General features: G+C 35.5%; 1 protein-coding gene across 2 annotated transcripts; it reads left to right on the top strand.

The window, feature by feature from the left end:
• The first annotated feature begins 42285 nt into the window (after window positions 1-42285).
• LOC129882403 (uncharacterized) lies at window positions 42286-59873 on the top strand. 2 transcript variants are annotated; one of them, XM_055956675.1, is made up of 28 exons: window positions 42286-42721; window positions 43712-43871; window positions 45100-45192; window positions 45272-45386; window positions 45505-45673; window positions 45802-45976; window positions 46151-46276; window positions 46433-46948; window positions 47113-47727; window positions 47833-47901; window positions 48428-48544; window positions 48630-48875; window positions 52564-52611; window positions 52704-52841; window positions 53789-53938; window positions 54054-54116; window positions 54237-54344; window positions 54433-54516; window positions 54976-55023; window positions 55667-55741; window positions 56617-56712; window positions 56800-56880; window positions 56991-57062; window positions 57551-57595; window positions 57663-57746; window positions 58694-58797; window positions 58873-59030; window positions 59162-59873. In XM_055956675.1, exons 1-27 carry the CDS (start codon window positions 42507-42509, stop codon window positions 59015-59017), a joined length of 3957 nt encoding a protein of 1318 aa, XP_055812650.1. In that variant the 5' UTR covers window positions 42286-42506; the 3' UTR covers window positions 59018-59030; window positions 59162-59873. The 2 variants fall into 2 exon arrangements, with proteins under 2 accessions (XP_055812650.1, XP_055812651.1); XM_055956676.1 differs by having other exon boundaries at window positions 59143-59873.
• Window positions 59874-72089: the final 12216 nt, after the last annotated feature.

Below are 72089 nucleotides of genomic sequence, written 5' to 3'. Positions count from 1 at the left end.
ACTGATGGATAGGCCGAGCACACTATTTAGACACTAAAGATATGTTGTGGACCCACATTATTGACTTTAAAGGTAGCTGGGATAATTATTTTCCACTTATCGAGTTTACTTATAACAATAACCATCATTCTAGCATCCAAATGGCACCATTTGAGGCTTTGTATGACAGAAAGTGTAGGTCACCTATTGGTTAGTTTGATATTTATGAGACACGACTAATAGGCCCAAACATGGTTCAGCAAGTTGTGATAAAGTGGAGCTCGTTTAGGAGAAACGATTAGCATCCCAGAGTCAACAGAAATCATATGTAGATAATCCATGTCGACACTTAGAGTTTGAAGTTGGGGATTGGGTGTTCTTGAAAGCGTCACCGATGAAAGGTGTGATGAGTTTTGGCAGAAAAATAAAGGGAAACTTGGCCCAAGATATATTGGCCCTTATCAAATCGTTTGTAGGGTAGGCAAAGTTGCCTATGAATTGGACTTACCACCTGATTTAGAAGTAATACATCTAAATTTTTTGATGTGTCAATGCTCCGCAAATATATATGCGACCATTCCAGAATATTTCTCGTAGATGAGGTCCACATAACAGAAAAGTTATCATATGAAAAGCAACCTATCGTCATCTTAGATCGGCAAATTAGAAGGTTATGAACTAAGGACGTGGCTTCCATCAAAACATTATGGCGAAATAAGAATAGAGAATAGATGACCTGGGAAGCCGAAGAAGAGATGAAAAATAAATATCTGTACTTGTTCCCTATACCCACAGGTAATCTAAACTCCTAAATTATTTGTATTGATTAATAAGAGGCCTATGGATGACAACGATTACAGAGATTTCTTCAAATCCTAGTAAGACCTTATGAGATTAATTAACATTCGAGGATGAATGTTCTAAAAGGGGGAAGGATGTTATACCCCGCACTTTTATACATCAGAACATTTTTTTTAGTTTCTCTAAAAAGTTGTTATGTGATCCATGTTATCTATGAAGTCCTATATAAGTAGTGATGGTTGGAAATAATATTGGAAGGATTTGAAAGGAGTTGGAGGCCAAATAATGAATCGTGGTAATCAACCTACTTACGTAAGCTACCGGTTTGGATGTCTTACATAATTAAGCTACTTGAGTACATGTCAAGCTTAAGTAGCAAAGATCACGTAGGTTCTCAAGGCGAGACTAGATTACAAACCTCCGAAAAGGAGCAAGTAGGTAATGCACCTACTTGGCGTAAGTAGGTGATGCACCTACTAAGGTGAACCCCACTAAGACACATAGCAATCGTGGGGTGGGTACATAGATGAGGTGGATGAGTAGAGGCTGAACACATGTCACCCTTAGGGGATGACATGTGTCACTCCCAAAGGTGGTGTATATAAAGTCAAATTAATGACTAAGGGTTTCATTTCTTATCATCAAACTTTGAGAATTTTAGAGAGAAAGAGGGAGAGAGCTACGGCTATAGTTGCAGCAAGGTAAGGGCTCGAATTTTGATCCGTAAATTAATTATCTAAGGAATTCTTCGATCAAGTAAAGGTGATTAACAACGTATGTTAATTATTGGGTAAGCAAGAAGGTACAACGTGAAGCCATCAACTTTCAGCCGAGCTAAGCAGCCAAGTTGCTAAGGTAGGGTTTCTTTTTTTCAAATTGGAGTTAATGGTGTTCTAATGGAAAGATTACTTTGTATTAAGTAGGGTTGGAGGTAGGAAATTACATGGTTATTGTTGACGTTGTAAACGAACAGAATTGAAGTCATTTTAGTTGGATTAAAGTTTAATTAGCATTTTCATTATAATGGTATTGTATTTAAAGGTAATTCGTATATGTTAAAGGGCTGAGAATATAGATATGTATGAGTATAGGTGCTTCTCTTTATAGCCACGTTATGCTCTTTTCCGTGTGGTTGTGATTTTATGAAATAAAAATCGAGAACCATATTTTGATGTCGTGGTTTTGGGTGGGCTGTTTGGAACTTATATTGAATAATGTTGAAATAGTTTTATTGTATATGGATGATGGTTGTTGTTGTTGGTATGGCTGTGCTAATCGGAGGTTAATTGGAAATTCGGATAAGGCGAGTTATAGGAGAAATGCTGCCCAATTTCCGTTAACTTCTTAACTAACCAATATACTAGTCGAGAAGTGTGAATGAGGAAGTAATTTCTATAGGTAATTGGTTGTAGATTTAGAAGCTGGAAAGTCGAAGGTTATTCATACTTGTGTTACTTTCATGTTAAATAGGCTGAGGGGTAATGAAGCAAGTTTGGTTGCGGTTAATGTATAACAGGTATGTAAAGCTAACTCTCTTTTCTTCTGGCATGTCTTAGATATAAGTGATATGTGATATGAGCTTTGGGAACTATTCCATTCATAAGCTTCGAGTATGATTCATGACTTTTATTCACTTCTTGATGGTAAAACTCTTAAAGTAGTTGAGCTATTGCCCTCGAGCCTTCTATATGTTGAATAGTAATTGGATGTATAAGCTCCTATTCCTACGGACTCTATATGATTAGATAGTGATTGATACGAAAAAGCTCCTTCTTTTTATAGAGGCTCTGAGATAACTAATGTTCGGACTTCTATAAGATGTTTCATACTATAGTGACATATGAGTATGATTCTTAGGGCTCTTTGACATACTTTATGGTGACAGTCGAGAGATGTCTGATATGTTCTGAGTTTTACATGCACGCATATGTATTATATTATATATGGGTCAGGCCGTACGTTTCTCGATACTATTATATTATATATGGATCGGGCCGTATGTTCCTCGACACTATTATATTATATATGGATTGGGTCGTATGTTCCTCGACACTAACTATCATATTATGTATGGATCGGGTTATACATTCCACAACACTAACAGTTATACTATAATCTATGCATGCCATATGCTGTAAAGTCAAATTCATTTATATGGAGTGATGCAGATATTATCACATGTTGGCCACAAATGCATTCCATTATTAAGACTGTTTTTATGATTCATCTACACTTAATGTTCTTACGCTTTATATACTTTGTACATATATCGTACTGACCCCCTTTCTTTGGGGGATGCATTTCATGCCCGTAGGGATAGACACGCGTTTTAGGGATCCGCCAGCTTAGGATTTCCACTTAGCGATTTTGAAAGTGCTCCATTGTGCTGAAGCCTAGATTTTTGGTACTGATCTTTTGATGTATATATTTGAATATGCGTGAGTCATGGCCTACGGGGTTGGATCATGAAAGACAAAATCCTAAATGTCCTATAGCTTTTTTTTTTAGATGTGGTGCATAACACACCGATAAACAAGACTTTACTAGATACGGTCTGTAGACACTCCAAGGACAAACTGCTCTGATACCACTTTTGTTACGACCCAACCCACATACATACCTATCAAATGTAGTCAAGCTGAACCACAAATAATATGATAACTTACATAAGAACTCCAATGGTTCATGATATTTTCATATAATATTATAATTTGTCTCCTGAGGAGTCACAACTATCATATCATGAAAGGACGTGCAAGCCAATAAGGCTGCCATTACATGTCAATATCCATAGCACATCGTAAATACTCAGTTGAACAAACTTATACATAACCCATACATATGTATACATACCTCTAAGAGTTTTAAAATATCATATGGCGGGACAGGTCCCCCTTCGTACCCCTGAATAAACATATATATACATCAAGAGGATTGGTACCAAAATCTAGGCTCTAGTACAATGTAGCACTCCAAAATAGCTGAGTGGAAATCCTAAGTTGGTGGATTTCCAAAATGATTATCTATACCTGCGGACATGAAATGCAGCCCCCCAAAGAGAGAGGGTCAGTACAAAATACGTACTGAGTATATAAAGCATAAAATACCATAAAGGAGATGACATCTTAAATAAAGATTCAGAAGACAAGTATAATAATCAATAAATCACTGTACCTACGTCTTATGACATGAAGTCATGTATATCATCATTATATACCGTAGCCGGCCTATTATGAGACTCGTTGTCACAATTATATCATTATATCATATATATATATATATATATACCGTACCCGACTCTCTAGCAAGGAACTCGATGAATAGAGTAGTATACACTTTACCGTACCTGGCCCATTATGGGACTCAATGTCATAACCATATCATCATAAAATCATATCATTATCTACCTTACCCGGCCCTCTAGTTAGGGACTCAGTGAATAATATAGTAAAAGTATGCATGACAACATACTCGGCCCGGGACTTGATGAAAGATGTAACAATAGTAGACATGAGTAGAATATTATGAGCAACCATATTCAATTAGATAATCAACTGAGACTCAATAGAATTAGTGGAATAACTAACACTCGAATGCACAAAGTATGAAGTTTATTGGCCAAGACAGTGTAGTCCGCGATAGGTCCACATCGTGGACCTGGCCATGAGAAATAACCCAAACAAAATCAAAAATTTAAGCATGAGGGAGTATGTTCCGCGACAAGTTTGCATCGCGGACTTTTGACATATAGCGACTAAATTGAAACTTGAACTTAATCTACGAGGTAGTGTGGTCCGCGACAAGTCTGCGTTGCGGACCTGGGATAAGTATCGATCAAAACTAAAGCTTGAATATAATTTGCTAGACAGTATGGTCTGCGACAAGTCCGCGTCGCAGACATGGGTGTGGGTAATGCAACAAGATGACGTGAACAGCTATTGTAAGTTAAGCAAGCTAATTATGATAAAGTCTGTAAAAATAGGAACTTTTATACACCAGCAACTATCCAATATATAGAGGATTTGAGGGGCAATAGCTCAATCACACTAGGATCTCTAACATCAAGAATTAAATAAGGATCGTGAATACATTCGGAATTTATGAATAGAATTACCCCAAACTCATATCATTCATTACTTAAATCTAAGGCATGCCAAAAATAAAGAAGGGATAGCTTTACATACCTTGAACTCTATCTAAATGTCCAACGTCTGCTTCTTGAGCTCGTGGATCTAAAACTAAGATGGCATAGGCCACAATTAGATATCCACATCACCTACTAACTAAGTCAAGTACAAATGAAACTTAATAAAATTCGGGCAACATTTCCTCTGCAAATGTAATAATCCTCGAAATTCTAATTTAGCCACACACCAATTAAAATATCAATAACAATAATACCAATAATTCCATATCAATATAGAATTAAATCCATCCTTAAGTTACTTCCAAAATAGCCCAATATACATTCATATTTTAATGCTTGTATTCACTCCTTTATTTCCATATACCCATAGTATAACAACAAAAACTACTAAAGGCAATCCTCTGATATTTCAGCCCACAAAATAGTTCATAATAACAACAAAACAGTCCCCAAAACATCATTGCAAAATAGCCACAAATATTATACCAAACCACTCCAAAATATATACAATATCTTCATACACTTTATTCTTCTAAATTCAACAACAACAACTCATAAACAACATCAATAATTATTATACATCATAACTCAACTAATTTCATCTATTTAAACCACCCAAAATAGCCTCTTAATCCATAAATCTCAACAAAATGACAAATGAATTTATAACGCTATTTTCTCCGTTCTAAACTCTAAATAAACTTGTTAACAATAAAAAAGAGACTTTAATATTACCTTAAATATGCAACAACTACATTAACATTCACCTTTTTAGTTGATTTTTAGCTCAAATTGAAGGCAATGCGACGTACAATATTTTTCTCTTCATGGGCTTCGGGATTCAAGGCTCGGATTTTGGTCAAAATTAATGTTTCTCTCGAGGATTATCCTCTCTCTCTTTTCTGGAAATTTCTGGGTATTCTTGGTCTGAAAATGAGGAAGGGAGGCTGAAAATATCCCTTAAGGGTGTGGGTATTAGGCCTGACCCGAGTTGGAGTCGGGTTGGGCTGAATCCACTTTTTAGCTTAACCCTTCCTCCTTAAAACTTCTATATCTCCTTATCTCGATATATCCTCCAAACCCACGACCTATGTTTGGAAATCTATTTCAATTGTCTACAACTTTCATTTTGAGAATTTTCCCAAATTCCCAAAGCTAAAGGGGTTATGGCCTCCCGAAGTCAGCCTACCCAAAAACGTGTCTTTAAGAAAAAAATATTTGATGGCTTCCACTTTGATTTGGCTCAAGGGTCCTTCTTAAGTTGTCTTTAACTTCACATATATTAACCATATAACTTGTCATTTACAACTGAATCATGTCATTTTAAAATTCAAAATTAAATTCCTGAGATTTATGTCTGTTAGCTCATGAATAGTTCAATGTGCAAAAATACGAAAAATAACAACCCAGGGTTGAGGCTTCTGATGTGGTTATTATAGGTATCATCCCAGCTTATCATCGACCTACATTTGTGTTATTTGATCCTAGATCTATATTCTCCGATGTGTCTACATATTTTGCATCTAGATTTGATTTGGCTTGTGATCGCATGCACGTGTTGTACATGTCTCTACACCTATGGGTGAGCCCTTAGTGGTGGATCGAGTGTATCGATCTTGTCTTGTTTCTTTAGCTGGGTATGAAACTTGGGTAGATATGATTATACTGGAAATGGTAGAATCTGATGTGATATTAGTCATGGATTGCTTTCTCTTTATCATGTTATTCTTGATTGCTATACTAAGACTGTGACCTTAGCGATATCGGGTATTCCGAGGATCGAGTAGAAGGGCACTAGTGATTCATATCCTAGTAAGGTCATCTCCTATATGTGTACTCAGAGATTGATTGATAGAGGGTGTATGTTCTATTTGGCCTTTATTCAGGATACTAGTACTGAGTCACCTCCCATGGAGTCTATTTCTGTGGTTAAGGAGCTCATCGATGTGCTTCCTACTGATCTTTTGAGAGTTCCTCCGGATAAGGATATTGACTTTGCAATTGACTTAGAGCTGGGCACTAAGCCCATCTCTATTCCATTTTATCGCATGGCTCCGGCAGAGTAGAAAGAGTTAAAGGACCAATTACAGGATCTGTTGAGAAAGGGATTCATTCGCCCTAGTATGCTACCTTGTGGTGCACCGGTTCTATTCATGAAGAAGAAGGATGGGTCTATGAGGATATGCATTAATTATAGGTAGTTAAAAAGGTGACAGTTAAGAACAAATATCCACTTCCTCGTATTGACAATTTTTTGATCAGCTTAAGGGAGAGGCCTTGTTCTCCAAGATAGATTTGAGGTCTGGGTATCATCAATTGAGGATTAGACCATCAGATATTCCTAAGACCAATTTTCGGACTCGTTATGTCCATTATGAATTTTTGATTATGTCATTTGGGCTGACCAACGCCCCAGAAGCATTCATGGAGTTAATGAATGGAGTGTCTAGGCCGTATCTGGACTCTTTTGTGATTGTTTTCATTGATAATAACTTGGTGTACTCCAAGACAAATAAGGATTATTTTGGTCATTTGAGGTTGGTATTTCAGAAATTGAGAGAGCAAAAGTTGTATGTCATGTTCTCAAAATGTGAGTTTTGGCTTGATTTTGTGGCATTTTTGGGGCACGTGGTGTCCAAGGAGGGTATTAGGGTGGATCCGGCCTAAATTAAGGCTATTAGAGGCTAGATCGGGACTACTTCCCCTATCGAGATTCGGAGTTTTGTAGGTTTGACTGGGTATTACCGATGCTTCATGTAGGGATTCTCTACTATTATGTCCTTACTAACTAGACTAACTCAGAAGAAGTCAATAGATTTTCATTGGTCCAATGAGAGTGAGGTGAGCTTTCAAAAGATCAAGGCTTTATTAATTTTAGCTCATATTTTGACATTACCCGAGGAAGGTGTAGACTTTACCATGTATTGTGATGCATCGGATATTGGCTTGGGTGTAGTTTTAATACAGAAAGGGAAGATAGTTTCTAATGCATCTAGACAATTGAAGGTTCATAAGAAGAACTACCCTACCCATGATATAAAGTTAGCGGTGGTAGTATTTGTGTTGAATCTATGGTGTCATTACTTGTATGGTGTAAATTTTGAGGTATTCACTGATCACCAAAGTCTTCAGTATATCTTCAGTTAGAGGGATTTAAATTTGAGGCAGTATAGATGGATTGAGCTATTGAAGGACTATGACATGATAATCTTGTACAACCCGGGAAAGGCCAATGTGGTGGCCGACGCTTTAAGTTGGAAGGCTCCTAGTATGGGTAGTCTCGCGGCAATTTGTATTAATAAAAAGCCCTTGGCTAGAGATATTCAAAGGTTAGCTAATAGCCTTATTCGATTGTGGGTTTTTAAGGAGGGTGGAGTATTTATTACTTTATTAAGTCCTGCTCTTCCTTAGTTGAGCACATTCAGGAGAGGCAGTTTGATGATGAAAAGTTATATCTCATTCGGGACAAGGTGTTGAGGGGTGAAGCTAGGAAGCCTAGACTTGATTTAGAGGGTGTCTTGAGGATTGGGAGCCAGATTTGTGTTCCCAAGTTAGGAGACTTGATCAGATTGATACTCGAGAAGGATCATTTCTCTTGATATTCTATTCATCTGAGCTCAAAAAAGATGTATCATAACCTTAGTCAGCATTACTAGTGGTGTAGGATGAAGAGGGATATCGCTGAGTTTGTGTCCAAGTGTTTGACCTGTCAATAGGTCAAGTGTGAGCACCAGCGGCCTGGAGGTGTGAGTCAGAGGATGCCCATTCCTACTTGGAAGTGGGAGCGAATCACCATGGACTTTGTTGTGGGTTTGCCTCCCATCATAGGTGGTTATGATTTTATATAGGTGGTGGTCGACCAACTGACCAAGTTTATCCATTTTATTTTGGTTAAGGTAAAGTACACGACTGACAGACTAGCTCAGTTGTATATCAGTTAGATCATTTGGCTTCATGGAGTTCTAGTATCCATTATTTCGGATCGAGGCTCAGTGTTTACTTAGCACTTTTGGCAAGCTTTACAGGAGGGCATAGGCACTAGGCTTGATATGAGTACAAATTTTCACCCACAGACTCATGGTCAGTCTGAGTGGACAATTCAGGTATTGGAGGATATGCTTCGAGCTTGTGTTATTGATTTTAGTTCTAGGTAGGGTTAGCATTTACCCTTAGCAGAGTTTTCCTATAACAAAAGTTATCACTCCAGTATTCAGATGGCCCCATTTGAGGCATTGTATGGTAAGCGGTGCCAATCTCCTATTAGGTGGTTCGACTCATTTGAGATAGGCTCTTTAGATACTGACTTACTTAGAGATACCATAGAGCAGGTTCGGATTATTATAAGTAGGCTCTTGACAACCTAGAGTAGGCAAAAGAGCTATGCGGATAGAAAGGTTAGGCCATTGGAGTTCATGGAGGGTGACCATGTTTGGCTCACCCATGAAGGGCTTAATGCAATTTATAAAGAAGGGCAAGCTTAGCCCTCGGTTTATTAGCCTATTTGAGATTTTTGGGCTAGTAGGAGAGGTGACTTACAGATTGGCCTTGCCACGTAGCTTATCAGCGGTACATCATATATTTTATGTTTCCATGCTTCGGAATTATGTGCCAGACAAGTCTCATGTGTTATCTCCTTCCACAGTGGAGTTGGGTCCAAAATTGACCTATGAGGAGGAGCCTATAGTCATTCTTGATACATAAGTCTGTAAGCTTAGGACCAAGGAGATAGCTTCAGTGAAGGTACAGTGGAGGCACCGCTCAGTCGAAAAGGCGATTTGGGAGTTGGAGGACGACATCCAGGTCTGATATCCACAGCTTTTCTAGTCTTCAGATACTTTTTTTTACTTTATGTTCGAGGATGAACATGGTTTTTAGTGGTGGATGATGTAATGACCCTGAATGTCATTTGTGAAATTTTTTATAAAAAGACTATTTTACCCCTCCTGGTAGTTTTTTCGAGTCATATTTGATTGATATCTGATGTCGGTTTTGTGGTTTTCATGAAAAGTTGGGATATTTGGTAAACTTGGAGTTTTAGAGGTTTAGAATGACTCAAAAGTGGTATTTGAGGTCATTTGGAGTTTTGAGTTTTGGAATGGAATTTTGTTGATTCCTTCAATTCCAAAACATTGAATTTGGTCTAGCAGAGTTGACGGAACCATATTTAGGGTCATATCGTGGATTTGAGAGGTTGAGTTTGTGGCCATAGGTTTGATTTTGGTCAATATTTGAGGATTGGATGCTCAGAACATAATTTTTGATGACTCAGTTGGATTTGGAAGGTGATTTCAGACTTAGGGAGAGTTCTTGTGTAGTTTTCGGAAGCTCTAAGGGCAATTTGGTCTTTTGAGGCATATGGTGGATTTAGTTGAGACTTCTTTGTTTTTGAGTCAAGGAGGCCTCGAAATCAAATTATGATGATTCTGTGGAGTCCAGAACATCGAGTTTACTAGGGTTGCATTTATGAAATGTCCATACGGGATTTCAAACAAATCCCAAGAGTTGATTCCGAGAATTTTGGAGACTTGAAAAGTGTTGTCATCTGGTGCCTAAGAATCATTCTCCGCATTCGCAGAGAATTGCCCGTGTTCACAAAAGGCACGAAGTTCCTTCTCCACATTAGCGGAGGCTTGTCCGCATTCGCGGAAGGACAATTTTCCCTTCTCCGCATACGCAGAGCCTATGCCGCATCCTCGGAGGGACATCTGGTTAGCCTCTACGTTCGTGGAGTAGTGACCCGCGTTCGCGGAGAGCAAATGATCCCTGAACAGTGACAAAATTGAGGTTTAGCCTATTTTCACCATTTTTGGTGATTTTGGAGCTTTGGGAGACAATTTTCAGAGGAGACTTTATGGGGAAACTTTGGGGTAAGTGGTTCTAACCTCCAATCTTGATCTCCCATTAATTATTTGAGACTTTTAACATGAAATTTAGGGATTTTGAGTAAAGAAATATGGTGTTTCAAGAACTTAAATTAGTTCTAATTATTTGATGATTGTGAGCTCGTTTTGATTCCAAATTCACTTTCGTTTTATCTAGTAAACTCCAAATACCGTTAGGATGTTGTTTATGTAAAAAAATTGGAATTTTTTGCTCATTTTTGGAATAGGGTTTTTCGAGCATTTTGGGTCAATTTTAGCCGGTTTACAAAAATATGATATGGATATTGTTGGTTCTGTATTCTGATTGGAAACTTGAATTTGTATAGATTGTGGTGAAATGGAATGCATTCAGAAGGAGAAACCTCACGTGGAGTGACCGATCGCGTATTGGCTAAGGCAAGTGGACTCTAAAACTACATGAATCTCTTAGAATTCCCAAATGTCCCATTGTATATATGTTGAGGCATAATGGGGATAAGGTTACGAGTTTAGTTGTGATATGAATTAATCTAAAAATAAATCAACGGGGTTAATAAAACATAATGCGTGATATTGTTGAGAATTGAAACTTACATGTTGTAACCTAAATATCTATGTGTATTTGATGAAATACTTGATAGTCTAATTATGATTGCGGTTTATGTGAATTGATTATTCCTCATTACTTGTGTGAGCAACCTATTTACATTGATTCTGAAACACTGTGATGAGAGTTATATGATTGCAAGACCGAGGTCATTTCCGGTGAGTGATTATATTGGCTAGGTCATTTTTGGCGAGATTATATTGCCAAGGTCATTTTTGGCAAGATTATATTATCAAGGTCATTTTTGGTGAGAACATATAGCCGAGGTCATTTTTGGTGAGAACATATAGACGAGGTCATTTTCGGTGAGGTTGTGGGACCGAGGTCATTTCCGGTTAGAGATCATAAGATCGAGGTCATTTCCAGTCAAGGTTTATCATGTCAAGGTATTTGCTGGGAACTTCGCACATGCATAATCATTGAGTGTGCATATGCATATTCTGTATATCTGTGTTGACAGTTTGATGCTTGTTTGCGACTTGTGAGTACTTGTACGATATATCTTGTGATATTTAGTTGTGATCTGTATCTTATTGAATTGTATAGAATGAACTGTTAGGTTGGGCTAATTTCTATGCAAGTTATAGTCTAGAGGTTCGGTTGGGTTGGAAATGGAGTTTGTGTATTCTTTTAGATTTACTTAGTATTTATAGTTAGCTTGATGGGTACCACGTTGTTTGGTACTCGCCCTTGCTTCTACACTTGTGTAGGTTACGAGCCTAGACATTGATCACCAACTATTTTCTTGATCATTCGAGGCTTCTTAGAGTTGAGAGGGGTACCTATTGATATCCAACGAACTCTCATACTTTTTGTATTTTTATGCTTTACTCTGTTTGAGAGTTGAAGACATATTGAGACTTGTACTTTCATTTCATCTTTACTTTCTTTAGCGGCTTATACGTGTGACAACCAATCTTTCGGGATACTTAAGTGAAAGACTTCCGCCTTTTGATTATTATTTACCTATTTTGACTATTTTTGCTTTATTTATCGAAATATTTGGTTTAGGCTGACTTATCTAGTGGAAAAGGACAAGTGTCATCACACCCAGGATCGGATCATGACATATTAAAACATTTGATTGCGATATAAGTGTTTGTTGTGTCCATGCCCTTCTGTAGGTAGCTTATCATCATGGAAAGAGATTTTATTAGCTTCCACCATTCGTCTAATTGTTGTAGGTAAGGTTTCACTTATGGTCTCTTTTGGAATGCAAACTCCATTTAACACTTCCATCAAAACATTCTTATGTGCCTTAAAACTCATTAGTAAAGACATTATAGATATGTGGACTGACGTCTTCTTCAGTCGCTCTTCCACTAAATAGTCTTTCGGCTGTATTTTCTTCCAAAATTTAGGGACTTCAACATCAGTAACATTCCTCCTGTGATTCTGTTCCTTCCCAATAACTCCTTGATTCTGATCCGCTGGAGCATAGCACCTTCCAAATCTAGTCATTCCATGAGCCACGGCAGCATCTATCATCTTGCCCTTGGCTTCTGTTTTATAGTCCCATTGGACTTCTTTGGTGTCAAACTCAGGATTTCTAGTAATGGTAGTGGTTAATACAACTCTTAGGAGATATGTTTGTATAGTAAGAGGTTCCCTCGATTGAACAGTGATAACATGTTGCGCTAGAGATGTAGTGGCAACTTCTTCGGCATTCCAGGCAGGCGCGATGGTTTCTCCCAAGTTTTACTCTTCTTCTAAAGTAATCATGTTGACTTTTCAATTCTCATAATTTGGAAAAGGGTTGTTGTTTACATTTGGAGGTGTTGGAGTGCATTTTATTATTCCTTTTCTGATTAGAGACTCCACCTGTTTCTTCAAGCCATAACAATCTTCTGTGTCTTGCCCTTGGATTCCCGAGAGATAAGCGCATCGCTTATTTCCATCAAAATTTTGAGGGATTGGGTCAGGGAGTTTTCCTTCAACTGGCTGTAGCACTTTTTCTATCCTCACCCTTTCAAACAATTAGGCATAAGTTTTGGTAATGGGTGTATAGGTACGAGTATTTCTGGCTTCGAGATTTGGACATGGTCTTGGTGCATATGCTGGTCTATTTTGGTAGATTGGTGCTTGGACTAGGACATATGGTCTTGGTGGACTTTAGTATACTGGTGCTCGGGGTGTATTATAGTATGGTTAGGTATTATATACAGGGTACGAGGTGTATGGAGTATGTGCAACAATTTGGTGATTGTTGGGATATCGGTGGGATGCTCCTCTATGGTGGTAAGTGACGGCTGAAACATCCTCTTTTTTCTTCTTGATGCCACCAATGGAGCCTAATTGTATGGCCTTACTTGCAACTTGCAATGTGGCCATGGACTGAATTTAACCCGATTTGATGCCTTCCTCTATAAAATCCCCCATCTTGACCAATTCTTCAAACTTTTGGCCTATCATTGACATCATCTTGTCAAAGTAGATATCTTCTTGGGCTCCAGTGGTGGTTGAACCCTAGCAACCTCGGTTCTCCAACATCGTGCATCCTCTTAGAAGTCCTCAGATGGTTTCTTCTATATGTTGGCTAATGAGAACCTATCCACAATGATCTCGATATTAAATCTAAAGCGATTTATGAAATCCTCAACCATTTCCTGCCAGTTATGCCATTAGCGAGGATCTAGCATGTATACCAAGTCAACGCTTCTCCAGACAGACTTCAAATGAATAACTTCATTCTTAGCTTCTCATTTCTCCCTACACCGACTAACTTGTCACAGCATGGCCTCAAATGTGCATGAGGGTCGCCCTTTCCATCAAATATATCAATGTTTTGGTGGTTTGTATCTTACCGGCTTGTCAATGTCTGGGTAAATGCATAAGTCATCGTAATCTAGGCTCTCTATCCCCCTAGTGACTTGCAAGTTTTTCAATGCCTTTCTTAGACTGCAAAGTTGGGCGTCTATCAACTCATCTTTTTTCAATTAGCATCCTTTCATCTTTTTTCAATTAGCATCCTTCTCCATATATGTATATTGATCAACCTCATACGGGACCTTCACCCAAGCTGGTGTCGTGAAAGTAGGAGCTTCAACGGCATATACCGATAGCACATGTGGTTCAAAAAAGTGGCGATGTGTGCCCCAAATATCTGCTATGTTGCTGGGTAGGTAGGTGTAGTGGGGTCTTTAGTAGAAAGGTTAGGAACAGTACTAATTGCAGATGGATGAGCTAGTGGGGCTTGGCCATGAGTAGGAGCATGTTTGGGAACATTTGGTGAATCGACAGAAGGCAAGTCAGCTCTTGGAAAGTAGACGAGTGTCTTGAAAGTTAGGAAAGTAGTAGCCGAAAGTTTGGCCAAGTCTCACACTTAATGCAATTCCTACCTCAAGATCTCAAGCTCCTGCGCCATATGAGCCATATTCTCATCATTCCGAGTGTCGGACACATTTTGAGAACCCTAGGAATTCTCTACTGGTATCATTATGTTTGTAGAAGCATTAAATTCTTCTCCACCTGTCATCTTTCCCCTTGATCGAAGGTTGTACCATGAATCAACCTGTTTGCAAGTCAACACAAATCAATATTCTTTTAGGGATTAAAAAACAAAAGAAAAGAAAGAAAAAGGAAACTATGTTAATTTGAGAGATATTTAAAGGTACAACAAATATATAACATATATATATGCCAAGTTAGCGACATTCAAACGCGTCCTAATATGGAGCTTCTTTTTGCTAGAGGTTGGCCTACATTGCAATCAGTTTAATGATAAATGATCTATTCAAACACATTTTGGATTTGGAACAAACATAATTTTCATTAATCAAAGACGACTTGGATCTTATAATAAAGTAGATGGGCGGAAGCCTAAAAAATAAAAGTACATGGAGGCCATAAGGCGAACAAAGGGATGACAAAGTACAGATAAAAAATGAAAATCTAAGGCAATGTTGGAGCATCATCATCATTGTCGTAATCATAATATGGCCCTGGATGGTAATCTGGGGATTCGTCAATCTGGCTTGAACCTACCCCTTCATCGAACCCTATCGAACCATACTCAGAGTGAACTTCTTCTTCTGAATCCTCTTTCGGATTTTTTTCAATATCTTCGTCTTTCAGCTTCTTTATTTCTTCACTTCGATCTTCTTTGGTGTCCTCTTCTAGATCTTCTTCTATCATTTGTATCAAATGATCTATGGATATTGGAATTATTTGATTGTACAATAGTGTTGTGAATTCTATGTGAGGGAGTACTTACTCCCTGATCCAATCAACCCACTGGTTGTCCGTAACACCTCCAATCCCCTCTGTACTTAGTCGATCCAAATGGCTTACAGTGGTACGCCACACATAATACTCCAACGTGCACCATTCTTCATTTCTTGTGTTCATCATAATCATGTGATCCTATTCCAATTATAAGTTTCTTATTCGTGCTTCTGGGACCGAAATGAGATCATCCTCATGTAATGCCATATTTTTCCATAGCGGTATGTCTTGGACAGCTCAAAATTGTCGAAAAACTCCGAAAGGAGCATATGGTTGAATGCCTCCTAGCCCGACCAACTCAATGAAATAGAGGTTTTTGATCCAGACAAAAACCAATCCTCCCGTCCAATAATACTTCCAGTGGATGGAATCTCCTGTGAGATTGGTCAAAAACAAACGCCACTCTTCCTCTCCCATAGGCGCGCTCCAATTTCTAAGACGATAATTGTGGCTCTGAATCCTATTACGGGCATCTATACTGTAGTCCATTTATGGTTGTCGGTGATAGAAATGCTCTATTGCCCAAATCTGTAATAAAAAATTACAACCTCTAAAGAATTTGTGTCCCCTCATGCATGCTGACAATGATCGAAATACCTCGGCAAGAATCATATGCACCAAGGAATAGTTATGCGGCACTATAAAGAGGCCCATCACTATCGTTAAAATATTGATGTTTATTGAATAAAACCTCATTGGGAAGACCATAGCTCCCAAAAAGTCCATCACAAATATCCTTGGTCGCATATGTATCCATTGCTTATGGGTACAAGCAAATTCATCTCGGTGTTCATCGAAGCTCTCGAGACCACCAAATCTTTTGAAAAGATATTCCAACTTTACCTTTCCACTTTCCACATTAGTGATGGAAGGACATGAAGCCCTAAGAGCCCAATAAAATCTCTTACACTTACGATTGATGGACATATCGGTATTTTTCCCCTTATTGGTAATTCCAAAAAATCACTAAACTCTTCTAGTGTAGGAGTGATCTCAAAATCCAAAAACTTAAAGGTCACTATGCTTGGATCCCAAAACTCCATTAGTAGAATAATGAGGATTTTATTGGCTCAAATTCCCATGAGCGATAACAATGCACCTAAATGCCTTCTAACCTCAACTTCGTGTGCTCCACGAATGTTTCACCACCAATTTTATATGATGTGGAGGGTTGAAATAACCATCTGAATGTTTGGAAGGTTTTTGTTGATATTCATCTGAAAGAAAGGTAATGAGTATGATAAGTATGTTTATTCTAAATCCGTCATATGTTTTAGTTTGGATCATTCATAACAACTTTCACATAAAATATATCGCCAAGTGTGTAACCTTTGACAAAGGGTGGCTCTTCTAATTGTGAAGACGATACTTTGGATCGTCTCTCCTAAGGTATATGCATCATGACCTATTTTATGGTAACAAATATGACTGTCGAGTATTAGAATTCATTACTTTATTTATATACGTGATATATAATAAATTAAATGAGTAAAGAAAATAATGAATAAGTGTAGATATTTGAATATGTAATATTTAACAAATATAATTTGGGTGAAACTTCAAATAAAATTAGTGATGCCTAAAAAATTTTTAGGATTTTTAAAAAAAAAATATTAAACTACCCGAATATATATAAACAAAAATATTTAAAAGTTGACAGGAATAAAAATATTTCCATTCTTATGTTCTTCAGATCAACGCCGGCTTATTAATCGGAAGACAAAATATATAAAGTTTTGTTGTTTTTCTGCTCGGGTCAAGTTCCATCATTTCTGAAGGGCCTAACTACCCCTACCCCTCCTATGTTCGTTTGTTATTATAATCCTAAAGCGATCTAAGAGAAATAAAAACTAATGTCCTAAAAGGTGCCTATCATCCCAACTTAATATTCAAGAGGTATTGAATTTACTAATTGGGTAGGTTCTAGACTAAAAGGAAATGTGATTTTCTAATTAGACATATCATCAAACAAAACAAATAAGACGAGCAGTTAGCATGTAAAGTCTCAAATAAGCCTTTAGATTAATTAATTAGCATGCTTGAAAAAACAAATAGATAGTGAACAGTCTTGACATAACGAGTGTGTGCGCCACAAATCACAAGTCAACATTAAAAAAAGTGTATTATTAAACATACAAGAATAATTTATAACTAATTAAGAATATTCGTTTAGACCATGAGATATGATCTTATACAAATAATATGCAGAAATATTTATTAAATCATATGTGCATGATTTCCATATGATTTTAAACATGCTAAAAATATTAAATAAATCCTATTAACATAATATCTAAATGGAAAATGCTAACGTGACTCAATTCAAGTTATATGAATAATTCCATGATATCTAGATAGGTATGATCATGATATTACAAGTTGTATGAGTGGCCCATGATTTGATTTAATAGACAAAGAATTACTTATGGTCATGATTTCTAAAACATAAACTACTTTACCTTTTTTAAAAAACAAAATGATTTTAAAGTCATTACCAAACACCACAAAAATGAAAATCCTAATCATGATGTCTACCACTAGAAATTGCATGCTTTTTTTAAAAAGCCATAATTGTTGATAAAATTTAAACACACATCATTAAGTATTTTAATAATATTCATGTAGGCATACTTCCAGACATACACAAATAAGATACGATAAAAAAATATATCAAATAGCACGTAGTTCCCTTCCCCCTTTAGACAGTCCCCAATTATTTATTATTATGCAGAGTAGAGTTTACAATATTATTACAAACTAAAATAAAAAGTAAGTGAATAAAATAATATAAAAGATGTAAAATGAAATAATGACATCTTGAACATTCGCTCGCAATTTTTCGTGTCTTGAATTTTGAAGTTCAAACCCTGCTAAACCATAAAAAAAAATACAAGTAGTACACTAATAATATAGAGGTACATCATAATTATAAAATTTTACCTTAACAAAGTAATCAAATAAAGATAAGAATACATTTCAAAAATTATAGATTCATACATGTAAAGAAAAGTTGGGACTAACCTGGATATTTCGGTTAGGAGGAATAAGCAAATAAAAATCTGAACAGTGATGCCAAGAACTAGAAACAAAATATTAAAGTACGCAAGAAACCTTTTCTTTTTATTTTTGCTTTCATTTTAGGTGTAAAAAATGTAAAGTAAAAATATTTTCTTTTCTTTTCATTCACTACTCTCTGTGTTTGTGATCTTGTGTTGTTCTTTGTGTGTGTGTTTTTCTCTTCTCTGTCTATGAGTTTCTTCTTCTCTGTGTGTCTTTCTGTCTCCTTTAATGAAGATGGGAGGTCTTCTTTTATAGTGATAAAAATACAATCAAGAAAATACAGAAAAAATGGTTCATCCCTATTTTTGTCCGACTTTTTTCAAATAAGTCATAGGAAGGACACATATTTCAAAGGGAGATGACAAAATTTTCAACAATATAATCAACCAAGATTTTTAACAACACAATTGATCAAACTTTTCAGCAACCAAATAAATTCAGATCAATTCAAAATGATGAAAAAGTCAAGTTAAAAGATAATCAACTATGCCAAAAAGTCCCAAAACTCATGCTAAAAGGGTCTACTATCAATAATTGATAAGAAGCTATTAGAGAAAATAATAAATTAAGACTACAATTATCAAATCCAAGTTCATCAAGTTAAGTCAAGAATTAGCAATTTAATTATCAATCATGACATACAAAGTCAAGAATCAATAACTTTAATGTTGTTAAAATTTCAAAAACGTATAAAATCATAAAAGGACATATTATATTCAAACAGATAGAGATACATTAAAGGCATAGACAATCTGCAAATAAGTTAATCTTATAAAAAAATAGTGGTTAAACTTGAATAAGAAAATATATGTTTTAGAACTAATTCATAAAAAAAGTAAGTAATAAAGAGATAAATAAATTAGATTATGTAATGACCGGAGCCGTCGTTAATCATGATTAAAAAGAAATTTGCAAGAATTTGGCTTGACTGGGTCCCACAACCCCGCTAAAGCGGAATGGTCCCGCCGAGGTGGCGCCGCCAAAGCGAAAAGTCGTGGGACAGAACTTAAGTCATGAATTTTCTTTTTTTCCCCACTTCTCCCAAGTGGAGGTTAGAGACGAGGGTTTTTGCAAAATCCTCCAAAAAGGTTGCTCTTGAATAAAGAAGAGAAGGGGAGGGAATCTCAGACTTTTGGAAGGCTTCAACCCGTGGAATTCAATCTAGTCTTGCCCGTGGAACATCTGGAACCAATAATTTCAGCAGTGTTATCTCTCCGCAAATGTTTGGCGCCCAGGTAGTCTAGACTTCTCTTTTCTGAGTAGTAAACCTATATCTACTTGTAATATAGAAGGAAAATTAATAAGAATTCATATACTAAGTTGTGGGTCATAGGTTACAGGCAGAGATCCGATTGTGATAGGGTTAAATTCGAATGTGACCTGGGTAGAAAGGTGTTGTAGTGAATTGAGAAGTTATTGATTGTGATGTTTTTGTGTACAACTGGTTAATCTATATTGGGCATAGAATCTTATATACAAAAGTAAAACTAATAGATTTTGAGGTCAAACCTATAAGGTTTGGTAGTGTGGACGTTGACTATTACCGGAATTATCTCAAATATATAATTGAGTTACTTATGATATGCCTAAAAGTATACAGATAAGGGTAACAGGTTAGTCCTTATATAAATGAGCACTTTCTAGCATATTTTTGTAATGAACTTGTTCTTGGTGATATAAATATTGTGAATACTGAATGTAATTATGAATGTGATATTTTGAATTGGGTGTCACGTTCTGACATATATATGGATCTGGTGTCACGTTCTGACATATATTTGGATTGGGTATCACGTTCTGACATATTCTTGGATCGGGTATCATGTTCTGACATAAATATGACTAAATTGGATCCCCTGAGAGGGCCAAGTATGTGTGTGTGACCTGATGATATATTTATTTTTCATGTAATAATAAGGTTAGTGGTAAATGAGTCATGGACTAAGAACTACAAATGAACTCTTAAGTTGAGGTGTGCTAGATATAGAGAATTATGATCGTCAATACACTTATTGGTGGGTAATAGGATGGGCCTTGTTAGGCCTGAATGTGATCTATATGGTATAATCGTATTCTATATTTATACACTTGGAAGTTGAGGTTTCTAGTTGCCAGAGAGTATTACCGTTGTGATTCCATGAATAACTGAGGTAGGGATAGTGTTTATCTAGAACTCAAGTGAGTTGGAGAGTATGGTTGTGAGACGGATATGCTTTATACTGTGAGACAATTAGACCAACTAGTGAGGGTTGGGCGAAATCATTGAACAGTTAAGATTGCTAGGTGGGGATAATTGGGGGTGATAAAATAGTAAGGTGGGTCCCTAATCCACAAATTTTGAGTTGTGACTAGGGTGATAGTGGAACTGTGTTGTTTAGGTGGTGAAAACCCTAAGGATGAGAATAAGGAATGCACTTATTGGGCTGGGGTGACTAAATTGAGGAAGTTTAAGTATTATGATATCTCTTACTTCCCTATTCATATGTTATACAGTGGGTATCGGATTGAACGATAATGTCTACCGGTACGTGTTGTTTGTATTGATACTATTCTTGCTATGCCACTTGGCATAGCTTGGTTGCAAGGTTAGTTATGTCACTTAGGTGAAGACGAAGGTGATCCTCCAGCAGCTTCTATTTTTCCCTTATCTTGGTGGATGCTAGGTCATTGGTCTTCTATTTTATTTCTACTCTTAGTAGCTCTTGTACCTGTTTAGACTAGTATCCTTGGGATTTTGTATAATTGTATAAACTGGTCTTTAATATAGTTTTCTTTAGAAATTTTGATTTAATTATTCACGTTTGTTTTAAATTCCACAACTGTTCTTATATAAGGGTTTAAGGATTCTCTTGCACAAGTTAAAAAGTGGGTGCCCGTACGGCCCGATGGATTGGGTCGTGAAAGATTATCATACCCATGATGGATCTATACAAATTCATCTTTAACTAGATTATCATGACCTTTTGTCTTGGAGGCGTCTTGTCTTCATCGCTAGCTAGAGTTGATGGCTTCTCATTGGTGGTGCTGATGGACTTCATATAATTTGGAATGGATTTTGACTGGTAGTTGGCGAGGGCTGCCGTGGTATGAGTTCGGAGGAGAGGTACGTGGGCTGCTTGTTGTTGTCTCATGAGGTGTGGCAGCTTGCAGGCTTGGTGTTGTTGCAATGGAGAGGTTGAGGGGGGCTGGGAGGATAGTGGCAAGGTTGAGGAAAAGGAGAAGCAGCTAAGAGAGAAGAAGAGAGCTGGACGGAGGTGGTTGTTTGGTTGGGAGGTTTTCCAACGAGAGAGTTGAGGAGAGGAGGGTGTACAGTGGTGGAGAGATGGAGGTGGTGCGGCAGAAGAGGTATGAGGTGAGAGAGAGGCGACTTCATTGGTGGTTTTGGGAGGAAGAAAGAGGTGCAGCTGCTCTTCTCTTTGGAGAAGATCATCTTTTTTCCAAAAAATGAATAGGTTTCAGGGTATTAGAGAGTTGAAAGGAAAGAAAATGCGGAGTGATCACAACCATTAGATCAAAAGGATGGAGATATGTGATTAAAAGAGGAATTTAAAAATTAGACCACATTAAATTCAATTAGGCTAGAATTATAATTAATTGTCAAAAAAAATCTAAAAAAATTGGATAAAAAGGACTATACTCTAAATAAATTGGAGGAAAATTGAATAGATTGTCATCTAATTAATTACCATAACATATGTTGAATAAGAAAAATCATAAATTTTATCAAGTGATAACTTTATATATATAAAGTAAATACACATGTACATACCATGTGTATATATATATATATAATGTCCACATGTATATAATACATATTAAAATAGATGTGTAATATATGTATTAACATAAATAAGTTAAATATATAATAAACTTAATTAAGTAATAACCTTGTATATACATATGTACATAAGGTGTATTAAAAATATTATATATATATATATAGTAAATTATAAAATAAACTTAATTAAGTATTAATTTTTATATACTAAAATATACACATACTAAAATAGACATGTAAAAATATTTGAACGTGTGAAGCTTTTTTAAAAAAATTTGTAATTAAGAATACCGATAATAAAGATAAGAGTAGTAATAATAATAATAATAATAATTATAACAACAAAATGTTGTAGATTATGAATATCAAACTAAATGATTTATTGGGTAAAAATTAAATATAAACTCATTCACTTAGTAAAGAAATAAGTTTTGAGAAATGCGTATTTATTAAAATAGCAATCCGAAAAATAGTCATAGGTTGGTCAAAATTGGATGTCAACAGGAACTACGTGACTCATGACCTTGAGTTAGCAGCCGTAGTATTCGCTCTCAAAATTTGGCGTCATTATCTCTATGGCATGCGTATTGATGTGTTCATAGACCACAAGAGCCTACAGTATGTGTTTACTCAGAAAGAGCTAAACCTTAGACAGAGGAGGTGGCTTGAGCTGCTCAAAGACTATAGTACGAGCATTCTCTACCACCCAGGTAAAGCTAATGTTGTTGTTGATGCTCTTAGTAGGTAAACTATGGGGAGCACTACCCATATGAAAGAGGAAAGAAGGGAGTTGGCTAAAGAAGTGCATAGACTTGCACATTTGGGAGTTCAAATTATTGATGCTAGTATTGGTATTACCATTGTTCGAAATGGGGAAGAATCATTTTTAGTTGCAAAGGTAAAAGAAAAGCAAGATCAAGATTCCATTCTCCTCCAATTAAAAGATGATGTCTATAAGCAAAAGGTAATGGCTTTTGCCAAAGAGGGAGATGGAGTGTTGAGATATCAAGGGAGGTTGAATGTTCCAAGTATTGATAGCCTTTGAGAAAGAATTATGGAAGAGGACCATATCTCTAGGTATTCCATCTAGGTTCTACAAACATGTACCACGACTTAAGAGAAGTATATTGGTGGAGTGGAATGAAAAGAGATATAACAAAGTTTGTGTCCAAGTGCCCAAACTGCCAACAAGTCAAAGTTGAGCACCAAAGGCCTTGTGGGGTGGCTCAGAACATTGAGATTCCATAATGGAAGTGAGAGATGATAAATATGGACTTCATTATAATTTTACCGCGATCCTACAGCCAGCATGACTTTATTTGGGTAATTATGGATAGGATGACCAAATCAGCCCATTTCTTATTTGTTAAGACTACAGACACGGTAGAGGACTATGCCAAATTGTACCTTCAAGAAATTGTTAGACTTTATAGGGTTCCTTTGTCTATCATCTCGGATAGGGGAGCTCAATTCACTTTTCAGTTCGGGAAGTCATTTTAGAAAGGTTTGGGTTTGAAGGTGAATCTTAGTACCGCTTTCCATCCTTAGATAGATGGTCAGGAAGAGCGTACTATTCAAACCCTTGAGGATATGTTGAGAGATTATTTTATTGACTTCAAAGGTAATTGGGATGACCACTTGCCACTTATTGAGTTTTCTTACAATAATAGCTTCCATTCGAGCATTAAAATGGCTTCATATAAGGCTCTTTACGGGAAGAGGTGTAAATCACCAATTGGTTGGTTGGAGGTTAGCGAAGCTGAGTTGATTAGACCAGATTAGGTTCATCAAGTTATGGAGAAAGTGAAGATTATCCAAGAAAGAAAGACGGCGCAAAGTCATCAGAAGTCCTACACTGATGTTAGGAGAGAGACATAGAGTTTAAGGTAAATGATTGAGTGTACCTAAAAGTTTCACCTATGAAGGGAGTTATGAGATTTGGGAGAAAAGGAAAATTGAGTCTTCGATACATTGTTCCTTACTAGATTATAAGGAGAGTTGACAAAGTCGCCTATAAGTTAGATCTTCCGCCAGAGTTAGATGTCGTTCATCCGGTTTTCAATATTTCTATGCTTAAGAAATGCCTAGGATATCCTTCACTCATTGTTCCTATAGAAAACATTGGAGTGAAAGACAGTTTATCCTATGAGGAGATTTCTATCCAAATTCTAGATTGACAGGTTCATAAATTGAGGACCAAAGAGGTTACTTCAGTTAAAGTTCTATGGAGAAATTAATTCATTGAGGAAGCTACATGGGAAGCTGAAGAGGAAATGAAAGCTAGATACCCCTATTTATTCACGCCTCCTAATGATGATGTTGATGGTAATGTTCCCTTTCCTATATTTGAATTGAGGTTCATTCAGAATTTGAGTATTTGATATGTATTCATGAGTTTTAGTAGTTGATTGTATGAATTCTTGATTGTTGAGCTCTTGATTGTATTTGTGCCATGAGTAAACCCTTAGCTTAGTCTTCAATCGAGGATGAATGATCCAAAAGGGGAGATATTGTAACACCTGGTATTATTCTAGCTAGACTAAGTTCGAGAACCATGAGAAAGATTAATGAATGAGTCCTAAAAAGAATGTCTGATTGAAAGAAGTGATGATTGAGTTGATTAGAGTCCAATGAGACCAGATGGATTGACTTGTATAAAATGATTGATGTGAATCTTATGAGCATAATGAGTCTTGGGAGAAATATTGAGCACCGATTTGGTTAAGAGTTAGTTATAACTCAATTCCCATGAACTACCTCGCCAACATAGGATGAAGGGTTAAGCCTCTAAAGTCCCAAAATGATGGACATTGATTGATTGTGGATCCAATGATAGTGCTTCATCCTTTACATTGGCAAGGTATTGGATGGGAGGGGCAATGATACTGCTTCATTGTAAATCATCGGCTCATAGCTGATGGTCGTTGGTTAGAGACACTCTCAATTAGGATATGATCTTGCATGATAGGATTGTTAAATTGAGATTATAGATGATTAAGTCAATTTGAGAAACATTTGCTAAATTCTAAATTTTTGCATATTCTTTAAGTTGATTGATGAGCTTGAGGTAAGCATTTATTGACTGTTTCTCCTTTCTTCCATTTTACATACTCGTACATTCCATGTACTAACATTTTACAGGCGCATCGTTGATGGTCACTTCTACTCTTAAAGTTGGTGAGTCTTTCTTGCATCCGAAGACACTCTGGATTAGTATCTTTTCTTTGAAGTATTTTTTTTGGGTAGCCATGGACTTGTCATTGGCACCTTCTGAATAGTATGAGAGGCTTCATAGAGATATAGATGATAGTTCGAGAAATGTTTTGATTTTCAAAACTATCCATATGATATGGAGATGATTTGAGGTTTGCTTTAAATACATTATTCTCCTTGAAATGTTGATTTGGTTAGCCCAATTGAATGTCTTTTAAATTTATTTTGAGTCTTCCCCTAAGTGATTGAATGTGTGATCAGACCACGTGGTTCTCTTGGAGACCAGCAATAGTTTATGAGTGTCGGCCCCGTATATGGTACCCTCTCGAGGTGTGACAATAACGTATTCTTTTCTTTCGTTATTCACCTAATGTTACTCACTAACGGAGGTGAACCTGAGTGTTATGAGGAGGCAATGGAAGATGAGCATAAGGATTAATGGATGGAAGCCATGCAAGATGAGATGAATTCTTTGCATGAGAACCACACTTATAAGTTGGTAAAATTGCCTAAGGGCATGAGAGCTTTGAAAAAAAGTGGGCATTCAAAGTAAAAATTGAAGAACACAGCTTGAAACCCATGTATAAAGCTAGATTGGTTGTATAGAAGTATATTGGTTGTTAAGGGATTTGATCAAGGAAAAGGTATTGACTTTGACTAAATACTTTCTCCTTTTATGAAAATGTCCTCCATTCGTACAGTTCTTGGTTTGGCTGCTAGTCTTAATTTAGAGATTGAGCCGATGGATATGAAGACGAATTTTCTTCATGATGACCTAGAAGAGGAGATTTATATGGAACAACATGAGGGCTTCAAAGTAGACGGTAAAGAAAATTTTGTGTGCAAACTCAAAAAGAATCTTTATGGCCTAAAGCAAGCTCCTAGATAGTGGTACAAGAAGTTTGAATCTGTTATGGGAGAGAAAGAGTATAAGAAGACTTCCTCAGATCATTGTGTGTTTGTACAAAAACTTTCTAACAATGATGTTATCATCCTTTTGCTATATGTGGATGATATGTTGATTATGGACAGGAATACTTTCAAAATTGACAAGTTGAAGAAAGAGTCGTGTAAGTCTTTTGCTATAAAAGACTTGGGTCATACTAAACAAATTTTGGACATGAGGATTACTCATTTAGGAGATGAAGGGAAGATTTACTTGTCACAAAAAAGTACATTGAACCTGTACGAGCACTTCAACATGAAGAATGTTAAGTCTGTTAGCACACCTCGTACTGGTCGTATAAGTTGAGCAAGAACATATGTCCTACTCAATAGAAAAAAGAGAGCATGGCCAAAGTTCCATATTCCTCCATCATCGGAAGTTTAATGTATGCAATGGTATGCACTAGACCTGATATTGCTCATGCAGTTGGTGTTGTCAGCAAGTTTCTCGATAATCCAGGAAAATAATATTAGGAAGTTGTAAAGTGGATACTCAGATGTCAAAGAGGAAGTTCAGATGAATGTTTGTGTTTTGGAGTGTCAAATCCAACCTTGAAGGGCTATATAGATGCTGATATGATAAGTGATCTTGATAACAGAAAATTCACTACTTGATATTTGTTTACTTTCTCAAGGGGAGCTATATTATGGCAGTCGAATTTGCAGAAGTGTGTTGTACTGCTACAACTAAAGCTCAGTATATTGAGGCTACTGAAGCTGGCAAGGAGATGATATATCTCAAGAAATTTCTTTAAGAGTTTGGTTTGTATCAGAAGGAGTAGATCGTCTATTGTGATAGTCAAAGTGCAATAGACTTGAGCAAAACCTCATTGTACCATGCAAGGATAAAACACATAGATGTGAGATATCACTAGATTCAAAAAAAGATAGAAGACAAATCTATATAGGTTAAAAAAATCTTTATAAATGAGAATCATGCAAATATGCTAACCAAAGTGGTACCAAAAGACAAGTATGTAAAGAACTTGTCAGCATGAGCACTTTTTGAGAAGACAAAGATACCTCATTTTAGGTGTATGGGACTGAAGGGGGAGATTTGTAGGGTCCATGCATGCACAAATTCCTCATTTGCTACAAGGTTGTAGCAAATGTCAAAAAGACATTGCAGTAATGTAGACTTTCTACATTTATAGGTACTTATCACTTTGAACTATTATTTGTCATTGATGTCATCAATGACATCAAATGGACAATGTTTTCTCTATATAAAAAGCATAACAACTCATTTGCAAAGTACACCAATTCACAGAGAAAGAAAATATTTAGAGAGCTATGAGATTTTCATAGAATATATAAGAAAATAGTCTGTGAAAAAAAATAGAGTGTGACTGATATTTTAATAAGTTGTAAAATCAAAAGAGTGTTGTTCCTTTTGACTGTGTTGTGGCCACTTTAAGTATTGTACTTGTGACTACCGATGTAAAATTCCTTACTATAGTTGTAAGAATCATAAGTCAGAAAGTTGGAACCAAGGAGAAAATTCTCAAAAAATCTTGAACTGACCCATGTGAACGAGTTACTCTACAGCTCGTAAAGTTGAGTCGTAGAGTGACCCCTCAAGAAAAATAAGATGCCGCCCTAAGGAGAGGTTCTACAACCCAACAGGATGACGACTCATCCTATTGACATGTTGTAGTAACCCCTCATAAGCCAAAGTTCAGAGGCCTTGTTCAGAGATCCTTTAAGGCCAAGACTACGACTTATCACGATGGGTCGTAGAAGTTGTTACGGGTCTAAGAATGACTCGTGATAAAACTTTAGAGACCCTTAGATTTGTAGGGTTTTGACCTATAAGACGAGCCCAAAGAACGACCCGTAGATGCTTTGACGGGTCATAAACATGACCCATTCCCAAACTTAAGAGACTTGATTTTTTAGGCTTTTTCTCAGACCTGCAGTACGAGTCATTTAGACGACTCATCATTCCTTCAATGGCCTGTAGTAGGTGATCCATAAGGTCAAAATTCGAAGTTTAATGAGGAATTATTGTGTCTTTCCAAAGTTCAATTCAATGAACCTAGCCACTTTTATGGCCAAGTTCAAAGTCTATGAATATTTGATTCTTCGAATTCCTCTCCTATTCAATTCATTCTCTCAAAATTTCCCAAGGCAAGAACTCTCAAATCTCTCAAGGTTTCTCCCCAAATTCAAGCTAGGGTTTCCAGATTTCTTCAAAGTTCTTCTTTAATTCTTAGTGAATTCAAGTAAGGTATGTGGGAATTGATTCATGGACCCCTTCGCCCATGAAGTCCCAAAGATTTCTCAAGTTTTCATTCAACTTTAAATTGATTATGAACCCTAGTTTTGATGAATTGCATTAGGCTAATTTAATTTCGTTCTTAGAGTTATCAATGATCATTATATACATGTTCTCATATGAATTGCATGATTATAAGTTGAATTATAAATGCCCATGCATAAAGTTATTCTCAAGCTATGATTACGAGTTAAAGATGATTTTCTGTGTTGATCATGAGTTAAATGATTTTCAATGAAAGTTTTATGAGTTAAAAATGAGATTATGATTTTGAAAGATGAAGTTATTATGATGATCAAAGTTAAGATCAAAGATGTTATTATAGTGTAATAAGTCAAATTTTCATACAATCATGTTTAAAGATTGTGATAATGATATTTCTTACCGAAGTTATGGATTCTTATGAATCATTAAGTAGATGAGTTATTCCTAATATGTTTTTAAATATGGATTGATAGGAAGTTACTATCTTTCCCTATTATGTTATAATCATATTTTTATGAGTTTCTGTTGGGATATTAACTAAGTACCGAGAGGACTTCTAGGTGGATTTTAGTCTGGTAACGCAGTTAGTTGCCCAAGGGAATCCTAGTAGCAACCTAAGTCCCAAACTACGTTGCCCACGTATGATTGCCTTCATGGCCTAGCTAGTGTATCCACATATATCAAAGTTGAGTTGAGTTGAGACGAGTTACTTACGGAGTATGCCCTGTCAAGGTAGCCTCCCATATCTCAATGCAGGAGTCATCGGCCTATCTCGATGCAGGAGTCATCGGATTCCATGTAATAGCTTACATGGTCTTAGATATCGGTTAAATGTCTTATCCCATACAAGTTGAAGTTAAGTTATGAGTTGAAAGTTTATGTTGTATGATATGCATTGATTTCATATGTTTTAAAATGCTTTTAAGTTTTACTCATGTTCATTATGATTGGTCATGCATTTTATGGCATATTGATTACGTTCTTTTACTTGTTCATGCATACTTAATATACTTAGTACATTCAAATGTACTAACATGTATTTTGTCTACATTGTCTCATAATATAGGGATGGACGACACTCACGACCATCCTATTCGTGGCTAGAGATTGCCCTAGATACTCAAGGAGTTGGTGAGTCTTCATTCTATCGAGGACATTACTTTTATTCATGTTGCTATTACTTTGACCTTTCTTCTATTATTAGGGTGAGCTAGGAGCTTGTCCTAATCCCCCATCAAAGACTAAACTAGAGGCATGATTAGACGACTTATGATGTAGTACGGTTCGGACATCCATTGAGTTGATTTCTCTTAGTCCCGTTCCCCACTTAATGATTACTTCCGCTTATTTTTTCATGTTATTTACCTTATGTATGCGATATATGTTAAGATGACATATGGTTGGGGTCCCTCCATCCCGATCGTTGTGTCGCGGCTTGGCCCTAGTTCGGGTCGTAATAATAGTGATATCAGTTGTTCCTCTTAGCCTATGGTTTTTCCCATATTTAAAATGGTTTCCATGTAAAATTTTTGAAGTCATTATTTTCCCATTTTAGTTCTATTATTTTGATCATATATATTTTTGTGTTAATCCGTATTTTTCTAACGAAAGATAATCCTTTCATTTCTTCACCTCGATGGAAATTATTTTTGATCCAACATTGAAAGATGAAACTAAAGCTTCTGTCAAAAAAATCTTTTCGATTATAGTAGCATCTAGGGGTTTGTAACGATTGGTTTGGTTCAATTTTAAGTATTATCGGTTTGATTTATCGATTTTCGATTTCTAAATACACTAAACCAATAAGATATTTATTATTGATTTTCGGTTTATCGAATTTTGGTCTTTAGCGATTCGATTTTCAGTTTAACCAATAAAAAACTTTTAAAATAAATATACAAATTCTGGAGCCGTCGTCGTAGAAACTTGCAAATTGCAAATTTTGCAGCTGAACCCAAAACGGCAAAGCCTAAAGATAAATACTAAAATACTAAATAGTATTATATATTTATATTAATATTTTTTATTTGATATTTGTGTATGAGTAAAAACACTAAAAATTAAATTAGTAAACTATTATAGTCTTAATGGTTATCAGTTTATCCAATAACCCAGTATTATAAAATTAATACCGAACCAATAATCCAATAATTATTTTTTATAAAACCATTAAATAACCGTTAACCCAATAATCCAATAGCAATAAATCAATAACACTTTTTCGGTTCAATTTATCGATCGGTTCGATTTTTGCATACTCCTACTAGCATCCCGAGTTTCATGACTAAAACTGAAAATGGGTATTAGAATTTGAGATTTGGCAAGGAAAATTTCATCTGCAAATTCATCAAGAAGGGCAATTAGAGAACCAGCAGGTGGAAAACTATCTTCAAAGACAATAATGGCAGTGAGATACCATAATAGAAAGATTCAACATTGTAATGACCCTCAAGGTCATTTTTAGAATTTTTGTAAAATGACCATTTTACCCCTCCCTTTAGTTGTCCCGAGTCGTTTCTGATTGTTACCGGGTATTGATTTTTAGAAAATCCTATGAAAAGTTAAGTCTTAAGAAATTTTGAGTTTCATAAGCTTTAAGTATTAAAAAGTGGTATTTGGGGTCAATCGGAGTTACGAGTCTCGGAATGGAATTTCATCGATTCTAACAGCTCCTAAATGTCGAGATTAGCTTAGAAGACTTTATGAAATCAATTTTGGAGTTGTAGAGAAGATTTGAGGCCTTGAGTTGAGAATTTGAGAAACTTTAAGTCAGGGTTTGACTTTTGTCAACTTTTTGAGTTTTGATGCTCGGAATGGAATTCCGATGACTCCATTGGATTCGGAAGATGGTTTTTGGTCTAGAAGAAGTGTTGGTCGAATTTTTAGAGGTCCTAGTCCGTTTTGGTATTTTGAAGGCCTAAGTTGGTTTAGTTGCAACTTTTTGAGTTTTTGGGTCAAGGAGATCTCAAATTCAAATTTTGATAATTTCATCAGCTTCGTAATGACCAAATTAGGCTAGTAGCTCTATTGAAATGACTATTGATGCAATCGATACGAGTTTGGGCCATTTGACGCTTTTGACTTTAAAAGTTACCCTATGGTTGACTTTGGTCAACATTCTTGGAAAACGCGCTCGAATGAAAATTTTGATACCTCACTTAGTTTCAAAATTTTGATTTTGGTCTAGGACGACCCTTCATTCGCTTTCCGAGGCTTCCGATCTAATCTCGAGGCCCGCTGTGGAATGTGGTTTAAAAGGGCTCTTGGGTGTTGGACCCACTTTTTATTAAAATAATCTCGTATGTGAATTCTGAATGCGTCATTAAGTCCGGAATGTCAAATTTAGTGGGGTAGCATATCTGGTTTATTTTTATCATATTACGAACGAATTCCGAGCACCCAATCGGAGATTTTGGATTTTCCAAAATCTGAAAAAAATTACAGCAACAGCAGCCTTTATTTTGGGATATTTCCTCCATCTTTAAAACCCTTTATCTTGGGCTATAGAGCTCCAAATTGGGTGATTCAAAAGGCAAACTTGTGAGATTTCTCGTAGAGAACGTATTGGATAGATTGAAAAATGATTTGGAGTATTTGATTTAGGTAAAAATTGTGATTTTATTTGCAGCAGTGTCTTTTTTTGGATTGAGTTTTTTAAAGAACTTTGACAAATTATTTCTTGACCTATATAAACCTGATTTTAGTGATTCAAGGGTCTAAATTCAAGAGAATTTTGTGAGAAATCTCTTGGTGAGCTCAAATACACGAGGGCAAGCTTCGTTTGATGTAAAAATGTGTTTTTAGTTACTGATTTAGTCCTTTTTGGAATGAAATTTTGATAAATTTTGGAAGAGTGTATCTTGGTCAATATAACTCCATTTTGAGTGATTCTTGAGGCTAGATTGTGGGGTTTTTTGTAAGGATCATCGTAGTGCAATTTGTTTGAGTTGAAAGAGTCTCGTTTGTTCAGATTTTGCCGAGTTTGATGCTGTTATTTTTGGTTCTTCAGTCAGAATTTATGAGTTTTGGTTGCATGCTTGTCTCGCATAGTTTCTCACCCCAAATTATGTTATAAATCTGATTTGTGAGCTTGGGGTGATGTTTGGAACCTGCTTTGGGGGTCAAATCTAGAATTTCATATGCAGGTCCCATATTTCCTATTTTAGACCTCAAAATTGGTTCGTCTCCCAAAATTATAAAATTAGTATCTAAATGAACGTATCGATATTGTGGTTATGTTTTGGATAGCGTGTCAATGTTCTGAGGCCGTTCAAAAGGGAAAAGCTCCAGTATAGTGATTTGAATCTCGCGTGTTTAGCCTACAGGTAGGCTACGATTTTACCTTTCTTTATACTGAGCTGGAATGTATGAAAGAATGTTGAAATAGTTGGAATTTGGGTTGGGTAGTTTGATTGTATATTTTAGGTGTTAGAAATTATGCTTTAGGCTTGTTATCGAATTTTTCGGATATTTAGAAGCATATGTATCTTGTCATTATTTGTTAGTATTATAAGGAGAGTTGAATGAGCATATTGTTGATACTGTAGAGTATATTGGACTTAGTATAGGATGTAAACTTGCTTTAGATGCCCCGACGTCGCTCTGGTAGACTTAAATCCTTATAGAATGGTGTAGGGCTAGTGCTTGGTAGTTTGGCCTTAGTTAGGCGTTACCCTTGCTCTTAAAAATATTCTCATCCATAAATTGGTATAATTGTGACTTTCATGATGCGTCAGCCACATTAGATTTCATGATCATTGACTTTGGCTCCGGTTTCAGTTTTGGCGGCATATCGGTTGACTCATTTGGGAATTTTTTTTGGTACTGTTGTATTCTAGTTGAGAAGTAGAATGTTTGGCACTATGGAATAAATTATCTGTGAGCATATGGGTACCAAGTCTCGACCTCTGTTCTGAATTATCGGGGAGCATCCAGGTACTCAGCCCCGACCTCTACCGGCTTGCTAGTATGACGAGCATTCGAGTACCCAGTCTTGGCCTCGATCATACCAATGTATTATGGCGAGCATCCAGATACCCAGTCCCGGCCTCAAATGCACTTATGTATTATGGCAAGCATCCGGGTACCCAGTTCCGATCTTGGCCACTTTGAATATTTGGGTGAGCATCTGGGTCCCAGTCCCGGCCTCGACCCCTAAGTCACTACTAAATCGATTGACTCTTGGAGATCTTGGGTTTGGAAATGATATAGTACTTCGGCTCCTAACATCGCAGATTCTTGGTTCCTAGCCTTGATAGTTGTAGCTATTCTGTGTACTCGGTGGGCTTATGGGGATTCGTTTGGGTTTTTATTTAACTTGCGCACGAATGCCCGACTGAGTTTATGGGAGACCAGTTGGGTATAGTTAGTTGTAGTTCTCATAGATAGTACTCTTTCCCTCTTTTAATGCTTATGTTGACTCCTATTTAGGCTATTCCCCTTCTTCATATTGTTTTTACCTTTTCTGCTCAGTCAGCCTATGATGCCTACTGGGTACCTATTGTCTTGGTACTCATACTACACTCTACATCTATTTTCATGATGCAAGACCGAGCACCAGCTACCGCCGTGGATAGATCGAGCCTGTTGCAGTCAGCTTTAGAGACTAAGGTGAGCACTTGGCATTTTTGTATCATTCCTGTCTCCTTCAGTATGGATGACCCATCTTTTTCCTTTTGAGACTAGTCAGTTGTTATATATATTTTCGATCCACTTTCGGGACTTGTACTCATCTTTTATTTTATAGCAACTCTGTAATTATGACTTTTGGGTGTGGGGAGGGATCTTTAGATATTTATATCATGTTTTGATTTACTTTCGCTTATTCTTTCTGCTTATCTTTATAATTCGTCACTCTTGTTTAGTTTCTGCCCTCAAATCCATTACTTGAAGTTTTGGGTTGACGAGTTGGCTTACCTACTGGTGGGTTATAGTAAGTGTCATCATGACCTAAAAAATTGGATCGTGACAAACATCCACGTCAACTTTATTGAATTCAACAATGACAACTGGATTTTGTGCAAATAAGTGATCCAAAAGAAAGAAGAAAGGTGGAGGATGAAGGGTGTGATGGAGATGGAGGTAAATCAGAGGAAGTGAGACATTTGAAAAAAAAATGAGAAAAAAGAGAAGATTTAGGAAGATGAATAAAATGGTGAAGAAAAAATGAAATAAATCAAAATTGATAAATTTTGGTGATGATTTTTTTTTTATTCTGATCAAAATGGACACGTGTATTACACTAAGTCATAAAGATTTGGGGGTGACATTTAGGGGATGTCAATATCTTTGTTTAAAATACTTCAAGGGATAATAGAACTCCCGTAAAGTATTGGTGTGTAGTTGAGAATCGGGTAATAAGTTGGGGGGACAATTGGCTATTTTCTCTATTTTATGTTATTCATATAGATTAGTTGCATTTCATTTGTCTTGTCTGAACATTATTTTGAGCTTGATCTGTTTGTAAAAGACTTTTTGATTTAATAAAATGGACCATAAAGCCTAAATTTATTTTAATAATAGAAAAATATACAATCTAAAATTGATATTGAGGAAGACTAACTCTTATAAGATTTTAAAAGTAACATACATTTCATGATTTGAGAACTATTTCTCCACTCATTTCTCTTTATTTACATAAGTACAAACAATATAGATAGAGAAAATAATTTTCACATATATCTTCCTCAAAAAAGTACAATCAACATCCAAGTTAATTGAACTATCTAACCACTAAAACATGATGCAACCTTTAAACATTTTAAGATAAAACTAAAATCTGATTTGTGACCATAATTTTCAACATTCACTCTCTAACATCTAAAAAATAATAAACTTATCAAATATTTGATCAATTTAAATATTTATACATCTTTATAGATCATTTTTTTAAATTAGAAACTTAACTTATCGTTATTTTAGAAAAAGAAAAAAAAGAGGCGACAGAGAAAAAGAAAGGGGCATAAAGTGAGGGAGACAGGGATGGAGAGGGGGCGGGAAAAGAGAGAGCAAGAGTGTCTTTAGGTTTTAACTATAACTTGTTACTATTATTTTGGACCTTAAGTGTATTTAAGAGCACATAGTTTAAAATTATGTCATTTAAATTTTTAATGGTAATTTTATGTTATTTTCTCTAAATTAATTAGGGTGGGGCGAGTTAAATTAAAATTGAATATATTATATTGGGAATGGTTTTTTTTTTGGAAAAAATTATGCAAAAGGGTCACTCGGCCTTTTGCTTTACACAAAATTGGCCCAATTTTCAAAATTATCAAAATTGGCCAAATATTGTTCTTCTTCTTTCAACTTCATCATTGATGGGTGCTTTGCTTTTTTCCCCTTCAATTTCATTATTAATGTCAGTTTCTGCTTCTTCTTTCTTTTTCATCTTTTTATTAAAAAAATAAATAAAAATTTAACGTATCGAAAGCGTGAATTATTTTGAGCAAATTATATATCAAAAGACTCGTAACATCTAGAGGATTTTGTGATTTCTGATTTGTTCCACTCTTTCGCAGGGATGATTCGTAGAGGGTTTCGTGATTTCTCATATGATCAGTGTATGCTTTCTATGACTTTTGGCAAGTTATTACATATAGTCAGTGTATACTTTCAATATTTTTTTTATTGTACATTATATATATATGCAATCATTTTTTATTGTACAATATTTATACATACACTATGTCATATATATATGTTTATACACACCTGTACAATATTGATACATTATATAATCTGTTTATATAATATATATGTATTGTGGGTGTATATATATATATTGCATGACTTGCAAAATGTAAATCAAGTGTATGCCTTAGTAATGCAAGATGAAAGTCAGAAAGGATTAGCAGGTAACATTCATGATGGAATGAAGTCCTTGGCAATGTATTCTGCAAGGAACAATAGGCAGAATCAATATCCAAGGAAGAACTATCAACCTCTATACTATGACTATTGTAATATGAAAGGACATGTAAGGGCAAATTACAATAAGCTCAAGAAATGTGACCATTGTCATGCAACTGGACATTTAAAAGGAGATTGTTATTTGTTAATTGGCTATCCAGATAATTTCAAAGGAAAGAAGAAATTAAATGTGGCAATGGAAGGAGGCCAAACTAATTCACAACTGCAGAATCAAAATGTGCAGGATTCAGTGGAGAGAAAGGCACATATAGCTATAAGAGAGCAGATGTATAATGATCAGGTCACACAAGAGCAGTTTCTTCAGCTGTTAAACAACAACACACCAGAACAACTTCACCGGGTGCTCAATGTATTGAAAGGAAATAGTGGAATCATGAATAGCAATGCCAACAATAGTATCAACAGCAATGCCAAATCAGTATTAACCTAGCAGATAATGTTATTTCTCACTTGAAATGGATTATAGATTCAGGGGCTACAGATCATATGATTAGTAATCCTAATTACTTACAACTCAAGAACATGATAGGCAATATAGGCAAGGTGTAAATACCTACAGGAGATTCAGCCACAGTTTCACATGTTGGAGATTTTGAGCTAAATAACAATGAAATGATCGGTGATGTATTATGCATACTAGCATTCAAATTCAATCTTTTGTCCGTGTATAAACTGACAAAATAGTTGAATTGTTGTGTTTTTTTCCCCACGTATTGTATATTTCAAGACTCTTGTCTAGGAAGGTCAAGGGGATTGGTGATGTAGAGAATGGACAGTATGTACTGAAGTGAAAACCAAAGATGCAGCAGGAGATTAGAATAATGTCTGCAACCAAGAAGGGAGATGGAGATCCAACACTTTGGCATAAACAGTTGGGTCATATCCCTATGGAGGTTTTTAGAAGAATAACAGAATTCAATAATTGTAGTACTTTTACTATTGATAAGTGTATCATTTGTCCACAAGCTAGACAAACTAGAGTTTCATTTCTTATAAGTAGTAACACTATAGCTGGTGTTTTTTGACTTAGTACACATGGATGTTTGAGGGCCATAAAAGGTGGCTATTCACAATGGGATGAAGTATTTCCTCACTTTGGTTGATGATAAGTCTAGGTGAAAATGGACTTTCTTGATTGCTTTAAATTCTGATGTAATTGTTGTCCTAAAACATTTTCTGATAATAATAAAGACTCAGTTTGGAAAGTGTGTTAAAATGTTCAGGTCTAATAGTGAAGGAGAATTCTTGGATTCACACTGTCATGATCTTTTTATGGTACATGGAATTGTTCATCAAAGATCCTGTCCACACACTCTACAACAAAATAGAGTTATGGAAAGGAAGCACATACATTTACCAGAAACAGCTAGAGCTATTAAGTTCCAAGGTCACTTACCACATAGGTATTGGGGAGAATGTATAGAAGTTGCAACTTATATCATCAATAGAATATCATTATCTAGTCTGGGTAACATATCTCCATATGAACAATTGTATAACAAACAACCTTCTTTAGATCATCTCAAAGTGATAGTCTGTCTTGTTTTTGCTACAAACTTAAGAAAGGATGATAAATTTGCACCAAAGGACAGGAAAGTTGTGTTGCTTGGATATACTGTTAGTCAGAAGGGGTATAAACTGCTGAAAATTGAGTCCAAAGTTATTTTTTTCTCTAGAGATGTTATTTTCCATGAAAATGAGTTTCCTTTTCAAGCACCAGATCATTGGCAAATTCATGAGCCAGAATTGCATGTTTCATGTCCATATGTAGATGAATGTGATCTCACACCATGTGTTATCATTAGAGATGCAGAACCTGCTGATTCTGCCTCATTGCCTTGCACTACCAGAGATTCTGATGTTTCTCAGCATCTGAATGTTGTTGCAAATGATATCTCTCCTCAAGCTCAAGAATCAGCTCATATTACTCCTCAGGAACCAACAGTACAGACTACTCCTACACCTAGTGATTCCATTCAAACTCAATCATCCTATATTTCCACTAGAAAATCTAAGACCTGCAAAACCTCCTATTTGGCATGCATATTATGTGCTACTACAGAAGAAGACAGTTGAAAGTTGTTTATATTCTATTGGAGATGTAGTAGATTATCATAGCATTACACCATCCTACAAGAGCTTTGTTTTCTAAGTTTTCTCAAAAAGAGGATCCTACTTCCTATCATGAAGCTATACAAGATCCAAGGTGGATTGAAGCTATGCAAAATGAGATACAAGCTTTAGAAGACAATCATACCTGGCAGATTACATAATTGCCTAAGTACAAGACGGCAATAGGATGTAAGTAGGTGTACAAAGTTAAGTATAAGGCTGATGGAGAGGTTGATAGATTCAAAGCTAGGTTGGTAGCTAAGGGTTATAACCAAAAGGAGGACTTGGATTATCAGAAAACTTTTTCTCCTGTTGTAAAAATGGGAACTGTTAGAGCTGTTATTGCATTAGCTGCTACACATCATTGGTAAATACATCAGATGGATGTATTTAATATTTTTCTTAAGGGTGATTTGAATGAGGAAGTGTACATGGACCTACCTCTAGGTTTTGTCCATAAAGGTAAGAAGGAAACAGTGTGTAAGCTCACTAAATCACTTTATGGACTCAAACAGGCTAGCAAACAATGGAACATCAAGTTAACTACAACCTTGGTCTAGTCTGTTTTTTAGCAGAGTCATTATGACTATTCCTTATTCACAAAGTATCAAGGAAAGAGTTTAGTCATGGTCTTAGTTTATGTTGATGATCTGTTAATTACAGGAAATGATCATAAGCTGATCTTAGAGACAAAGGGAATCCTTAAGGATAATTTCTCTATCAAATATTTAGGTGACTTGAGGTATTTTTTGGGAATTGAGTTTTCTAAAAGTGACATTGGAATCCTCATGCATTAAAGGAAATATTGTCTTGAACTTATCTCAGACAAGGGACTGTCAAGTTCAAAGACTATTAGAGCTCCTATTGAACTGGATCAAAAATTAACTATTGAAGAATTTGACCTACATTTTCCTCTTATAGATAAATGGGATAAATTATTAGAAGATCCTAGTAAGTATCAAAAGTTAGTGCGAAGGTTGCTTTATTTGACAATCACAAGATCAGATATTGCATTTGCAGTACAACTACTAAGTCAATTCATGCATAGTCCCAATACATCTCACATGGATGCAACAATAAGGGTAGTTAGATATGTGAAGCAATCACTAGGTCTTGGGATACTCATGACAGCTAATGCTATTGAGCAGTTGACTGCATATTATGATGCAGATTGGGCATCATGCCCAAATAGCAGCAAGTCTATAACTGGCTACATGGTTACATATGGGAACTCCTTGATCTCATGGAAGTCCAAGAAACAGGACACCATTTCAAGGAGCTCATCTGAGGCTGAATATAGGAGTTTGGCTTCTACAGTTGCAGAAATTTATGGTTAGTTGGTTTGTTCAAAGAACTAGGAGTCCAAATGAAGTTATCGGTGCCTATATATAGTGATAGCAAGTCAGCTATCCAGATTGCTTCTAATCCACTTTTCCATGAACGTACTAAACACATAGACATTGATTGTTACTTCATTGGGGAAAAGGTTCAACTTGGATTGGTGCAACCTATATATCTTAATACAACAGAGCAACCTGCAGGTTTGTTTACCAAGGGACTAACTTGTATACAACACTGATATCTACTTCCCAAGCTAGGAATGAAAAATATTTTTCACACGCCTAGCTTGAGGGAGGATGTTAAGCAGTTGGTTGAATGTACAACTGTCACCTAATTCACAAATCTGAGTTAGTTAGATAGATGGTTAACTTTTAGTTAGTTAACTTAACAATGTTAGTTTGTTACAAGTTGTTAGATGGTTAGTGTGTTGATCACATCTATAAATAGAAGTGTTAGTAGCAGTAGTTGGATAGATTGTAAAAAAGAGTGAATCACAATTCTCCTCTCATTGTAAAAGGTTGAAGTTGATATTGAAGTTCAGATTGGCTTCACTGTTTGCGTAGATTGTTTCTTCTTCTAATTCGTTTCTCCAGATTTAACATATGTTTAATTCAAAAATATAATAATATATATATTTAAGCTATTTTTAATAGTAAATTATACGAAAAATGGCCTAAAATGCCATCGAACTATTGAAAATGGTACAAAAATGCCTCTCATCCTTTTATTGGGCCTAAAATGCCCTTGACATCCACCTTTAGGTTCGAAAATGATCTTTTCTTTAACGGAAAAGGGCATGAGGGATATTTTTATACAATTTTCAATAGTTCGAGGTCATCTTAGGCCCTTTTCCGTAATTAAAATTCTGTTAAATAAATTTTGGTTTATAATTAATTTTAAATAATTAAATTATAACCAATAGATGGTCGCCACGTGTTTAAAATAATTATTCAAATTATTTAATTAAAATTATGTGAAATAAATTTTGACTTATAATTAATTTTAAATAATTAAATTGTAACCAATAGATGGCCTCCACGTGTTTAAAAAAATTATTCAAATTATTTAATTAAATTCTGTTAAATCAAGTTTAATTTATAATTAATTTTAAATAATTAAATTATAACCAATAGATGACCGCCACGTGTTTAAAAAAATTATTCAAATTATTTAATTAAAATTATGTTAAAGAAATTTTGATTTATAATTAATTTTAAATAATTAAATTATAACCAATAGATGACCACCACGTATTTAAAAAAATTATTCAAATTATTTAATTAAAATTATGTTAAAGAAAATGGCTTGATTTTTCTTTTCTCTTTAATAGTACTGATTTTTTTACAATACATAAAAGATTTTAGTTATATGTATAACTAAATTATTTTCTAGTTATTACAAGCTAGTTAAAAATTATTTTAAACTAAATTAGTTATTACAAGATGGTTAAAAATAAATAAATAATTTTTTTTAGTTTTTACAAGATGATATTTAGATAGTTATTGTAAAACTACCTTGTAATAATACATATAACTAAAAGATTTTTAAAATAGATTTTAAATTTTTTTTCTCATAATTTATTCAAACCAAAATAATATACATATTTGATGACCATAAAAAACTAAATTAAAAGAAAAAACCTACAGCAAATAAAAACTTATTTTTTAAAAATATTTTCCCCAATAATTTATTCAAATCAAAACAATATCTTTTTTCATGATCCCAAAACAAACTTTAAAAAAAATAAGAAGAAAAAGTTGCGGCAATAAAAACCTATTAGATTTATATTTAAAATTAATTATGAATCAAAATTTATTTAACATAATTTTAATTACGAAAAAGGACTTAAAATGCACTCGAACTATTGAAAATTATATTAAAATGCCCTTCATACCCTTTCTCGTAAATGAATGAGAGACATTTTTGTACCATTTACAATAATTAAATTATATTTTAGGCCTTTTCCTTAAATTATATATTTGGCCTTTAGGAGTTTTTCTAATTTATTTATGTACTTCAGTGATTTGTAACAATACTGCGCGGTTTTTGATACCACTTCGGAAGTCGTAACAGTAGCCGGAACGAACTTCCGGCAGAGCAAAATCCCGGTGGGTGCTATACAAATTACAGAAGCATCGGATTCTCCGGCAATGCTCGCGTCAAATTCATTGATTTTCACTAGTAAATGTTATAGCACAGCAAGTTGAAGCTCAGAGAAAACTAGGGTTCCATTTTTGCCTTTAGCAATGGTGGGAATGACGTCTCCGATTTCTAGAGAAAGGATAGCGAGTCTAATTAACGCCGCCAAGTTCGCTTCCGACGTCCCATCGAAGCTCCACAGCTTGCGCCGGCTCAAAGATGAGCTCTCCGGCGCTGACTCTGCTTTGCTCTCTGAATTCTTCCCTACTCTCCTTGACCTCGTTTCCGATCGGTTTAGTCCAGTTCGTAAATTAACCACTGAGTACGTTTCCATTACTCGCTGTCTTCCTCTGCAATAGAATTCATGTAATTCTGGTTTGTCGTCCATTATACAGTTATGTAATATATATCAAAGTTTGTGCTTTTTATATTTTTTCCCTGCTGCTCGTTTGATTTATGTCAATCCTGATATGTCAGTAGATAATGCAAATAACTTCTAATGTTAGATAACTGCAAGTTATTGAATGAATGAGCCCAAATAGAGTGAGATGAACAGTGTGGGTTTATATGCAAATTCCAGCTAGCTTGGGTAGTCCGTGGAGATTGGAGCAATTGTGGAGTATGTGAAGAAGATATCACCCTGTTGATTGTTATTTGTTAATCAAACCCTTTTGATTATACAATGTGAAAACCTATGAATGCGATGTGGAATGCTCCAATAAAGGCTTTGTTACTTGATGAAAAAAAAGAAGAAGAAGATCCAATAAAAGTGGAAATGTTTTACTTTGGTGCCAGGGGATTAAAATGAAGGTGCCAATCTTTAGTTGTTAGTTATTAAGGCAAAGCAACGCGCAGTGGAATGCCCCAATATCTTTTACTTGCTGCATTGGAATTTTGATAAATTTCAAGTCCGAGTAACTTGTAGCATTGGTGCTTACCTACTGTAAATTTATATTCGATTCTGGTTATTGGTCATGTCTGTTAAGCTTTTTAAGACCGCAAGAAATGTCTTTTACACTGACAGCATAATCGTTTCATGAGCTTACCTTTATCTCATATAAACACTCTTTCATAGCATGAAATTTCCCTGCCAATTTGGTCCTTATATTTCAACTGAACTCCTTTTCATTCTACACGTGGCATGCTCTCTTGGATGCTGTCTTATCCATTACAGTTTCATAACTGAATACTGAAATCATCTGCCCTACAAGCATAAGCAGGCTTCTATCTTTAAAGCATATCTTGCAATCTGCTAGATTTCTCAACTCCATATCATGCGGAGGAAAATTAAAAAGATGCGTTATTTGTTCAGGATGGTTGGTCATATTGGATTCGAACACGGAGAATTCTTACCTGATATTGTACCTGTGTTGATCTCTGCCTTGAAGGATGATACCCCAGCTGTTGCTCGACAAGCAATCAATTGTGGAATTGAAATATTTCGGTGTACTCTAGTCAAAGTTGCAATCCAGGTAGTTGGCTGTCTCGGATATGAAATCTGAACTACAAATATGAGTCATTTACTTTTGACCAGGTTTAAGATCATTAAAGATCAATTATCCGCAACTTTAGCTTATTGTATCCGCAATTATCATGCTTACATAAGCAATTTGTTGTGTACTTCCACAGTTACCTCTCTAACCGAAGAACTGGATTGTTAATTGTCTGCCTTTCTGTTGGAATAATAACGGGATCATGTATGATATCTGTTGACATTAACTGTTGAGATTAAGAGAAACAACTTCAGACGCCTTACTTCTCCATCACAAGCTGGAGGAAAGAAATTATGCTTTGCTCTTTGTACTTGTGCTCATGGCATAACTCAATATCCTATAAGTCCATCTCACACGGCAGTTTAGGCTAAGATCTGGTTCCAATAATGGATCTAACCTTCAGTCCTGGAATGCAAATATGCCATGATTTCTATTGCTCACTGTATCAAAATGAATGACATGGTTGACGTACAAAGGTCAAGCTGTCAAATTTGTGCATTGATCAATCCACTGACTTTTGCAGGAATAAAATTTGTATATTCAGGGCTTACTTGATAATATACTTTAGAATATATCAAAAAAGAACCTTGATAATACTATAGATCTCACTTTATACAAATTAGAAATATTTTAGTTGTAATACTTACCCTTCCAATAAAATATTGAAGTTATATAAAAGAAATTTAGTTTACCAAAAGCTGCCGATTTATGAATAGTAATAATGCCAATTAAAATAAAATTTGGGGAGTACACCGTGTGTTTAAATTTGTAATGAAGCAGCAGGCCACTTTATGATGGCATTACCTTGACTGAAATGCAGTTTTGAAACATTCTGATCACATATGTTTTTTTCTCTATAAATCAAACTTAGTTCTCTCCACTATTTTTTCTTCTTTTTCATCTATAAAATATCTTATCCATATAAATATCATAAAAAACATCCTTTTTTTTTTATAGTAAAACCATCTATAAATAGTTCCTTCAATTGCAAACTGCATCATGAGAATGAAAACCATTTGTCAATGTTCTTCCAACGAGTATTGCTATTATATCATTACTGCATAATTATTAATTTTTGATGATTTTGATATGATTTCCTAATTTTTGTTAACTGGAGTAGTAAAAATGCATCTGTTCTCTAGTCTCGTAGCCAGTACTTTGCACACTGATATATTCTTGAACATCTAAATTGCTATCTCAATGATAGGGCTTGTTTTCAAGTGAATTGGATAATTCTCTTGAATCAGCATGGGCCTGGGTGCTGAAGTTTAGGGAGGAGATATACACAATGGCATTTCAGGTATGTAGTTTTGTTGAAACCATATCATACATTCATCTACCTTCTCTTTGGGATCTAACTCTCCAAACATGACGATAAGCCTTCAAGTGATGGAAGAAAATTGCTTGCACTAAAGTTTGTGGAATCGGTCGTGCTACTTTACACACCTGATCCTAGTGTCAGTTCGGAGCCACCACCTGCTTTGGACATTAAAGGTATTGAATGCTTTTTGAAAGTGAAGTGAGTACTGAGTAAATAACTTGTGATATCTTCTAAAGTAAGTTATTTGAGCTTTGTGGTCGTTTCTCCAAATTGGTATCTTATTTTTTTTAGGGAAGTTTGAACAATTCAATGTATCGTGGCTTCGTGGAGGTCATCCAGTTCTAGATGTTGGGGATTTGTCTGTTAAAGCAAGCCAAAGTTTGGGTTTATTGCTTGATCAGCTTAGATTTCCTGCAGTGAAGTCAATTACTAACTTGATGATCATTGTGCTCGTTAACTGGTGATGATCTATCTTTCTTTCTTAATGGGCTTGCATTGTGGAGATCCATTATTTTTTATACTACGACTTCTATATAACTTGTTGCTTTTACCTTTTCTGATGAAGTATCTTGTTCCTATTATCCCCAGTCTTTCAGCAATTGCGACTAAAAGGCCTGCCTTTTACGGTCGTATTCTGCCAGTTCTACTTAGCCTGAATCCGTCAAGCTCCGATGGCAATGAGAAGCATGTTTCTGGGGTACACCATGCTTTGAAGACTGCCTTCATTTCTTGCTTGAATTGTAGACACCCAGGAGCTGCACCGGTAATTAGTTTCATTTTTCCTAAGTAGAATCCAATATGCTTTCTGTACTTATCTTGATTGGCCAAAAAGTATGGCCATTGCTGTGTTCGATCATAATGAATATATCACAGAAATGTTCCGTTGGCTCAAACATTGATCATGAACTTTTCTTTTTTTCTTTTTCGGGTTTTGAAGTGGCGGGATCGACTAGAAGGTGCACTCCGAGAAAAGAGAGCAGGAGTTCAGGCAGAACCAGTTGTAAGCCAAGATTGCCAGAATAATGGACACGTAGAGTTGAAGGATGTTTCATCGATCTCAGAGGTTCCTGCTTTTTCAGTTTCCCTCTTGATTTATTATCAATGGCATGCAATGCATCATACTATCAGATGCTTTTAAGCTCGTAGTCCTCAAAGATTAGTTTGTTTTCTATGGAAGCTTTGAAGTTCATAATCCTCAAAACTGCTCAACTTCTTTTAGGATTCAAAGCCTTCAATTAAATCATCTGCTGGGACAAAAAGGTCAGGGGTGGAGGACAATGCTGAACCGATAGATGATAATCTCTCTAAGAAGCGCATGCGGTCGGCGCCTATTGTCTCCAAGGAACCAAAGCAAGAGTTAAGTGGGAGCCAGGAAAGAGTTTCAGCTGGGGGTTCCACAACACCCAGATCTGATGGAGATAATGTTAATTTGCAACCACTTGTTGCAATGTTTGGTACATTAGTTGCCCAGGGTGAAAAGGCTGCAGCATCATTAGAGATTTTAATCTCAAGCATATCAGCTGACTTGCTAGCTGATGTTGTGATGGCTAATATGAGAAATCTACCTCCAAATCAGCCAAAAGTTGTTGATGATGAAGAGCCACCTATGAAGCCGGAGATTGAATCTGAGTTTAGACGATTGTCATCACTGTTGACAGACGCTCTTTCTCAGTCCAGTATGTTAGCAGAAAAAGATGAGAGAGATGATCAAAGTTTGATCTCCATCGAGCCAGAGGTCTGCTTTTTCTAATACCTCTATATTTTCCTTTATCTTTTCCATTTTCTAGGGAGCACATAAGTAAAAGCCCTCATTGGACAAGTTCTAATTGGTTTATGTAGCTCTCTGCTTAAGCTCTTAATTTTGTTACTCATGGGCTTCTTTGTTAAACTTGTTTTCAGTTGCAAAAAGTTAAAGGGGGAGAAGAGCACCTTGATTCTGTCACTACTAATGTGACATCTGATGCCCTAAATTATGCAAGTGAAGAAGCACCGGAATATGTAACTGAGCCTCTTTCTTCTAAAAAGAGTACCCCTCTACTAATGGAAAATGATGTCTCAGCAGCGCAATCTGATGTCGCTGAGATTGAGAAAACTGAGGATTCCATACCTGGTCTAGATTCTGTAGCTCTCAAAGATGAAGTATCAGAGCCTGCAGCTGTTTCAGCCTTTGGTCCGACTGAACTTGAGGATGGGAGTCAAGATCAAGGGTCTAGTTTAGTTAGGTCAGCTTTGGAAGTAGTTCCATCGAATTCAATTGATAGGTCAGAGGAGCTTAGTCCAAAAGCAGCAACAACAGATGTAACCAGCATGAACTTATCAACGGCAACTTCTATTGGGCTTTCTCCACAGTTGCTTCTACCCAAAATATCTGCTCCAGTCATCAACCTCTCTGACGAACAGAAGGACGATATACAGAAGTCAGCTTTCACTCGTGTCATTGATGCTTACAAGCAAATTGCAATTGCTGGAGGTTCTCAAGTCCGCTTTTCTCTTCTTGCCTATTTAGGTGTTGAGGTATTTGCTCAAGGATTCTTACCAATGCCATTGCCTATATATATTATGAGTGCAAAAGGCATATTTTAACTATACTATAATTTTCTTTTCTTTTCTAAACTGTAGTTTCCTTCGGAGCTAAACCCTTGGAAATTTCTGCAAACACATATATTGTCCGATTATATGAATCATGAGGTAATTGGCTATTGTGTTATTTACTTTTTGATAAGGACTATCCTGTTTATTTGCTTTGCATGGTATGGTGTTAATTCGTAAAATTAATGAGGGAGTCAATAGAAAGTTGAAAAACATGGTGAAACACTCTAGAGATTAAGGGATTTATTATAAGTAGGAGTATCTAGGTGCAATCATGCAGGAGGATGAGATATAATATATGCAGATGTAACATAGAAGTAAACTATGACAATTGAGATAAAGAAATATGAGTGTTATACGACAGAAAGATACCTAACATAGCATGCTGATTATTGTTTCATTGCAGGTCTGTCTCTAGGCATAGCATGTTGATTGTTTTCTTTTGCCTAACCTTCTATCCTTCTCTCTTTTGTGCACCCTTTTCTGATATTTCATGGCAAAAATATCTCAGCAGCATAAGTAGTAGTAGTATTGTTCTTAGTTCAGTTCTGCACCTTTTGATTAAGTCATATATGTTTATACCTTTCAATTGTGTTTGCGTTGACTAATCATTGGATTTCTTTAGGGGCACGAGTTGACATTGCGTGTCCTCTACAGGTTGTATGGGCATGCAGAAGAAGACCAGGATTTCTTTTCTTCAACAGCTGCTGCAACTGTATATGAAACATTTCTACTTACCGTGGTATGTATATGATCCTCTTTCCTGGTGCATTTTTTTGGATTAGGTTAATGCTTGCATTCTAATGATTTCCTGTATATGTTTGCAGGCAGAAACACTTAGAGACTCATTTCCAGCTTCTGACAAATCTCTAAGTAGATTGCTCGGTGAAGCTCCTCGCTTACCAAATTCTACTCTCAAGTTGTTAGAGAGCTTGTGTTGTCCTGGTAGTTGTGAAAGGGATGAGAAAGAGTTACATAGTGGAGATCGAGTCACCCAAGGCCTCAGTACTGTGTGGAACCTGATTCTGCTGAGACCTCCCATGAGAGAAGCCTGTCTCAAAATTGCTTTACAGGTTTGCTGTCAGTGTACTATGTCTGATCTGTATCTTTTATTTGAAAAAGTTATACTCCCTTCTTTCTGATTTTTGTGATGTAGATTGACTTGATACAAAGAGGTCGTTTGGTAGGGTGTATAAGAGTACTGAATAAGGTGTATTAGTAATGGTGGGACTAGTAATGCTGCCATTATTTTTTATTGACTATATGTTTTGTTGTATTAAATGATAGGGTGTATTAGAATATGAATAGTACCCCGTATTGTTAATGCCATGGTTTACTATGTATGTATAAGAATAATACGGAATAGGGTGTATAACTAATACAATAGGTTGAAACCACTACCAAACAGGGGATTAAATAATACCAAAGCTAATATGTGTATGGCCTAGTGATCAATGAAGGACTTAGCTACACTAAGGATTACCGACTAAGGACCCAAGGTATGGCCTAGTGATCAATGAAGTGAAAGAGAATCATTGAGACCTGAGTTCAAATCGCAGCAGTGACAAAAACCACTCGATGATTTCTTCGATTTGTCTCAGCCTTGGTGTGTAGAGTTACCCTATACCGACGTTGGTGGGAGGTAGCAGGTATCTGGTGAAATATTCGAGGTAGATGCAAGTTGGTCTGGTCAGACCGCTAACGTTGATGTAAAAAAGGAATAAGGTCTGATGAAGTAGAAGATTCTCTATAAATGATGATGGTTAAAAGCTTGTGGTCCAGATGATACTTTATAAGGTTTGGAAGTTCTCTAAAGAGGTTGAAGTAGTATGACTAACCATGCTATTCAATGTTTATGAAATGAAAAGAACACCAAACAAGTGGAGATACTGTATCTTGGTTCTGATATATAAGATCAAACAAGGTACTCAAAGCTGTGCGTAACCTATGCTCGTAGGACGAAATGAGCAATTAAGTCTATAATCTCTATATAAGCTATCCCACCTTTAGAATATAGCTCCTTGCATAAGGAGGATTTTTTTTTAAGTTGGTGCTGCTTAGCACGGAGCATGAGAAGAGACAACGACCGTTAGTTGATGTCTGGAAGTTTGGCTCCTATGTTGTATAACCTTGCTTACTCGTCATTTAAAATCTCATTGATGATGATAAGGACATTAGGACAATAGGGTCATTCGTAACAAGGCATAAATTATAGATTACAGAAGATAGGCCGCAACATGAAGGCAAAGGAACATTACTGTTGTGTCTTTACTGGATACTGTGGAATGAAAGAATAGGAGATCACTTTAATTTGGTTTAGTTTCCAAAAGAAGAAAGAATAGGAGATTGCTTCAATTCCCAATAGAGACAAAACACTAGTTGATTTCCTCATTGCAACAACAGGTGTCGAGGTACGCGTAAGCTGGCCCCGACACCACAGTTATAAAATAAGGAAATAGGATATCATTTAAGATGGAGGATGATGAAAATCCTTTTTGTTTAGAGGGAGGATTCCTTTTTTGTGTGTAGGTAATTGGACAGATTTGATAGATGAATGTGGAGGAGGTCATTTCTCTTTTTCACTTTTGATGTAAAGAACAATTAGTAGATGATGCAGAATCATTACTAGACTTTTTGGCCTCTTTGTAAGTTTTGTCAGGGGTTGTATTTGTCCATATGATATACCAAGCCTCTTTTGGGTGCTAATGAACACAACAAGTTACCAATTTCAAAAAGAAAAGAAAAGTGTGTTTTTAGAAATTTTGGGGTGGCTACTGTGAGTGCAACAGTTCTTTGTAGGATCATTGTTATTGCCTTTGTTGTCCCTTCATATGAACTTCAATGGAGGATTCTATGTATCATCATCTTCTTGGTTGAGAAATCCTTTTTGTGAGAAATATTGGAGAAGATTATTATTGAATTGTGTATCTACATTGTTACATTGAGATCCTACTTATAGTTTATAGACACTACATTAGACTCCTTTTCCAACTAGGACACTACATTGCAATCTTTTTTCAAGTAGGATTCTATATACTAATCCTTTTCAAAGTAGGGCAATTCTTGTTCCTATTCCTATTCTAGCACCCCTCAAGCTGGTGCATACAAGGCATATGTACCGAGCTTGTTATAGATGTAATTAATTCGAGGGCCGGTCAGGGTTTTGGTGAAGATATCTACAAGTTGATCACTCGACTTCACTAATTCTGTAACAATGTCTGTTGACTATATCTTTTTTCTGACAAAGTGACGGTCAATCTCAATGTGCTTAGTGCTCTCATGAAATATTGGATTTGATGCAACATGTTGATAAAACATCAAATGATCAACTCCACTACGAGTCATGCCAAACTCCTGAATTATTGTGATGAACTTCCCAAACCAAGCTTGAGAAGATTGTTTCAGACCATATAATGACCAGTGCAATCGACATACATGGCCACTAGACTCCCCTTGAGCAACAGACACAAGTAGTTGCTCCATATAGACTTTTTCACAATGAAGCAGTCACCAGAAAGTGCTCAAAATCTGGTTTAAAATAAATGGATTTTCTCGAAATCAAGATATGAGTCGATATTAAACAAGAAAGTCACCTGAAAACAAGCTCAGACACTAGTGTGTGGTACTGATACAGTCGCTGGAGATTGTTAGACCTTGAGGTGGTGTTGGATTTTGCACAACACTAACAAAAATAGAGATGGTTGCGAGTAGTCATCGGAATTTGCACAATGACTGCTAATTTCACAGAAATGATGCATCGGAAAGGCGCACGAAACTATGCAAATCAAATTTGAGGAGTCATCGAAAAGACACACGGTGAAACGTAATTCAGCAATGAGAAAGTAGTTCAGAAAGATGTACAGTGCTATACAAATCAGATATGAGAAAGTACTCATCGTAAAGATGCACGGTACTATGCAAATTAGATATGAGAAAATAGTCACTGAAAAAATGCACTACTACATAATCAGATATGAAAAAGTAGGCATTGAAAAGATGCACGGTGCCACACAAATCAAATATGAGAAAGTAGTCACCGGAAAGATGCATGGTGCTACACAAATAAGATATGAGAAAGTAGTCACCGGAATTATGCCCAGTGCTACACAAATCAGTCATGAGAAATTAGTCATCTGAAAGATGTACGGTGCTAGCAAATCGGATACAAGAAAGTAGTCACCGGAAAAATGCTCGCTATGCAAGCACTGGCGGATATAGGGTTGACACAAAACAACCCAAGAAAGTTGTAGGAAATTGATGCACGGTGACCTATCTGACTGAGTTTTCTTCCCCTGAGTATGGGGTTCATGCATATATCATTGACCTTACTTTTGTTAACATAGCCATTGGCCAGATGGGCGGCATATATGGGTCTTAGCCGCCCGCTAGCAACGGAAGCTCTTTGATTCTTTACCAGGATCCTAGAAGCTGATACCATGTGAGAAATATTGAAGAAAAGTATTATTGAATTGTGTATCTACATTATTACATTGAGACCCTATTTATAAACACTACATTAGACTCCTTTTCCAACTAGGACACTACATTACAATCCTTTTTCAAGTAGGATTCTATATACTAATCCTTTTCAAAGTAGGACAATTATTGTTCCTATTCCTATTCTAACACTTCTCTTTTAATGTGATGGGGTCAGAAGAAATCCGTTCTGTGTTGTGTTCTGTTGGTAACTGTTAAATTTCTACAGATAGAATCTAGTTCACATCACCATGTTCTGATCTCTATCTTCTTTTGATTGCAAAGAGTGCTGTTCATCACTTAGAAGAGGTGCGCATGAAGGCAATACGGCTGGTATCTCTTACATAACTTGGCTTTCTAGTGAATCAGATAAGTTTTATGATTGTTGCAGTTCTTTCATCATCTATTTGATGTTACTTTTGCAGGTTGCCAACAAGCTTTATCCTCTGACATCCATCTCTCAACAAATAGAACACTTTGCCAATGAAATGTTGATGTCAGTATCAACTGTTGATCATAAAGCGGACTCAAATGGTGATGGATCTGATCCTGCATTGCAGAAGGTTCTAATTCTCATTGTGACAACTGAGTCTTGTCAACTTTAGTTTCAATTTCTGTTTCTTTTGGTGGCTGTTGCTTTTGTGCACCTCGGTGGTGGGTTTTGGTGGGGGCAGAACAGTCACTTCTTGTATGTTGATAATTATCATCTGAGCTTATAGTGCTAGCGCACCTTTCTGACTTTCAGAATATCATCAGAAAATATGTTAAACATATTATTGCCTGAATGCAATCCTCTCGTTATATTTGAATTGTTACACATTTTTTAGAGCCTCTGCTTTAAAGATGCTATTGAAGGTCTGATAAACTGATTTATTTTGTAAAAAATTAACTGCCTTTCTGCTTAAAAGGCTGATTACTCTATCCAAAACCAAAGAAAGAGGGGATGAGCACATATCTGCAGATGTGAGCACAAACAAGGAGGCAAAAGTTTAGTAAATTCTCTTACAATTGTTTAGATTTTACTTATTGGAGAATTAGTAAATTCTCTTACAATTGCTGGAGATGATTTGGTGCAGTAAATTTTTGCTTCCCGTCAAAAGTTTAATATAGTAACCCGTACCAAGTGACTATGACAAATGCACATTAGACTTACTGTCTAACTGTGTGTGTTACTTTGTTTTTTTGAGTGGGGTTGGATAATAAGCGGGAATTCGGTTGGTTGCTTCCATACTCATAGTTAATTGATTGCTGCTAGATATTTGTTTGTATAAGAAAGGAAATGAGTAAGGAAGCTCGTCTGAATATGTGAACCCCCAACCTTGGGAATTTGAGGGAAATAGCGAGGAAGAAAGCCAAAAAGTGAGAATTAAAATGAAGAGAGAGAAAAGATACTCATGTATGCCTGCCAAGCATGTGTTCTCTAGTTCATAACTTGCATACTGGTGTCAAAATGATTGCTTTTCCTAGCTCTCTTTCATGCAGCAGCCTGATGCTCTTTTTTCTTTTCCAGGATTCTGCTTCAGGAAAATCCTCGGAAGAAGGACCATCATTTCCTGTCTCCTCTAATATGTTTCAGTCATCCACTTCTGGAAGCAAAACACCATTTTCTATTGCTGAGGGTCAGCGACGCATATCGCTCTATTTTGCACTGTGTACTAAGGTTTCTTCCACTTAGTTTGACTGTTCTTTCTTGTCATGAACACTAATTCCTTGTTTAATGACACTTTGTTTATGCATCTGTAACCTAATAAATACCTGTCTTTGTTGCTGAGCAGAAGCACTCACTCTTTGGCCAAATATTTGTTGTATATAGTGGTGCATCCGAGGCTGTACAGCAGGTTTGTTTTAAATCCTGGACTTTCTTCTAGGATTGTGTTTACAGCTTCATTTGTCATTCCTAACACTGTGTCACCTTAATTTTATTTTTAACATACTGAGAGCTTGTAAGTGTTATGCAGGCAATACATCAACAAATCCATATGCTAGTTCGGACAATCGGTTCTTCATCTGAGCTGCTTGAGATAATATCAGAACCACCTAGTGGATGTGAAAAGCTATTGATACAGGTCTTGATACACTTTAATGTTCAGTTTATGCTAGCTTGGAAACAGAAATACACTCTCTTAACATTCTTATTTTTGTTCATGACTCAAGGTTTTGCAAACGTTGACTGAGGGGATAGTTCCTTCCTTACAGTTGATAACTACTATCAGGAAGCTATATGAGACTAAAGTAAAGGTATCAAATATGATTATTTTGTTATTGAAAGTGACTTCTATGGTTGGACTGCTATATGAAGTATCTACAATAAACCCTTGAGTTTGATCTCCTCCAAGCTTTTCTTAAAAGCATGGAGTTGGGTCAACACGTCCATCATCTTGCGCTTAAGAGTGAACATGTGCTCCTTGCGTCCTTCTTCCGCATACATGTTCTTTTCATATATTGTAAAGGTAGTAGGATGGTATGTTGAGTATTGGCAATGCTGCTTGTTGATAAATCTGTACTAATAAACTTTCCAATGGTTTAGTGTTAGCAATTTATCGTGTATCTTAATGGCCACTTGGTTGGAGGGACTAATGTCAACTTTGTGGATATAACAGCAGCATTTCTCATGTACCTTAGAAGATTCCTATTTTTTGTCCAAAAGCCTAGGTTATGATATGGTTAATTATTTGGATTTGCTTTCGTGCTTCACAGGATGTTGAACTCCTTATTATGATACTTCCTTTCCTGTCAAAAGACGAGGTACTCATCTTTTTTCTCTATTGCCTATTTTGTATAATTTTCTTCTCTTGTTACTTACATCCTCTGCTACTGGGTTGCTTCGTCACTTCTCCCTTTAGCTTAGTTTTTGCTCAAGGAGGTGGTTATATGTGCACAGACTGGGAAGTATGGCTGTAATAAGTAGGATAATTCAAGTGGTCTGTGCACAGGGACCACCAAAGGTTGTGGTGGGGTGGTAAGTACCCCTCCATCCTTAACCATGGTCTGTGCACAAGATTAGTTATTACAATAGGGATGTTCATTGTTTGTTGAAGTGCAAGAGAAGCTCCTTGAAAATACTGTGGGAGTGTCAGAATGTTCTTTGCTTCAGCTTCTTTGTGTTTTTCCCTTTGTTTTGGCATCTTTTTCTAGGCTTTATGTCATTCACTACTGTATTTCCTTTCAATACTTCTTGTTGTTATGCTTTACTTGGGTCGAGAGTTTATCAGAAACAACCTCTCTACCTTCACAAGGTAGGGGCAAGGCTGCATACACACTACCCTCCCCAGACCCCGCTTGTTGGATTACATTGGGTATGTTGCTGTATGTCATTCACGTGTTTCTATGTTTTTGTTCTACTTTCATCTTTCTTTGAGTTAAGTTTCTTGCATCCCTTTTTCCTCAGGTTTTGCTTCTTTTTCCACATGTTGTGCATGCTCCCTTGGATAAATTCCAAGGTGCTCTCCCTCGTATTCTACAGGTATTTTACATGCTTCTATGAATTATTTCTTTCAGTGCTGTTATTTGTGGTCTTTTTACTTCCCATCTTTTAGTATGTCAGTTTCTTCCTTGGGGAAAGGGGGCGATTTATCTGCATTATTCTTTTCTGTTTCTCAACACCCACAGTTGATTTGGCATTTCTTATTTTAATAGTATGGTTGGTATTCGTATTAATGACTGTTTGTGTTACGAAGGCTGTAGCCCCAAGCTTCATGTATCCTGAAGTTCAAGTGGTGAAAATGTATAAGATATTAGGGCTTTTGATGCATATTCACTACCGACCTCCTGTAGTTAAGAGGCCGTATTACGTTCATCTCCTGATGCCCTGTTACGCCTGGACAACTTATCCCGGTTTCAGGAGTTTGTGTGTTGATTTTTGTATAACTAGTGTATGTCTTCGTTGATTAAAGTTCTGGATTAGCACGTTTGAGAAGAAAATTGTGATGGCTGTCAAAAAGTCTAGATAAGTCTGAACTGGGATGAGAACCATGTGGTGTCAAGTTCAAATCCCAGCGGAGGCAAGCTACACTGGGTGATTTCTTCCCATCTGCTAAGCATCGGTGCCAATGGGAGAAGTTACTCGGTATGACGGTACCATTATGAAAAAAACCTAGAAAGTCTAAACTTGACTAGGGAAGTGTTGAAGTCATAGGTTTTGGTGGCCAATGTGAGTGTTGAATGAAATTGGACCTCATATTCTCCCTTGGGGAACTTGTAGAATTAATGTAAATAACAAAGCTTCTGTTGAAAATATGATTCTCTACTCTTTATTAAAGAGTTAGGTACAAAAAGAAAATTTCCAAATGCAAATGCAGTTGATTTTTTGACCTGGGTTTGAAAATGTTTGTTACACAGGGATCAACTCACTCAGGTCCAGTGCTAACTCCTGCTGAAGCATTAATTGCTATCCATAAGATTGATCCTGAAAGAGAAGGCATTCCATTAAAAAAGGTATATTTTCTTTACTATATTTGACTACCGTCCTCTTCCAAATTTTGTTAAAATTTTTCCCCTTAGAGGTAATATTGACTTTTGCAGGTCACAGATGCATGCAATGCTTGTTTTGAGCAGAAAGAGATATTCACGCAGCAAGTTCTTGCAAAGGTCTTGAACCAATTGGTATAGCTCCTTTTATACTCATTACTCATTCGTTTCCAGCTTCAACCCTTCTTCAAGTCTGAAAACCAGATTAACCTGAAAGAACAAATATTTAATTTTCCTGGGGACAGGTTGAACAGATTCCTCTTCCTATGTTGTTCATGCGGACAGTAATACAAACTATTGGTGCTTTTCCATCTCTGGTAAGATACATGTTTCACTCATGGTATCTTTCACTGCAGTGATAAATGTATACATAATGAGTAGAATGTTGATTAGCTGTATTAAGTTATTAAACCATCTTTTGAACCTCGTCAGAACTATCCTCGTATCTGTGCCTATGCTACATTTCTAGGAGAATGATTCTAGAGTCAACCTTAGGACAATTGAAGAGTCAATCTATATTCTTCAGAAGAATCTTATTTACTTCTGTATCTGTGCCTTAGCAAGGTAGATTGGTAGATTGAATGTTTCTTTGGGCTAGTGATTCCTGCCCCTTTTACATCTTTCAGCCTAGTAATATTTCTTCTTGCTAAAACTAGAGAATCATAAAGTCTTTTGCGCAGAAGTTTAACATGGAGAATGAATAAATGCAGTCTCCTTCCTCATTATACTAGAGCCCTTTTTTTCTCCTTTTTCCTTATGTCTCATTACTTGTATGTGTCTGAGTTCCCTTATTAATGTTGTCTAGGTGGATTTCATCATGGAGATTCTCTCTCGTCTTGTTAGCAAGCAGGTATGTATTCCCTGTAGTTTGCGAGCTATATCTATGCATAGTCAACTCTGACATATTTGTTGTCCAGATATGGAAATATCCAAAGCTGTGGGTAGGATTTGTGAAATGTGCCCTTTTGACCAGGCCACAATCTTTCGGAGTGCTGCTTCAGGTATGCCTTATATGTAAGAAGCTAACTATGTTTATCCTTCAACTATATTACCATCATCCTATTTACGTTACAAGTCTTGGATTGGTTAGAAATTTAGAAATTCTGTCCTGCTTCATCTGTAAGTGCTGCATGCTTCTGAAAAAATAATAATCATAATTTAATGACATTCACTAGGTTTAATTATTCAAGGCTCGTAAGCTATCTGTTGTAAACAAAAAAACATGATGCTCCACAATAAACCGACTTTGAGGATATCCACTAGTGCATTTGTTTGTTTATCCTAGCATAACGGATACTGTATGTAATTTAAACTTACTCTTCTATCATCATTCTCAATTAGACAGTTTTAAGTGAAATTGAGTTAGCAAAACCGAGCCGTCAAAAATTAAGGTATAAATTGATGCAGTATGTTGTAACTGACACTATTCTAAACATATGTATGCAGGCTAGCCGCTAATTGATCAGGTAGTTTTGAGTCAGTTTTAAGTTTTAATAATAAATATATGAAGGTTGCAATTGCCGAGATTCTGTTCTAACACTAACTTCTAAAATGCAACGTGGTGCTTTTTTCAGTTGTATACACTTTGAACCTTTCTAACCTCAGTACTCTTCATAAGTATTGTTATCTTAAATGCTCCAGCACTAAAAAAAATTGTAAATTTTTAATATGAAATTCGAGGCAAGCTAGTAGTCATGTTGCTGATTTGGCTTTGCTATTCCATATGAAATTGTTTGTTCCTCATCATTTCTGTTGGTTGAAGAAAACATGAGCAAGCATTGCTCTGGCTTGTCAGGTGTTTATAACGTGGGTGGTGGATGGGCTCATGGTAGATTTGGTTTTCAGCACCAATTTGTTGAAAGTTGTTTGTTTTGCTTACTAGGCTGGTAGGACTACAAAGAAGTCTAAACTTAACTTTTTACCTTCATGACCTTGATATGTCTTTCAGCTACCTCCAGCTCAGCTTGAAAATGCATTGGGTAGAACACCTGGTCTCAGAGCTCCTTTAGTTGCACATGCAAGTCAAGCACACATAAAATCTTCACTTCCAAGGTCAGTCTCACATGTATATGTCAAGAGTATTAGTACTCATCTCTATTGATGATATATACCTTTGTGTTATGTTAGGTCTGTCTTAACGGTTCTTGGAATTGAATCGGATGCTCAAGTTTCAAGTCAGGCACCTCCCAACCAGTCTCAGACAGGTGATATTGGCAATTCTGATAAGGAAGCAGGCACTGAAAAATCCAGGGACTCTTCAATTGTCAGTTAATTTGATGTGTGAGGTATAGGCTTCTCCTGGGGTGGTACTTCCTATTATTTCCCTCCCTTTGCTTTTGTTCCTATTTGCTTTGATACGCCCACCGAAGATCATCTCTTATCTGATTTGATGCTCAGCTTGGTGCTTCACTTGTAGATTGCGGGCATACTATTTGAGTTGCATCCTGAACTCTGGGAGTTCTGTTTTCCTCTCTAGACAAAGCTCTCGGTTCTTTTCTTTCAAGCATCTGGCAGGCTGATGCAAACAGGGTCCTCACATTGCCCAATGATAATCATTTTGGTGGTTCTTTTCTGGCCTTGGAATATCAGAATACCTCAGCCTTATGATGGAAGCTCGTTTGTGTTGAAAGTGCTTTTTCCTGTAGAGGGCAGTCTTGGACTTTCCCAACCACAGGTATTGCTGCTGGTAATGACTAATAGTTGTATTTGAGGAGTATCCTAACTTCTTCCAGAGGGTGCTCAGCTCGACCTTTTGTATTAGCTGATTTAGGAACTAGGAAGTCGCGGGGTGTCTTAATAACCCGATAAATAGGTGCTTGTGTTGTATGTTACCTATATTCTTCAATAGTCAAGCATATTAGCCAATTTTAGGGAGGTGGTGATCGTAATCATAATGTCACCACATAAAGAACTTGTTTGTGTGAGAGATTTTGGTGTAACTGCTTATTCAGCTGAATGGAGAGATTGTAACTATTCAATAGCCCAGCAGGACAGATTGTAATCTTTCAATATTATAACTTTTGTTACATTGCAACTTTCTGGAAGGCGTTGCAGCTCGGAATTATGAACAATCATAGGAATGTATTTACATAATGAGTTGAATACATTACTTGTTGCAGTTCAATTTTCACTCTGTACCTATCAGTGACAGAATGTGAAACATGGAAATCTTCTCTGTGCTAAATGGTGTGTACCTTATCAAGTTGATTTCAAGAAAATGATGCATTCATTTCATTTTCATCAGCTTAAAATATTGGAGATAAAGTCAAGAGGGATATGCCACAGTTGAAATCTATTGCTAGTGAAAATTGATTGAATTGTATCAGGGAATTAACTAATTATGTTGCTCCAGTCAGAATGGCATGCTAGTACTTTGAGTCTTTGAGCCGGTGAGCTTCCCCCAACTAAAGGGGGTGTTAAATGAATGGATTTAATGACATGAGTTAATAAATAGGCGGGTCAAAGTTATTTCCACTAAATCTGAAATGATTAAAACATGTCATAATTCAATCCGGCAATTCTTACATGATTTTAATATCTTTTGTTTGTTCATAATTTCATAAGTGCCTAATAAAATTGTTTTTTCTTTATTATGACTATATATAACATTAAATTAAAAAATTATTTATTTTGAAATATTTTGACAAGATTTTTCATGGTTCAATTTAATATACATATCAGCACAATTTTTAGATGATTTGAAATGAGTTCTTTTTTAGCCAATAACTGAAATAAGTTGGACTAAAATGGAATAAGTTAATAAAATAGCATGTCACTGCTCCGCCCAAATTTGTATAGGTTGGCCAGTCATTTTTACGGGTTGATTTATTACCCCTACTCCCGGCACTAATTAGAAGATCATTATTCATTAATTATGGAAAAAGTACAAACTGTTCCTCTTAGTAAACTAATTACCATGGTTTGTCCAGTCATGGATTAATTTCACAAGCATTTAATCGGCCTAAAGTAATTAGGGTGGTTTTAAAGTAATTAGTTTATAAAAAATATAGTCATATTTTATTTTACATAAAAAAAGAACAAAAGTTGTAGGAAGTATACATTGACTATACACTATAATTTGTCAAAAGTCATACAAAGTATACACTGATTATACAATATAGTTTACCGATATATGAACTATACATTGATTATATATTATGATTCACTCAAAAGGCTGAATATAGTTTACTATACATGAAATATATATTGACTATTCAATCTCGATCAACTCAAAATCACCTCTAAACAGTTCCAAAATTTTATATGAAGTCCTCTTGATATTTTGAGTCTTTTGATATATAATTCGCTCAAAACGATTCATGTTTGTGGTACATCCATTTTTTTAAAGAAGAGGTAGCTATCTTTTTTTAAAAAAATGGGCTATTTTTTGTGTAAGAAATATAATCTAACCATAATCATAGATTAGTCCTCTAGATACCCTGTTGGTATACCACGCTGGTATCATATAAAATTGTGCTTTTTTTTATGGAATAAATAAGAAATAATTAAGAAAAAAAATACTTAAGTCATTAGCTTATTTATTAAATTGTAAATTAATAGAAAATATAGTTTAATTTTTTTCTCTCTTTTGCAAAATAAAATTAACTTATATCTAAAATATTAACTCTATTTTTTGTAACTTTTTTTTACAAAATTAACTTGCTAAAATGAAATAAAATAAAAATATCAAAATTAAGCTTAAACTCTATTAGTTTGTGTTTTTTCAAATAATTTTTTTAAGGAATAAATAGTCCTCCGTAATACTCTGTCAATATATTAATATATCATCAGCGTATCATATATAGTCCAGAAGTATTTTTTAAAAAAATGAACCAGTTTGGTATCATATATAATCGAAAAGTATATTTTTAAGAAATGAACCAATCTCGTATCATTTATAATCGAGAAGCATTTTTTTAAGAAATGAAATAGCCTCTAAGATATCACATCAATATATGGTGAAAAATACTAACATGATATTGTAGATGACAGATTGATTCATTCAAAAAAAGGTACCCAAACAAAGAAGAGAAGAAAAAGATAGAGGAATTAAAAAAAATGAACAAGGAAAAGAAGAAGAAAAAAAGGAGTCAAAATTGAGCATAAAAGCAGATTATGGTGAAAATATAAAAAATAATATGATTTGGGAAAGGAATAATTGAACAAAAAAGGAGAGAAAAAAGAGAAATGAAAGAAAAGAAGATAAAAGAGGGTTGAAAAATGATACAATTAATAATGTGCTATTTGCTAATTGTGGTGGAACTTTAGAAATTGCAATACTCTTTTGTTCAATTTTATGTGAAATAAGTATTGTAAGATATATAGACCTTAGATTGTGGAATGGAGAAGGGGTTCTCCAGTTTGGTAATTGAAGTTACAAGATAGAGATTTCTTTGACCAAGAAATTTGGTGGGAATCTAAAGCTGGACAAGCCAGTGTTTGATTTGACGAGTGGATTAAATTAGGTGTTCTTTATTTCACCTTCCTATTGATCATGTTTAGGGACATATACAAGAGATTCATCAGCTTATTGATGAGAAAGGCTGGAATACGAACTACTGGAACTACGTTATGCAAATCAAGTAAAGTACTAAATTTTGAGCCTTCAACAGTTTAGATTACAACTCTTGCAATCCTAGGAGCTAAACTATAATTCTTATGAATCAACAATCACCCTTGACTGGTGAATCTACTTCAAGTTATGGATTCAGATTACAACTCTTACAATTCTAAGAACTAACTCTAATTCCTAAACTTCAAGTTATGAATTCAGATTACAACTTTTGCAATCCTAGGAACTGACTCTAGTTCCTAAACTTTAAGTTATGAATTCAGATTACAATTCTTGCAATTCTAGGAACTAACACTAATTCCTAAACTTCAACATAAACCTCCTAAAGTTTATGTTCCTTCAAGTCATTTCAACTTGAAGACTATGTTCCTACTACAGTTTATACCTCATAGGATCTGAAAAGCATTAAAGATGTGACTCGATAAAATGCAATATAAACAAACTTGACTTAAGAACTACAAATAATAAGCCTATGGATGAGGTTCTTCAAACTTATTTCTTTGTGTTGGCTGCACTTGGATTTTTAGTGAGAACTCTCTTAAATATGAACTCCCTCTATTTGATTGTGTTCTGCTTGTAACTCTCTATGTAAGTACACAAGTTTCTTTGTGAACCCTTAAAGTCTTTATAGATGTGAGACTTGTCCTTCTTCAAGCAGATGTTCTTCGTTCTAAGGATTCATTTTCCTTTTAGGATTTCATTTGCGGTCCTTCCTTGGATATTTCTTTCCATGTATGAATCCTCTAAGAATGAAAACTTTATGCAACTAGACTCTTGTCATAAATCCGCTCCATCCCCCACTTTAATCTTTTTGCTTCACGTGGTTGACCTTTTCTTAATCTCAGTTGGACTCGGTCTGATAGGAACATGTTGTAGCAATCCGTTCCTTTCATTTGTTCTCTTATTTGTCAATTATCAAAATCTTTCTCGATCTAACAACTTGCTCTCCAAGTTCTTTAACCCAACAATGGTGAAAGCTTCAATTCTACTCTAAACAACTTGAAATCTAATATGTAGACTCAAACAACACTAGAAAACTTAGGTCTAGTGTTACAAACTCAATCAAAAACATATTTGAACTTTTTTTTTGTGATTTTTGAAACTCAAACAACACTAGAAAACTATAATCTAGAGTAAGTCTAAAAGAAGAGTATCACATCAATCATCAAGATAACTATTCTATCTTGAGAAGCCACTATTTATAGTGTTGACTATTCATTACAACCATTTCCAAAAATTAAATTGATAGAAATTGCAAAAATATCCAGAAACGTCATCCTTCAGCCTGAGATGCGATGCCACTTGCAGTTGAAAGTGAATAGATGTGGTTTATCTTCTTCATATGTTGATCCTCAAGGGTTTCCAAAACTTTCCTTTTCATGAACATGACTTGTATCTCTTTGAATTGAATGAGTTGGTCCCTCTGATATCATATCACACTGCGAGAATGAGTTTTCATGTTAGATTGTCCGAATTTTATTTTGAACATACTCAATAAATTGTGAATCAGAGGATTATACCATACATTCAAGACATTCAGAAAATGCTAGTTGAAGATAATCACACATCACAAAATTTAAGTGATTACAATTTATCCTATCAAATATCCACCATCTTTATGCTAGCAACGACTAGTACATGAGTAGGGTTAGGAGAGTTTGTTAGCTAGGTCAAATCTATATTTATCCCATAATTCATGTAGTGTCCTTGATTTAATTTCTTTCTTTTTTACGATTCAATTTTTTGATTATTATTAGCTTTCTCATCTAGCTCTTTTGTACTATTCATTGTGTCAAACCATAAATCAAAGGCTTATTGAATAATTGAATTAATTTTGTTGCTAATACCCCTTTCCAATTTTTTTAAAACTAATTTTCTTAATAAATGAATTTTCGACTAAACAGTAATCTAACGTTATTTTATAATATTTTCAATTTTCTCAAAATATATCTTTATACAACAACAACAACAATATACCTAATATAATCCCACAAAGTGTGGTTCGGGGAGCGTAGAATGTACGCAGACGTTACCACTATCTTAGAGGTAGAGAAATTATTTCCGATACACCCTCAACCCAAGAAACAAAATAGTCCAAAGCAATATAGAGAAATAAATAATTGAAATGAAGAAAGTCATGGAAAAATACAGTAGACAACCTGGAAAATCATCCTAAATAGTAGTCATAACATGATAAAACGATGATCCAAGTGTAAAATAAGCCACTGATAATAACCAAACTCAAAGGACAAATAACTAAAAGAATAATACTACCACTAGTTGTACAGAAGAATAAGTGAGACAACGCTCAACTATCTAACTACTTCCTACCCTAATTCATTTCCTTTATAATCTCATATCTAAGGTCATGCCCTTGGTAAGCTGAAGTTGCATCATGTCATGTCTAATCATCTCTCTCCAATACTTCTCCGACATACCTCTACCTCTTCTGAAATCATCCATAGCCAACCTCTCACGCCGCAATAGGGCATTCATACATCTCCTTTGCACATGTCTAAATCATCTCAATCTTGTTTCCAACATTTTGTCCTTTATTGATGTCACTCCTATCTTGTCCCAAATATCTTTATTCCTAATCTTGTCTCTCCTAGTATGTCCACACATCCACCTCAAACATCCTCATCTCCGCAATTTTTATCTTCTGAACGTAACAATTCGTACTGGCCAATACACTCTGCTCCGTACAACATAGCCGGCCTAACTACTTCTCTGTAAAATTTGTCTTTAAATTTTAATGACACCTTGTTATAACACGTGACTCCAAATGTGAGCCTTCATTTCATATATCTTTACACGATAATCTAAGCTAGCGTTTGACCCCAAAGTTTTAAATATTCTTCACTAGTTATATTTGGGTGAAGTTTCACCATGCATTTGGCCACAAATTTTTCCAAGAATATTTGACTATTTCAAAAAATTTGATTTATAAGTTCTAAAAATTATTAAAAATACACATAAGTTTGTATTATCATTTTATAATGAAAATGGTCCTTTAAAAAATAACCTTATAACATAATTGATAGCAATCAACAACAATAAAATAATAATATGGGCAAGAGCAATACATCAATTGCATACTCAAACTTGACACTGATTCAGTCAGAATTATAATCCATTAAAAATAAATTATTCTTTTTTCTCAATCTTGTCACTCAAATTATAACTCAGACTTTTTCGGAGGAGGTATATAAATATTAGTTGGAATAAATAAATGATGAGCATTTCTTTTTAAAATATAAAAGTTTAAGGTAATTTTTAAATTTTTAAAACTTTCCAAATAATAGAACTTTATCCAACTACTAGTTTTTTTTAGTATTTGAAAACTTGGGATGTTACCAAATATATTTTTCAAATTGTATGGCCAAACACCACTCTTCAAATTCCTTCCAAGAATATTTGTGACCAAACAACCCCTAAAAGATTTGTAAGTTATTAAAAAAATATGTGTATTGTTATAAAGTAAAGACTAAATACTAAAATCGAATTAGTATCACTAGAGAAAACCAGAAAAGAGGAGAAATAGTAGAGAGAAAAGAGAGGAAATTTTATATTCCTTAGTTTTTGTGTGTGTTTTTCCATCTTAATAACAATGTCTTTTATAGGCATGAAAAAGATATAATGGGCATTCATAAAATTATTTGCAACACTCTTCCTTGGATGCCCATGTAAAATACATATAATTATTTTAATACGCATTGATTGTTGCCTCAGTAAAAACCTTTCAAGAAAAATCCAGTGGGATAAAACCTCGTAAGGGAAAAAGAGTACATCGCATATTAACTCCCCCTGATGACAATATCAATCTAAAGACTTGAATCTTCGCATTCCAAGCTTGTGCACCATCTTTTTGAAGGTTGCAGTTGATAGAGACTTGGTGAATAAATCAGCCACATTTTCACTCGAACAAATTTGTTGCACGTTGATATCACTATTTTTCTGGAGCTCATAGAAAAGTTTTGGCGAAATGTGCTCCATTCTATCTCCTTTTATGAATCCTTCCTTTATTTGTGTTATGCATATTGCATTATCTTTATATATAATTGTGGTTGCTTTATCACATTTTAAACTATATTTTTCTCGAATGAGATGTGTCATGGACCTCAACCACACACATTCTCGATTTGCTTCATGAATAACTATTATCTCAGCATGATTTGATAAAGTGGACACGATAGACTGCTTTATAGATCTCCAAGATTTGGCAGTACCCCCACATATGAACACGTAGCCTGTTTAAGATCGAGATTTGTGTGGGTCAGATAAATACCCTGTATCAGCATAACTAACAAGATTGGGACTGCAATTGTAAGGATAAAATAAGTCCATATCGGTAGTCCCTTTCAGATACCGCAATATGTATTTGATCCCATTCCAATGCCTCCTAGTAGGAGCAAAACTATATCTTGCTAACAAATTAATCGAAAAGGATATATCGAGCCTTGTAGTGTTAGCAAGATATATTAGTGCACCAATTGTACTAAGATATGGTGATTCAAGACCGAATTTCCTCATTCTTTTCTTGAGGTTGGAATAGATCCTTATTCATATCAAGTGATCAAACAACCATCGGAGTGCATAATGGATGTGCTTCATTCATATAAAATATTTTCAATACTTTTTCTATGTAGGCAGATTAATGGACAAAAATACCATTTGTCAAATGCTCAATTTGCAAACCAAGACATACTTTTATCTTTTCAAGATCTTTCATCTCAAATTCATTCTTTAAATAAGCAATTGCCTTTTGAAGCTCTATTGGAGTTCCAATGAGATTTATGTTATTAACACAAACAGCAAGTATAACAAACTCCGATGTTGTTTTCTTAATAAAAATACATAGGAAAATTGCATCATTTATATAACCTTATTTAGATAAATACTCACTAAGACAGTTATACCACATATGTCCAGTTTGCTTCAAATCATACAATGATCTTTGCAATCTAATTAAATACATTTTTCGAGACTTTGAACTATATGCTTTTGGCATCTTAAATCCTTCAGGAATTTTCATGTATATCTCATTATTAAGTGATCCATAAAGATTGGCTGTAACCACATCCATCAAATACGTATCAAGTTTCTCGTGGACCGTGAAACTAATGAGATAACACAATGTTATTACATCCATAACTGGTGGTATGTCTCGTCATAATCTACACTATGCCTTTGTGAAATTCCTTGTGCAACAAGACATGCTTTGTACCTTTGTATTTCATTTTTCTCATTTCTTTTTCGTACAAAAACCCATTTATAACCAACAGGTTTAACACCATCAGGTGTTTGAACTATAGGTCCAAAAACTTCATGCTTGACAAGTGAATTCAATTCTGATTGAATTGATTCTTACCATTTTGTCCAATCATTTCTTTGTCGACATTCTACAACAGATTGAGGTTTAAGATCTTCACTATCTTGTATAATTTTTGTCACAAGATTGTATGCAAAAATATAATCGACTATTATTTTGGATCGATTTAGATTTTCTTCAGTATCAATTGAATTTATGGATAGTTCCGTATTTCTTTGAGTCTCAAGCTCATTGATCTCTTCAAGGATATCAGAATTATTCACATCTTAAATTTCCATAGGAGATTCTTTCATAGTGTCATCTTGATCTTTTCTTTTTCTTTTTCTAGGATTTTGATCCTTAGAACCTAATGATCTACCACGCTTCAAACGTGCTTTTGACTCATTAGCTATGACACTAGTAGATGGCCCTACAGGAACATCAATCCGAATTGGGACATTCTCTGCAGGAATATGTGATTTAGTAATTCTTTTCAAATCTGTAAATGCGTCTGACATTTGATTTGCAATGTTCTGCAAGTGAATAATCTTTTGCACTACTTTCTCACAAATAGAAGTATGTGGATCAAGATGAGACAATGATGGATGTTTTCTCAAAATTTCTCATTTGCTTTCACTATTTACTCCCTCTAATTTTGGAAAAAGTGTCTCATCAAATTGATAATCTAGAAATCAAGCAATAAACATATCTCCATTTAATGGTTCAAGGTAGAGAATAATGGAGGGCGATTCAAACCCAACATATATTCCTAGCCTTTTTGGGGGCCCATTTTAGTGCGATGTGGTGGTGCTACAGACACATATACAACACAACTAAAAATTCTTAAATGGAATATATTATATTTTTGATCCAAAACAAATTGCGATGGAGAAAATTTATGATAATTAGTCGGCCTGAGATGAATAAGTGTTGCAACATGCAAAATTGCATGACCCCACAAAGGAGTGGGCAACCTAGTTTTCATAAGCAATTGTCTTGCTATCAACTGCAGCCGTTTAATTAAAGACTTCGCAAGACCATTTTGAGTGTGAATATGAGCTACATGATGTTGTACTCTTATCCCAAACGATAAGAAATAATCATTAAATGTTTGGGATGAAAACTCTGCAGCGTTATCAAGGCAAATTGTTCTAATCTGATTATCGGGAAAATATGTCTGTAATCGGATAATTTGTGCCAACAATTTTGTAAATGCCAAGTTACGAGATGAAAATAGGCACACATGAGACTATTATCATAAAGAAATTTCCATTATCAAACAAAAATCTATTATTATTAGTCGAAATTTGTAGATTGCTATCTTTAACATTATTTTATTTCTATTACTAAAAGGTAAGTTTGTAGTAATGCATGAATAAATATTTATTTAATATATATATATATGTAAATTTTAATATATGTGGACAAGAACAAACATTTATATAATTTATTTCTCAACAGCACAAAAATAACAAATATTATAATATTATCAATAACAAATATTAAACATGATCATTAAATTCTCCCATATTCACAGAACTATCACCAATCAAATGATCTATCTTTCCTTCAGGGTGTGCAAAAAAATCTGTCACATTCAAATGTGTGAAGGCATCATGATTTTCGTCCATAAAATTAGCTTCAGGACTTTTATCCTTCTTTCTTAGTTGTAACACCTCAAAAATTTCTATGTCAAGACTCGAACCATTCTTCATGGCGTATAGGCTTGATCCGGATGACTTCTAATTTTAAATATGAGTTAAAATCAATTCCTAAGTATTTTAAGGGTATTAGATATGGTTTGGGGCCAAATCCAAAGAATTTCTATTGGCTAAGTTTTTGAATGAGTCTGTATAAGGGTCAACTTCAAATAACCATATATCCTAGACTAAACAAATCGGGTGGGCCATGACCTATCAAATTAAAGGACTTTGAGTTTTCTTTCCAACACTACCAAGTGTACCTCATTTGGAGTTTGTAGTAGAAAGTTATGATCGTGTTACCGAAGCACGTCCGGACAGGACAATTCGACGAGCTCACCAGCCAATTTGGCAACTCGCGAAATAGTTTGGCGAACCATGACTTAGCTCGCTGAATAGTGCCTGAAATCCTTCAGAAACTGTTGGATTAGGCAAGCTAAAGCATCATTTGAAGACTCACCGAATAGGTCGGCGAACAGGCCTCCAACTCGCTGATTTGGCCGACAAAACTCATTAAAATGTCATGTTTCTAAATCGTTCAACCTAACAACATTCTTATACTCTCAAATATCCTCCTACAAAAAAAACTCCTCTCAAAATCAAGAGATTCAAGGCTCCTTATTGAATACCAAACATCAAGATTTCCTTCAAACTTTACTCTTAGGTATGTGGGTTTTCATCTATGGGTTCCTCCACCCATGGAGCCCAAATATTTTCTCAACTTAGTATTTCAATTTTAAATGATGAAATCGTATGGGCTTTTACATGATGGTTCCAAATGCATAGAGTATGGTAGATTTTAAGTTTATTTACTCCCATATATATATGTGTATGTGTGTGTGTATTGACTCTCAATTTTAAGTGATGAGTTTTCTTATGGGTTTTCATACAACGATTCCAAATGTATAGATTTTTGAATATTTGAAGTTTATTACCTATATTGACTTATGTTGATTCTTATTTACATGAAATGGACGGTTTATCAAAGTTCTTATATGAAGGTTTGAAAGGTAGTTTTAAAGTGCATATGGTGGGTTGTTTTTAAGATGTTTGATTTGATGCATTTATATCACTCTCATGCATACAAGTATTCTTTAAATGTATTTGAAGGTCTTTATGAAATGAACCCACCTAGTTTTCTATGATAAAGTAAAGTTGAAATGAAGTTTGACTCCAATGAATTTATGAAGTAAATGCAAGGGGAGTCTTTATGAAATGATTAATTGATGAAGGGGCTTCTTAGCCAAAGTAAGGTTTCAATGTGAAAGGACAATTCTCACATTGAATCAAATGAAATGTTTAAGGTTATGATATGACATGTATGACATTCCTATAGACCGTCAATGCTTTTGAACATTTTTTTAAAAAGGAAGGTCCGATTAGTATGGTACCCGAAATATCATCACTGATTGTAGACCTAATTTTCTTATAAATCAAGGTTCATTTGTAGAACGGTAAGTAGGGCATGACAGCCATGATGATATTATAAACCAAAGGTTTTAATGAGTTATTCCACCGATTGATGTTTTAATGTTAAAGTAGTTATATTGATGTTCAAATGTTATTCCGTGGGATTTGACCTAGCACTGAATGTAGAATGTAGATGGGGACTCGATTGAAGGGGTTCTTAAGTAAAGTCTCATGTTGCATTAATTATGTGTCACCATAGGAGCCTTGTCGGCTAGGCCTTTGTAGCCATCAAATATTAAAGTTAAAATTAAAGAATGTTTAAAGTTGATCGGAGTTCTACCTGGCAAGTAGTCTCCTCGTGCCAATGTAGGGGGATATGTTGGATTCCATGTAATAGCTCGCATGGTCTTAAATGTCGGTTATAGTCACTTCCCCACAAAATGAATATTTTAAGGTTTTATATAATGATGTCTAATCCATACATTCACTTATGCATATTGCTTACTCATGTCTCTCTCTTATGTTCTTCATTTCATAGCATACTCTCATACTTAGTACATTCAAAGTACTAACACATACTCTTGCCTACATGATATCACCATGGAGGAACCGATGTCGCTCCTCGACTTCCTCCACGTGGCTAGCTTGGATTAGTTTGAAGATTGTTTGTGGTTAGTTCTCATATTTCGGGAACAATATCCTTCTTATTCTAAGTTTATGTTATGTAGAACATTAAGACTTTTATTAAGGCATTTCTTGACACTTATTTTGAGGGTGAGCTAGGGACATGTCTTAGCCCCCGCCAAATCTATTAGTAGAGGTATGTTGGAACACAAATGGAAAATATTTTGAAGTTGTTAAAGAATCTTGTTCTATGATATTCCCTTAGTCCCGTTTTCCCTTTTTATTTCTGCTTGTTATTGTATGTCATTACCTATGAAAAACTAAATGAATGCTAAGAGGCTTGAGTGAGGTACTTTCGGGTGTCTCATTCGCCATGTCACGTCTAGGCCCTAGGCTTGGGTCGTGACATTAGTGATGCCTGATAAAGTTCAACCAAATATTTGGGAGTACGATAATCACATTTATAGTGACTCCTTCTGCCACATCAAAAACAATTTGTTCTAACTGCTTCATATTTCTCATCTTTTTCTTTTCACTTTTTATATTGATTTTTCTTTGGTGCATGATTAACACAAGGAAAATAATTTCGTTCTTGGTCATAATTACGGACACGACCACGTCCACGACCACGTCCATGACTAAGACCACGACCTCTTCCACGTTTAGCATGGTGGGAGTAGACCTCATTCACTTCAGAAAGTGGTGTAGATCTAGTAGGTCGATTCTC

The sequence above is a fragment of the Solanum dulcamara genome, chromosome 3 (genome assembly GCF_947179165.1).
Source record: "Solanum dulcamara chromosome 3, daSolDulc1.2, whole genome shotgun sequence".
Taxonomy (NCBI): Eukaryota; Viridiplantae; Streptophyta; class Magnoliopsida; order Solanales; family Solanaceae; genus Solanum; species Solanum dulcamara.
Note: the sequence above shows the minus strand (reverse complement) of the source record. Positions and strands in the feature narration are given on the sequence as shown.

Excerpts from the sequence above, each read along its gene's own strand:
- LOC129882403 (XM_055956675.1), top strand. The coding sequence starts at position 42,507 with ATGGTGGGAATGACGTCTCCGATTTCTAGAGAAAGGATAGCGAGTCTA. Across the intron at positions 43,872-45,099 it reads TAGTCAAAGTTGCAATCCAG|GGCTTGTTTTCAAGTGAATT; the intron begins GTAGTTGGCTGT and ends TCTCAATGATAG. Across the intron at positions 54,517-54,975 it reads TATATGAGACTAAAGTAAAG|GATGTTGAACTCCTTATTAT; the intron begins GTATCAAATATG and ends CGTGCTTCACAG.